The sequence below is a fragment of the Scyliorhinus canicula genome, chromosome 3 (genome assembly GCF_902713615.1).
Source record: "Scyliorhinus canicula chromosome 3, sScyCan1.1, whole genome shotgun sequence".
Lineage (NCBI taxonomy): Eukaryota > Metazoa > Chordata > Chondrichthyes > Carcharhiniformes > Scyliorhinidae > Scyliorhinus > Scyliorhinus canicula.
The window spans coordinates 243,052,084-243,124,172 of NC_052148.1; the positions used below are offsets into that span (position 1 = coordinate 243,052,084).

General features: G+C 44.6%; 1 protein-coding gene across 3 annotated transcripts; it reads right to left on the bottom strand.

Annotated features, from left to right (window-relative positions):
• Positions 1 to 3,980: 3,980 nt before the first annotated feature.
• Positions 3,981 to 56,905, bottom strand: LOC119963414 (nocturnin-like). 3 transcript variants are annotated; one of them, XM_038792501.1, is made up of 3 exons: positions 56,541 to 56,905; positions 7,998 to 8,270; positions 3,981 to 6,070 (listed from the first exon to the last, which is right to left on the bottom strand). In XM_038792501.1, the coding sequence occupies exons 1-3, from the start codon at positions 56,770 to 56,772 to the stop codon at positions 5,238 to 5,240; spliced, it is 1,338 nt and encodes a 445-aa protein (XP_038648429.1). In that variant the 5' UTR covers positions 56,773 to 56,905; the 3' UTR covers positions 3,981 to 5,237. The 3 variants fall into 3 exon arrangements, with proteins under 3 accessions (XP_038648429.1, XP_038648431.1, XP_038648432.1); XM_038792503.1 differs by having other exon boundaries at positions 56,853 to 56,889; XM_038792504.1 differs by lacking the exon at positions 56,541 to 56,905 and adding an exon at positions 38,189 to 38,208.
• Between the last annotated feature and the right edge of the window lie 15,184 nt (positions 56,906 to 72,089).

The window sequence follows — 72,089 nt, forward strand, 5'->3', positions numbered from 1 at the left end:
GCTATGAGAATGTACAAGAAGGTGGTTAAGTAGATCAGCCATCTCATTGAATGGTGGGATTGGTACAATAGGCTGAAAAGTCTACTACTGCCTGTAATATTTTTAGGATTTGTGACCTTGATTTCTGATGTGTTGGTTAATACGAAAGAGCTGGAAACGCAGGTCAGGCAGCAATGGTAGAGTGATTGAAGATGCTTCAGATTTGAGAACCCGGTGTCAAAAGTTCAAATGGAGGGTCTGTACCTCAAACATTAACCCATCCATTCTTTCTCAGTTGGATGTTTTTTTTTCTGTTGAGGAACTCTCAATTATGACAGAAATGGAAGAAGTGCATGGAGACTATACTCATATTCTTCCTAGCAATGCAAATTATAGTATTGCATAGCTTTCTCCCAGCTGTAACCCTCCAATTGATTTTCTCTACTGCATTAGAAAGAATGTATAAGGGCACCAACCCGGAGCGAATATAACAGGAACAAAATAATGTGCAGATACTGGAAAAAGTGAGACAGGTTTTAATCAGTATGAAGACAGGGTGGTAGTTGTGGAGAACAAAGTTTTATGGTGGGAGACAGGAGAGATGGTGCAAGGCTAAAAGGGGGTAGCAATGGGACAAGTGTTAAGGGAGATTGAAGTGAGAAAAGCAGGATCATTACCAATAGCTTCTGTCCAAAATTATCTGAAATTGTTGAACTCAGTGTTAAGTTTGGAAGGCTGCAAAGTGCTTAAATAATAGTGCTGTTCCAAGATTCACTGGAATGGTGCAGGAGTTAAGTAAGCTTGGAGTCAACACTTGCAGCCAGAAGGATGTTTTAGATCAAGAACAGAAAGTGAGTGAATAAATCTTATCCTGTTAACTCCTGGTTCTAATTAGGTATCATCTCCCTACTACCATTTAAAATATTCTTGTTGGTCATGGGAGACGAGGATAATGGCATGAATGTCTGCTACATTTCCAATCTATATAAACTCTGGAGAAATACTGCAAGTAGAAGACTAGGGGTGTGCACAATTTGCTTGTGGGTTCTTTCTGCTGAAGGTTCAATAGTAGAATCGCTGTAAATTTCTGCAGGGTTTGTCCAAATGTGATTTTTTAAACAAAAGTTTTCGAAACCGTCTCCTGCGTCAGTGTTTAATTTGCACTCAGTCTCACACAGCCAGCAGCTCCCCACCCCACAATAATTGTATTCATCTCAAATCTGGACTGAAATGCTACCCATCATGAGCACCTTGTTTGTACTGGAGCAAAGTCCATGACAAACAGGATTAAGAAGAATCCCAAGGCATTTTATATGTATATAAAAAGCAAGAGGGGAGATCGAGAAAGGGCTGGCCCCCTTCAGAACAGAGGAGAGAATCTATACATGGAGGCAGAGGAAATGGGTGAAGTACTAAATTAGTACTTTGAAAGTGAGTGTATTTACTAAATGACTTGGTGGATTGAGTCTATAAAAGGGTATGTAGATACTCTGGGGCATACCGATATCAAAGAGGAGGTACAAGTCCCGAGGGCCTGATGGGATCTACCCCAGTAAATGGAGGGAAGCATGGGATTTTCTGGGGCTTTGACAGAAATCTTTGTATCCTCATTGGCTACAGGTGAGGTCCTAGAGGACTGGAAAATAACCACTGTTGTTCCCTTGATTAAGTAGAGTAGCAAGGATAATCTAGGGAATTATAGGCCGGTGAGCCTCGTCAGCAGTAGGACAATTATTGGAGATGATTCTGAGGGACATGATTTACTCAGTTACAGAACTGGCTTGGTCATTCAAATCAGAGGGTAGCAGTGGAAGGATGCTTTTCTGAATGGAAGGCTGTGACTCGTGATATTCTGCAGGGATCAGATGTTTGTAGTATATACAAATGATTTGGAGGAAAATGTAGTCTGATTAAGTTTGTGGATGACAGACTGGTAGAGTTGTAGATAGTGACGAGAATTTAGCAGGATAAAGATCAGTTGGAAAAATGGCAGATGGTGTTTAATCTGGACAAAGAGGTAATGCATTTTGGAAGGTCTAATACAGGTGGGAATTGTACAGTAAATGGCAGGATTATTGACAGGTGGAGAAGGTAGTCAAGGCTGCATACTTGCTTTGTGGTTGAGGCATTGAGTAAAAAATTGACAAGGCAATTGCAGCTACATTTGGAATATTGCATATAATTCTGGTAACCACACTACCAGAAGGACATGGGTGCCTTGGAGAGAGTGGGTTTACCAGGATGTTGCTGGTCAGTAGGGTCTTGGCTATGAGAAGTTGGATAAACTGCTTGCTTTCATTGGAACAGATGTTGAGGGGGTAACCTGATAAGAGGTTTACAAAATTGAGTGGGGCATGGACAGAGTGGACAGTCAGACATTTTTCCCAGGGTGGAAAAGTCAATTACTTGGGGACATAGGTAAAGGTGCGAGTGGGGGAGTTTAGAGATGTGCAAGGCAAGTGTTTTTTTTTATGTATAGAGGGTGGTGAGTGGCTGGAATGTGTTGCCAGGATAAATTGTGGAAGTAGATACAATAGCGATGTTTAAGAGGCATCTTGACAAATACATAAAACAGGGTTTGAAATTTAAAGAAAAATAAATGGAGTACCTAGTTATTTTTTTTTAAATTAAGGGGTAATTTAGCATGGTCAATTCACCTACCCTGCACATTTTTTGGGGTGGGGGGGGGGGGGGGAATGTTCAAACTCCACCCAGACAGTGTCCCGGGGCCAGGATTGAACTCAGGTCCTCAGTAGCGTGAGGCAACAGTGCTAACCCCTGCAACACCATGCTGCCCGAACAGAGGGAAACGGACCCGGAAGTGCAGAATGTTTTAGCTTAAACAGGCATCGTGATCGGTGAGGGCTGGACGGCCTTGATTGTACTGGATGGATTAGTCCGAAGGAAAAAAAAATATTTACCGTCTTCAATCTTCCCATGCAGCTCTAATTATTTTCTTAATTCATTAGCTGTGTTTTGTATATTATTTGCTTGAACATCAATATTTCTTGCAGACAATTTCCATAGCTTGAGAGATGCAGCACTCCCAAAACAAAATAGCCACCAGAAATGATTTTCTACGTAATACAACAGAGCGCTGATGGCTTTTGAATAACACTTAACAGTCATGTTTCACTCATGATTTATTAGTGACTTCAATAAGTTTTTAACAAGCTTAAAGATGAACAAACATTGAGACTAATAGGGTGGCGTTGATTTATTTTATAACCATTTGTAATTACAAGCCGTTGATCAAAACTACCAACTCTAGTTCTTAATTCCTATTACTGAATGAACATGGGTCAATACAACACAAATAAAGGAGCTGCTCTCAATGTACAGTAAATTAACTGGGGAACTAAAATTGAAATTCCTAACTTAAACAAATGTTCATACTTGACCACAAACATTTGGTACGATATTTAAATCAAAATCAATAAATACCTGCATTTTAAGTTGCAATAAATAGCTATGGCACATGTTCCAATTTGTTATTTTCATACCTAGGACACTGCAACCTAAATTATACACTCTATTCAGAGATGAGAGTAAAAGATAAAATAACTATACTGAAGAAAAAAACCTCACACCAAGCTAATGTTTATGTACAACTTTCAACATGTTTCTCAAAAATCTTTATGATTAAAAATTGTTTGGAAGATTCATTGCATTAGATCAATTCAGAAAAGCAATGAATGGTGTTTTAATAAACAGCTGATTCTAGGACTTCTGTGGGAGTTTTCTTTGTACTTAGAACACCAGCTTTTATCTTCAATTGCAACTGGAACATGCATGGAAAATAAACCTTGGAAAAATTTTCAACTGTTCAAAATGATAATGGCCATCATTTCATGTGAAAAGAGTGTTTTCAATGTAGCCCAACAATTACTGCTGCCAGTGGTAACAGATGATGCCATTCCCAGGTCCATTAATATTATTGAAGGACAATATGCCACAAAATAGTTTCTCTGCTAATAACTGACTTCCAGACTTTTGTAACATTTTGGGCCCAAATAGTTTTTAATCAAAATACTATAAATACAAGTTTTTGTTTAGGAGAGAGAAGTTACAAACTGCACAGGTTACAATGGTTAGTACCTTCAGGGTCAAAACTGTACTTACTCAATCCTCAACTGCAGTTTAACAATATTGAAAAGTTACAACAGGATTATTGTCGCATTTAGAAAGACAGAGGGAATGCTGAGGCACACAGTTGATAGTGACCTTTCAGCTCTTGAACCTGGCTGAAGGTTCCCCCTAACTGATCATAAGGATCTTATATAAACACATTTGAATTAATTTCAGCAAAAAACTGTGCTTAATTCAGAAACTAGACCACAGGGAAATGGGGGGGGGGAGAAATAGGTGTGTTGTCAGTGGTAGTCTTCTGCCACTAAGTTAAATTAAGGGTTTACTTTATCTGGTGGTGCTACAGTGGAAATATGGTTTCAGAATGGATCAAAATCCCAACACGGTGGATGTTCCTGCACCAGCAGCTCATCACCACCTTCTCAAAGGCAATTAAGGATAGACATAAAATGCTGCTCTGGCCAGCAATGCTCCCATCCCATGAAAGAATTCTAATGCATCGCCATCCTTCACCTTGAACAGCACAAAATTAGAATGAACAAAGACAACGTTGCAACAAATTGCACATTTGGTTATAGCCAAGTTATGAAAAAATATATTAACTGTTTAAAAGTGGTATGATCCAAAACTATTAACTATATACCATTAACAAGACTATTATCTGCAGTCTAACAATTTTGTTTAACAGTTGGATAACTGCGTAGTTCTGGAAATATTTGTGGGTTCACACTTAGCCCAACAAAAAGTTGGAGAATGGGGAGTGCGGTGGGCCTTCCTTTCTCCTTTGGTCAGTTGCCATGAGAGGGTTTAAACACAGGGTACCTATAATAATTTAGCATGCAAAATCAGAACTTAATGAGACTGATCATTGGTTTATTTTTGAAATAAAATGCAAAGCAAGCCATGCATTAAGGATTGATTTGATTTGAGACAAACTAATCAAAAGTGTGTGCAATGGCTTTGATGAAACTGCCCTTAAAATCTTTACTGGCATTTCAATCGGGGTTTGCAAAACAAAGAACTCATTGTACATGAGCAGAGTGTAGTATCAATAACCCTGGTCTGAGGGACACCTGCCTCCAAATATTCATATGATGGCATCATTGGTCCAAAATAGGGGGAGGGGGGGGGGGGGGGGGGGGGAGAAATTGATGCAAGTTTGGAATGAGTCAACATTCTTCAAGCTGATCCAGAAAGCTAAATTCACAAACAAGTGACAAATGATCTGAAGGGTAGTGGAAAGATGGCAAGCGGTTAGGGCCAATCTGTTCCTCGGTGGGCAAATTCAGCAGCCTATTCACACAAAATGCACGCTGGGAGTACCAAATGTAATCCAAGGTATGGCAGCTCTCGCCCGAGGTTCGTATTTTCCACGTGGTGAATGGAGGTTCCGACTGTCCATCTTCGCTCAGTAACTTATATGCACTGTTCAGATTGAGACTGGATTTAATAAACTGTTTGTAAACATCTTCAGTGGGCTCAGCATTGAAGTCTCCACACACAATAAGGGGAATACCAGCACCATCAGTGATGTTCTCTAGATTCTGAAGCAGATCGCAGCCTTGTGATGAACGGAACCGCTCCCAACCACTGCAAGCTTTCAGGTGTGTTACAGCAACACAAAACATTCTGCTGGTTTCAATACACCGGAGGGTTTGGACAATAGCCACTTGATTGGTCTGCAACATCCTGGCTGCTAGTCTAATTGTGGCACTGTCAACCAATTCAAATCTCTCCCTCAGAAAAAACAAAGCACATCCATCTGGCCCATTGTTAAGTTCTACATCCAAGCAAGGAGACAATGGTTTAGGGAAGAAGGTTGAATGATAGCCTAAACCACTGAGAATTGGCTGGAAGGTGTCAAAGTAATGGTCCACTTCTTGCAGACACAAGATATCTGGGCGGTACGTCAGAATCTCCTCCAGGATAAGGTATTTGCGCTCTGACCAGTTCAAAGCTTCCCTTGGACACTTAATAAAATTGTCCTTCCATTCTCCAAGAGCTGCATCAAAATGAGAGAGAAGAGTTGAAATAAAATTACCAGTTACCTCAATGAAAAAAAATCAAATCAGATTTTATATAAAGTTCAAATAGAAGATAGTAATACACACATGCAATTTAGATTAGGGGTGAAGCATAGCTCAGATGATGTAAAATACACAGCATTCTCCAACCTCAAAGTTTTATTCAACAGTATCAGAGCTACTGGGAGGGCGGGGGAGGGGATTTCTCAATTGAGCAGTACTATTACACTGCAGAGTAAGTAGGGTGTTTGCGTATAACTAAAGGGGCACTGCATCCATGTTGTGGCTCCAGGGCTCAGTCTCAAGTGAACCGAACCCTTTCATACATTCTTTATTGGGTGTAGAGTATATTCAAAGTAGAGCATTGATCCTGGCAGTAAGTCCAGGTTATTTCACTGCAACCGTAAAAACATTAAATACTATTACTCGAGTTTATAAATACTGCATTTGATTGACAAACCTGTGGAAAAATTGCACAGATCGTTTAAGAATTGGCACCTTTTTGCACATGATGGTAAGGTAGAGTGTGTGCCTCATCTAGGGGTTCATTTTCTATGTGAATGAGACAAATGATACCATAAGACCTCCTTTATGGGTGTCGCTATCAAGGCCAGCATTGTTTCCCACCCAAAATTGCCCTTGAAACCGAGTGACTTGGTGGGTCTTTTCAGCAGGTAAGTAAAAGTTAACCACATTTCTATGGGTTTGGAGTCACATGTAATCGAGGCCAGGCACGGACAGCAGATTCCCTTCCCTAAAGGGGCTGATTTAGCACAGCGGGCAAAACAGCTGGCTTGTAATGCAAAACAAGGCCAGCAGCACGGGTTCAATTCCCGTACTGGCCTCCCCGAACAGGCGCCGGAATGTGGCGACTAGGGGCTTTTCACAGTAACTTCATTAAAGCCTAAGCGATTATCAGTGAACCTGATGGATTTTTACAACAATGATAGTTCTCATGGGCACCTTGCAGAGGCGAGTTTTCAATTCCAGATTTTATTAATTGAATTTTAATTCTACCAGCAGCCATGATGGGATATGAGCCCAAGTCCCCAAAGCATTAGCCTGGGCAATCACATCACGATTGCAGCAATATCTCCCCATGGGCATATTTGCATCTAAAACAGCACTGTTGAAAGTTAGTCTTTGGCGATGGGTTGACAGGTTTATGGTGTCCACAAACAGCCATTTGGATGCTCTTGGACACAGTGTGAACAGAAGTTCAAGCTCAGCAATAATGCTTCCTTGCTCAGATAACCCATCAACACCCACTTTCTGGATCCAGGGCAGGGGTCAGTAACTGGACTTCTACTCATGCTGATTTAACTGGGCAGAGTTGGACGGTTACTATTTACCTCAGCACCTCTGCATTGAAGGAGGAAAATTAATCTCAAAATAAAATCAGCTGGGGTTCATCACCACACAGTGCCCCTACTTGGAATTCCACACAAATAGCAGACAAGAACTGCATCAAATATTGTCTGTGATAACCTCTGTTGCCATCTAATGCTGTCTGGGCTGGAACATATACACTAACCATTCGTGCAAGACACTGAAAATGGAAGTGTTCCTACAAGAGATACCAACTTCAGGAGAGAAGAGTTAGAAATGTATTTATTTTTTAATTTAAAGTACCAATTAGGGGCAATTTTGCATGGCCAATTCACCTACCCTGCACATCTATGAGTTGTGGGGGTAAGACCCTCAGAAACACGGGGAGAATGTGCAAACTCCACATGGAAGTGACCCGGGGGCCAGGAGCGAACCTGGGTCCTCAGGGCTATGAGGCAGCAGTGCTAACCACTATGCCACTGTGCTGCCCAAGAGTTAGAATTTAAGTCTTATTGTCATATTAAAATGTCATCATTCACCACTAGTGCAACTGGTTTAATACTAAAAAAGACAGACCTTGCGCTAGAATGTTCCATTGCAAGACCTTGATTGGACGAGAATCACTGGCAAGATTACTTTTCTTTAGATACAGAAAATCGCGCTGGAGTCTGGGTGGACGGTTTTCAAGAGCCTTTTGACATTCTTTAAGGAGATCATTCGGGTCTGTTGGATCAACTGGCTCCAAGTCTGTCTCCACACCATACTCCTGTACCTGTGGTATTCTGTTATCGGTTAAAGCTGGAGCCAGAGCACTGAACAATCTGTTTGTACTGGTTCCCATGGAACACACTAAAGGAGGGAGAAAGAAAAGGAACAGAAATTAGATACTGAAAGCATCCAATGTTGGGTAAGTGGTATGGAATGTGAAACACAATTAGATGAAAATAAAAAACGTGACAAATTTAACATGTTTGACCAGAGTTTTGGCACAATTTCCAGAGACCAGCAGACCACATCTTCCAAGTCCTGCATCAGTATTCCCTATTCTCGTGAAGGCGTTGACTCAGTTGGGATTTCCCATAGATGCTGGCAACTCTCCTCACCATTCTTAACGTTCTAGTGTCAGGCAACTACTGAGAGGCATCAGCCAACGTTACTTGTGCAGCAAGGGGGCACTGGGTACCAGTCAGGTTTGGGATAACAGGTAGATTTTCCCTTTCCTCGTCCCCTAGTCAATTTTAGCATCCATTGTGTTGCTAAAATAGATACCCAACTGCTACTCTGTTGGAGCTTTTCTGCAATTTTCTGCTGCCTTCAATGTAGCCTGACCCTCAAAAGGAGAAACGCAACTTCAGCAGGGTAACCACAAAAAGAAATAGCTTTACAATGTGCGGGGCACCATATCACTCTACCAGTCATCTTTAACCAGTATTTACAGGCAGCATAGAATACAGCAGTGTTAAGACCTCCTCCAATGGCTCATTCGAGTCAAGTCCTGAAGCAAGCAGAGAACAAATTTGCCACCAACAAATGTGAAATGGAAGAAAAAAGAAAAGAGAATCGATCCTTGTTTGAGAATTAATTTTCATGCAGAAATTACGCCCCAAACCATCATTTTTCGTGAATGACTTAACACCACAATATATAGAACATAGAACATAGAACAGTACAGCACAGAACAGGCCCTTCAGCCCTCAATGTTGTGCCGAACAATGATCACCCCACTTAAACCCACGTAACCCGTATACCCGTAACCCAACAATCCCCCCATTAACCTTACACTACGGGCAATTTAGCATGGCCAATCCACCTAACCCGCACATCTTTGGACTGTGGGAGGAAACCGGAGCACCCGGAGGAAACCCACGCGCACACGGGGAGGACGTGCAGACTCCACACAGACAGTGACCCAGCCGGGAATCGAACCTGGGACCCTGGAGCTGTGAAGCATTGATGCTAACCACCATGCTACCGTGAGGCCCCTAAGAATATCCAATTCATTTTTTCCAATTAAGGGGCAATTTAACATGGCCAATCCACCTAACCTGCACATCTTTTGGTTGTGGGGGTGAAACCCACGCAGACACGGGGAGAATGTGCAAACTTCTCACAGACAGTGACCCAGGGCCGGGATTCGAACCCGGGTCCTCAGCGCCGTAGACAGCAATGCTAACCACTGTGCCACCGTGCCGCCTTGCCGCAATTGTACTAATTGACCGAGATCCCATTGCCACCCCCCACATCTGGATTTGAAAAGGTTATTAAAATATGGTATCAACTCCCAGCCAAAATGCGGAGATGTAAATGTTCTCTTTGCCAACTGTAAGGATCTCTACCAAATGTAAGGAACTTCCAAGTTGATGTGAATGCAGAGTGTCATACTGCCCATATTGCCATTCATTTGGCAACCATGGAGAGGGTCTGAGAATATGTCATACAGGCACTCTGTGGATTGGGGTTAAGACGGAATAGAGACAGTTTTACTCTGCACCTGGTTTGCCTAGCACCCGGTCTTGGCAAAATTGGAATGGATAGAGCTGTATCAACAACAGAATCAAGAACAGGGTTTTAAAATATATTCAATACAATTCCTTGCATCCACATAGCCATTTCTGGTTGGCTACATAGCATAGAAATTGCACCGCCAGAATGGAAATTGCACAGCCACCTAAGAACAAGTATTGGTTCTGGCAACCCCAGACAATTGCCACATTCAAGCTTATGACTGTCATGCACATGATCACATTAAGTGGATTGGATTCACTGAATGAAAAAAGACACAGCGAAAAGCCTGGATTAAAAAGAGCATAAATGACACCAACAGCTTGCACAGCATGGAGGTGGCAGTAAAAGTTCCACACTCCACTTAACACAACATCCACTGAGAGCCATTATAACAAGATGCTTCTCTCTAGGGATGTAGTGAAACTGAGGTGTGCCCTGATACAACTTTTCAAATCAGGCTGACCGATTGGCTGAAGCTGCCAAGGAGCTGTAAACAGATTCAGATTGTAAAGTAAAAGTATCCAAAAAAGCGCAAATCTTTTACACTTTAGACAATAATAGGCCTTTGCACTGGTTAGCAGAAAAAGGCCAAAAGCTCCCACTGACACACAAAGCACTAAATTTGGCATTAGTGCCAAATTGCAAAATGTTCATGTAGAAGCACAACTCGAGATGGATCAATGTCATACATTGTACCATAGATACAGTGAATAGTGAGCATGAAAGGGCAGCAACGCATTCCAGTAATTAGTGACAAGTTGATAATTTAAGATCAAGGTGCGCACAGTGTTTAGCACTGCTGCCTCACAGCACCAGGGACCCAGGTTCGATTCCAGCCTTGGGTGATTGTCTTGTGTGGAGTTTATACTTTTTCTGCATGGGTTTCTTCCGGGTGCTCTGGTTTCCTCCCACAGTCCAATGATATGCAAGTTAGGTGGGTAGCCATGCTAAATTGTCCCTTAGTGTCCGATGGTTAAGTAGGATTATGAACTTACAGAGATAGGGCGGTGGAATGGGCCGAGGTAGGGGACTCTTGAAGAGAGTCAGTGTAGACAAGATAGGCAGAAAGGCCTCCTTCTGCACAGTAGGGATTCTATGATCATATTAGTTAATGCTCAGAAATATATTGGCTAAACCAAGCATAACTAGTATAGATGTGAGTCATAATACAGGAGACAATGATTCAGCCCTTGGAGTCCATACCAGCCCTATGGAGAGCAATCCACTGAACCACAGTAAAAACAAGTTGAAAGTTTATAAAGTTCATTGAATGTTTGAGATGACCAATTCACTGGATAACAAATACAAAGTGCCCTAAATGGATTTGCAGAAAGGGGCTCACAAAAGGATTAGCAAAGTGGTTAGTACTGCTGCCTCACGGGACCAAGGTCCCAGGTTCGATCCCAGCTCTGGGTCACTGTCAGTGTGGAGTTTGCACATTCTCCCCGTGTTTGCGTGGGTTTTGCCCCCACAACCGAAAGATGTGCAGGGTAGGTGGATTGGCCACACTAAAGTGTAATATATATATTTTTTAATCATTTGAAGTTGATGACCGTCCCATTAATATATAAATGATTAAACATGTTCGATAACTAGTTATGAAATATTTGGCATGTATTAAATGTATTTAATCTTATTCATGGGTCATAGTGAACAAGCTTGATTTCAATCTTGAAGCCCACCGAGATGCACGGCCCACTCACTAGCCTAGATTGCTCATCACTGCTTTAGGCATACGTTAATGATAGGCCTAGCATGCCTTTCAGCGCCTGGGATAGGGGAAGTTGGAGTAGTTTCATACTGCTCTATCACCAAGCCAGCACTGATATAATAGGCTAAAACAAATAAATTCCAAAGCTGTAAAAATCTATGGTTCAATAGGAGCCCTGCCCACATGCTGCCTTGCAGTTTGAGGGACTTCCCTACTTTCTAGTTCCCCTTCTTTTGAACTTTTAGGACTGACAAATTCATCATCAAACAGCAGCTAAATCGGGATCTTTCATCACTACATAGCTGATCATCACTCCATGTGGTTGATTTACACCCCAAATCATGGGGAGCCACATTCTCATTTAGAAGCTTCCCCGGAGCGCCAGGACCCTAACCAGCAGCTTAACGTCAGTTTGAAAATGGGAGATGGTTCAATACGAACCACACTCAGCTGGGTCCTTGTCCCCTTTAAGGAGCAAATAGATTGAGGTTGAGTGAGAATCGGAGGCAATGAACCTGAGGCAGTGAGTCATTAAACATATTCAATATTAAGAGTATGAGCTGTTCCAAGAATTTTTTATAAAACGCGACCGGGAAGCCATTGGGATCCGGGGCTTTGCCAGGTTGCAGCAGCCCAATACATTTTAAAATCGCTTCCAGGCATAATGGGGAATCTAATTCATTTCAACAGTTGGGATGTGCAGATCATCCAAGAAGTCAGCCATGATCGATTTATCTGCAGGGGGTTCTGATTTATATAGATCGAAGTAATTAGATCTAAAAGCTGCATTGACCTGGAGAGTGGTGAAAACAAGACTGCCACCTTGCGGAAATTTTTTGAAATTTATTTAAGAGCATAGGGTCGGTCTGATTACAAATGACATTTTCTGTAACCTTGAGTCATCTTGATATCAGAACCCGGTGGAGATGTTCGATGCCAGCATTTAAAAAATCCAGCCTGTTTTGCTCCCAATATCTTTTTTCAAACCATATGCAGCAAGTTCCAATATCAAATCAATAGAAAAATGACCCTTGGGAACTTCATATCATAGAACCTACAGCACAGAAGGAGGCCATTCAACCCATCGAGTCTGTACCGGCTCTTGGAAAGAGCACCCCACTGAATCCCACGCCTCCACCCCATACCTGTTACCCAGTAACCCCACCTAACCTTTTGGACACTAAGGGACAATTTAGTATAGCCAATCCACCCAACCTGAATATCTAGACTGTGGGAGGAATGGGAGCACCCGGAGGAAACCCTAGCAGACACGGGGAGAAAGTGCAAACATCACACAGACTGTCACCCGAGCTGGAATTGAACCCAGGACCCTGCCGCCGTGAGGCAGTACTAACCGCTGTGCCGCCACTTCATTCCAGAACTTCATTCTAGCAGATGCTAATTCCCAAAACACATGGGGTACCATCTATTGTTTTAAACAAAGTATTAACTTTTATTTTGTCACTTAAAATTTTTTTTTATTTTTTATATAGAGTACCCAAGTATTTGTCTTCCAATTAAGGGGCAATTTAGCAGGGGCAATTTAGCATGGCCAATCTACCTAACCAACACATCTTTGGGTTGTGGGTTGAAACCCACGCAGACACAGGGGGAATGTGCAAACTTCACATGGACAGTGACCCAGGGCCAGGATTCGAACCCGGGTCCTCAGCGCCATTGTCCCAATGCTAACCACTGCACCACCTTGCTGCCCGGTTTTATCACATTTTTAAAGTATGCCTCAAGAACCCTGCAATTTTGGAGAATTTAGAATCTATTTAACTTGCATTTGTCATGTGAGTGTACCTTTAAGAAATGGCTGTTTTTTATCGAATAACTGTAGTGGGTGTACCTTTAAGAAATGGGTGTTTATTGCTGCAGTGGTGTCAGACTGTGGGTGGAGTTGTGCTGTCTGTCAGCATTTAGTTTCACTGAGAAAAGCTTGGGTGTGTCTGTTTTTTTGGTTTTGTTTCAGTATTGGAGCTGCAGTCAGTCACAGGAGGTGTAATGCTGTTCTCTCTGCCATGTAAAGACTATCTCTTGATCATTTGGTGAATTCAGAGTGATAACTGTTCCCAGTAGTGAATTTAAACCTGATGTGCTTCTGTTAAAAGGTTTTATTAAGTCTTATGGATGGTAAAAGAAAAGTTTAAGTATTACTTGGAAAGTTGTATTCTTTGGGGGTTGTATTTGAATTAATGGTTGCCAAGATGTTCACTGTACGTTTTAAAAAGGTTAACTTGAGTTCATAGAATAAACATTGTTTTGCTTTAAAAAATACTTTTCCATTTCTGCTGTACCACACCTGTAGAGTGGGCCGAGTACTCCCCATACCACAATCTATTAAAAGTTGTGGATCAGGTGAACTCCATGATACACTTTGGGGTGTTTGGCCAACTGTAATAAGTGCAGTAAGAAAGACAATGTATGGAACGTGACAACTTCAATTTGCTGACGGCATTGCCCCACAAACAACAGATAATATGCTTCATTAATGTTGGTCGAGGGATAAATATCAGCCAGGTTACTGGGCATAACTTCCCATCTGGCAAAACCAGGGGCTGGTTTAGCACAGTGGGCTAAATAACTGGCTTGTAATGCAGAGCAAGGCCAGCAGCGCGGGCTCAATTCCCATACCGGCCTCCCTGAACAGGCGCCGGAATGTAGCAACTAGGGGCTTTTCACAGTAACTTCATTGAAACCTACTTGTGATAATAAGCGATTATCATCTCTTCTTCACAATAGTACAAGATTTTTTACATTCCCCTGATAGGATAGAAGAGTCTCCGTTTAATGTCTCCTTCGGATGAGAGCACCTCATACACTACAGCAGTCCCTCAGTATCGTACAGAAGTGCTAACTTGGATTTACTGGAATGGAACTTACCCTTTGACCATGAGCCAGAAGCTGTATAGCAGATGATCAGAAGGACACAACTATATGTTAACATGACTTTCCAAGTACAAGTGCTTCTTCATTGGGAGACAAGGTCAAGAAAGCTGGGGTCTCTGAATCATCTATGACCTCAAAGGGATTTTCTCAGGTCATGATTGAGATGTATAAAATTATGAGGGGCAGTGATAGAGTAGACAGGAAAAAGCTTTTCCCCTTAGTGGAGGGATCAATGACCAGGAGAGACAGATTTAAAGTAAGGTGCAGGAGGTTGAGGGAATGTGAGGGAAAACATTTTCAGCCAGAGGGTGATGGGAGTCTGGAACTCACTGCCTGAAAAGGTAGTGGAGACAGAGATACTAATAACATTTAAGTACTTAGATGTGCACTGGTGATGCCAAGGTATACAAGGCTATAGCCATGTGCTGGAAAATGGAATTAGAATGGTTAAGAGTCAAAGTCATAGAGGTTTACAGCATGGAAAGAAGCCATTTGACCGAACTTGTCCATGCCACCCAGTTTTTACCACTAAGCTAGTCCCAATTGCCCACGTTTGGCCCATATCCCTCTATACCCATCTTTCCCACATAACTCTAAATGTTTTTTTAAAAGACAAAATTGTAGCCGCCTCTGGCAGCTTGTTCCAGACACTCACTACCCTCTGGAAAAAATTGCCCCTCTGGACCCTTTTGTATCTCTCCCCTCTCACCTTAAACCTATGCCCTCTCGTTTTAGACTCCCCTACCTTTTGGGAAAGATGTTGAGTATCTACCTTATCTATGCCTCTCATTGTTTTATATAACTCTATAAGATCACCCCTAAGCCTCCTGCACTCCAGGGAAAAAAGTCCCAGTCTATCCAGCCTCTCCTTATAACTCAAATCATCAAGTCCTGGTAGCATCCTAGTAAATCTTTTCTGCACTCTTTCTAGTTTAATAATATCCTTTCTATAATAGGGTGACCAGAACAGTGCACAGTATTACAAGTGTGGCCTTACTAAAGTCTTGTACAACTTCAACAAAATGTCCCAACTCCTGTATTCAATGTTCTGACCAATGAAATCAAGCAAGCCAAAGGCTTTCTTCACCACCCTGTCCACCTGTGACTCCACACTTTCAAGGAGCTGTGAACCGGTACTCCTAGATCTCTTTGTTCTATATCTCTCCCCAACACCCTACCATCAACAGAGTAGGTCCCAATTTGACCTACCAAAATGCATCACCTCATTTATCTAAATTAAACTCAAAATTCCATTCATCGGCCCACTGGCCCAATTGATCAAAATCACCTTGCAATCCTAGATAACCTTCTTCACTGTCCACTATGCCACCAATCTTGGTGTCATCTGCAAACGTACTAACCATACCTCTTAAATTCTCATCCAAATCATTAACATAACTAACAGATAACAGTAGACCCAGCACTGAGCCACACCGCTGGTCACAGGCCTCCAGTTTGAAAAACAACCTTTAACAACCAAGAATCTTCTGTTGTCAAACCAATTTTGTATCCAATTAGCTACCTCACCCTGGATCCTGTGAGATTTAACCTTATGCAACAACCTACCATGTGGTACCTTGTTAAAGGCCTTGCTAACGTCCATGTAGACAACATCACCTGCACTGCCCTCATCTACCTTCTTGGTTATCCCTTCAAAAAACTCAATTAAATACGCGAGACATGATTTTTCACACAAAACCATGCTGACTGTCCCTATCAGACCTTGCCTCTCTAAATACGTGTAGATACTGTCTTTCAGAATACCTTCTAACAATTTACCCACCACAGACGTTAGGCTCACCAGTCTGTAGTTCCCAGGCTTTTCCCTGTGGCCCTTCTTAAACAAAGGCACAACATTTGCCACCCTCCAATCTTCAGGCACCTCGCCTGTGGCTGTTGACGATTCAAATATCTCTGCAAGGGAACCTGCAATTTATTCGGATACATTTCATCAGATCCTGTGGATTTATCTACCTTGATGCGCTTTGGGGCTTTCAGGATCTCTTCTCTGTAATATGTATACTCCTCAAGACATCACTATTTATTTCCCCAAGTTCCCTAACATCCATGCCTTTCTCAACAGTAAAAACCGATGAGAAATATTAATTTAGGATCTCACCCATCTCTAATGAATCCGCACAGAGATGACCTTGTAGATCCTCAAGAGGCCTTACTCACTCTTTTGCCCTTTATGTATTTGTAGAAGCTCTTTGGATTCTCCTTTGCCTTATCTACCAAAGCAATCTCATGTCCCCTTTTTGCCCTGATTTCTCTCTCCACTTCAACAACCTCTGTACTCAAGGGATCCACTTGATCCCAGCTGTCAATGCATGTTATATGCCTTCTTTTTGACCAGGGCTTCAATATCCCAAGTCATCCAGGGTTCCCTACTTCTACCAGCTTTGCTCTTCACTCTAACAGGAATGCTTACCCTGAACCCTGGTTAACACACTTTTGAAAGTCTCCCACTTACCAGCCATCGCTTTGCCTGCCAACAGACCCCCCCCCCAATAAACTTTTGAAAGCTCCTGTCTAATACCATCAATATTGGTCTTACCCCAATTTAGAATTTTAACTGTTGGACCAGACCCATCATTCTCCATACCCATCTTAAAACAAATGGAATTATGGTCACTGGTCCCAAAGTGATCCCTCACTAACACTTATATCACCTTCCTTCCTTATTTCCCAAGAAGAGGTCAAGTTCCCCCCCATCTCGAGTCAGCCATCCGCATACTGGATGAGAAATTCATCCTGAATACATAACAAATTTCTCTCCATCCAAGCCCCTAATGCTATGGTTGTCCCAGTCAATGTTGGGAAAGTTAAAGTCCCCATCTATTACCACTCTATTTTCCATGCAGCTATCTATAATCTCCTTACATATTTGTTCCTCAATTTCCTGCTGACTATTTGAGAGCCTGTAGTACAAACCTATCAAAGTGATCTCTCCTTCTTACTTTTCAGTTCCACCCATATACTCAGTGGGCGAACCTTCGGATATATCCCCTCTCAGTACTACCGTGATATTCTCCCTAATCAAAATGCAACTTCCCCCTCCTCTCATCTCCTGTTCTATCTTTCCTATAGCATCTGTACCCTGGAATATTAAGCTGCCAGTCCTGTCCCTCCCATAGCCATGTTTCAGTAATAGATACAATATCCCACTCTCATGTACCCATCCATGCCCTTCGTTCATCTGCCTTGTCGATCAGGCCTCTTGCATTGAAATAAATGCAGTTTAATCTAGACTTCCCTTGCTCTCTGCCGTTTTTTCAGACCAACTGTCCAGTCATGTTTTGTACATTCTCCATATTCCATTTCTCTTAAGCCTTACTGGACCCATTCACTGAGTTCTCCACAGTCTCTGTACTCTGCACTGTGGCCCTTTTTGATTTTTAACTGGTTTCTCTGCCTTTCACTTTTCCCCTTACTGCTTTTTGTTTCTGTACTTCCCTCAATTACCTGCATCGGTTCCCATCCTCCTGCCACATTAGTTTGGTGGTTGTTTTTGACAGGCGAACATCTTTGCTGTGTTGTAGTCCTCTATGTGGAAGTAGTTGAGTCGGAAACATTAGGGACCTTCAAGCGGCTATTGGGTAGGTACAAGGATTACGGTAGAATGATGGGGTGTAGATTAATTTGTTCTTAATCTAGGACAAAAGTTCGGCAAAACATCGTGGGCCGACGGGTCTGTTCTGTGCTGTATTTTTCTATGTTCTATGACTCTAAATCATCTCAGACAAGCAACAAGAAAATAGTTCTCCCCCACTATCCTGATGTCAAACTTCAGGTATAATTATTAGGCAACAGCAGCAAACAAATAGGGTGCGAGTGTTAAATCATACCCACCAAGATCACTCGAAAAATTAGCAAAGAATCAGAATGATTCAAGATGGAAGGCTTCTTGACTGAAGATTCAGTTTCAAGGGCAGGCAAACTGTACAAGGGCACAGTTAGAGGAACTACACCATCTAGAGGTGATTCACTGCACAGAAATCTACAGATACACTACATCAGCCAGCTCATCTCAAACCTACCTCCTCCAATCACCACCCCACAAATAAAGCAGGTACACATGACCTGGCACAAAATGCAAGTGGCCCAGGGTTTTGTTCAAGCCATTCAAAGTAATCCTACCAACTTTCAAATACAGCTGAATTCAGCAAGGGCACAACACGCTGTGGACACAAATCAACGCATTTACTATATTTAAGTTTTAATCAAATATCACTAGTCTAGTAGGGACCAGATTTTCACTGCCAGTTTAAATGTTATCACATTCTCCGCTCTATCTGCCACCCGCACATTTGCTGAGGAGAAAATATATGATACAATGCATCAATTTCTCAATATTTCCTTTGATTACGAACTCAGTAAGAATGTTGCACTACAACATATCATGCAACAGGACCTGATGTGAACTTTATTACTTCACTTTATCACAACACCCTGGGCTAGTGCGCAATCAATTCCAGCCCTTCTTGACCCAGTCACAACACAGGTGAAATTAGATTTTATACCGATACCCATGGCTTTATAGAATCATAGAACCCTTTCTAACTGGCATCTCCACTCCACACAAAACGGTGGTTGAAAGGTAAAATTAATATTAATGATGGATCTTTGATACAGATGAATGTCTTCAAGTTAGTTTGTTAGGTTTTCAGTTGGGTGCTTGCTTTTCCTTCAGTTTGTAATGATCTTCACTGCAGACTCTCAGACAGCAGAACAAGAGAGAAATACAGCTCCTCTTCCTTTGAGGGTCTGGAGGTTTCTGCAGACTCTCAGACAGCAGGCAACTGGCAGCAGAGAGAGAGCACAGCTCCTCCTCCTTGGAGGGTCTAGAGGTTTCTGGCAGGAAGAAAAACAACCTGCCTGACTGTCAGGCAGAACACTGTTTCTGGCCGATCCACCAGTTGCCTTTTGGCCAATCAAATCAACTTCCTCCAAAACAGGTTCCTAAGATTCATTTGGCACCAATGAGTCTGGTTTCTCCTCTTCAAAATAAAAAACCGAGCAACACATCGTCCTGGCCAGCACTCTTCTGCTTAAAGACACATTCTGATTATAGGTCCATGGACCAAAAATAATAAAAGAATTGGGAACAAAGGAAATTAACAAGAAGGGCTCTCTCCACTGCCAGTTTCCTTTACAGCTACCAAGGCATACACTTCACCTGTAAGAATGCAGCTAACTGAACCTACCATATAATTGAGCATGGATTAATTAAAACAAGCATACAGGAACAACAATGAACCTATCAAAATTAGTATGAAATATTTCAGATAATATTCTTTTGATATTGCCACGTGAGAAACAGTCACATTACAAATCAAAGTATTTTACTGGGAGAGCAGAGTTGTTACAACTAATCTGATATTTTGCAAATATGTGTTTTAAAAAAAGGCTGATGATATTCTACCACATGACAGACATCAATCTTCCCAGAATTTTTGCAGCAATGTTAACATTGTAGATCTTTGCACTGCTCACACCACAAATCCAATTCATTTTCCTCCAATTTCTCCCCCAGGATATGGAACTGTCCTGGAATTTGGTACCGAACCCCAGGGTTCTCAAGCTCAAGTGTGTGTATTTTTCCTGCACAGTATGTGTCACTGTAATGTGTGAAAGAATATTTATTTTTATTTACTGTTTCTTGTTCTTATACAGCAGATGAGCAAAGACTCAGCTGTCCCAGTCCAGTATTCTGTTAGCCTCACATAATAATAAAGCACTTAAAAAAAATATAAATTTACAGTACTCTATTATTTCTTTTCCGAATTAAGGGGCAATTTAGCGTGGCCAATCCACCTAAACTGCACATCTTTGGGTTGTGGGGGTGAAGCCCTCGCAGACACTGGGAGAATGTGCAAACCCCACACAGACAGTGACCCCGAGCCGGGATTGAACCTGGGTTGTCAGCGCCGTAAGCAGTAGTGATAACCACTGCGCCACACGAAACCACTCCACTTCAAAAGCATCTCATTGGGTGCAATGTTTAAAAGGCTGTAGAGTGCTAAATAAATCCAGATTAATTTCCTAGAGCACAGGACTGGGTGAAACAAGGCCCCAGGGGCAGTCAGGAGTGTTTAGAACAAGCAAAAAAGAGGACCCAGAAGCAATGTGTAAGGAAGTCTACTTGAAATGAAAAAATGAAATGAAAATCGCTTATTGTCACGAGTAGGCTTCAATGAAGTTACTGTGAAAAGCCCCTAGTCGCCACATTCCGGTGCCTGTCCGGGGAGGCTGGTACGGGAATCGAACCGTGCTGCTGGCCTGCTTTAAAAGCCAGCGATTTAGCCTTGTGAGCTAAACCAGCCCCTTTAATGTGACACCGCTAAAGATTATATTATACCATTTAGAAAAGCAAGGGAAGAGGTCCCAGAGGCAGTAACCACCATTTCAAAGAGTGATCCAATCCAATCCAGTTAACTTTGTGATGCCAGAGCCACCATGTTCTGGCTGAAATCAAAGTCTGGCATTACAGCAAATCAGATAAGTGATTGGTTGATGAATATCAAAGAACAAAGAAAATTACAGCACAGGAACAGACCCTTCGGCCCTCCAAGCCTGCGCAACCATGCTGCCCATCTGAACGAAAACCCTCTATCTTTCTAGGAACCATATCCCTCTATTCCCATCCTATTCATGTATTTGTCAAGACGCCACGTAAACGTCACTATCGTATCTGCTTCCACTACCTCCCCCTGCAGCGAGTTCCAGGCTCCCATCACCCTCAGTGTGAAAAGCTTGCCTTGTACATCTCCTTTAAACCTTACCTTTCACACCGTAAACCTATGCCCCCTAGTAATTGACACTTCCACCCTGGGAAAAAGCTTCCGACTATCCACTCTGTTCATGCCCCTTATAATCTTGTAGACTTCTATCAGGTCGCCCCTCAACCTCCTTCATTCCAGTAAGAACAAACCAAGTTTCTCCAACATCTCCTCATAGCTAATGCCCTCCATACCAGAGCAACATTCTGGTAAATCTTTTCTGTACCCTCTCCAAAGGCTCCACAGCCTTCTGGTAGTATGGCAACCAGAAATGAACACCATATTCCAAGTGCAGCCTAACTAAGGTTCTATAAAGCTGCAACATGACTTGCCAATTTTCAATGCCCCGGCCGATGAAGGCATGCATGCTGTATGCCTTCTTGACTACCGTCGCCACCTGCATTGCCACTTTCAGTGACCTGTGCACCTGTACACCCAGTACCCTCTGCCTATCAATAATCTTAAGGGTTCTGCCATTTACTGTATATTTCCCATCAACATTAGATGCATTACCTCACACTTGCCCGGATTAAACTCCATCTCCCATCGCTTTGCACAAGTTCCAACTGATCTGTAGCCTCCGAATGTCCTCATCGCTATCCGCAATTCCACCACCTTTGTGTCGTCCGCAAACTTACTTATCAAATCAGTTACATTTTACTCCAAATCATTTATATATATTACAAACAGCAAAGGTCCTAGCACTGATCCCTGAGGAACACCACTAGTCACAGTCCTCGATTCAGAAACGCACGCTTCCACTGCTACCATTTGCCTTCTATGACCAAGCCAGTTCTGTATCCATCTTGCCAGCTCATCTCTGATCTGGTGTGACTTCACCTTCTGTACCAGTCTGTCATGAGGGACCTTATCAAAGGCCTTACTGAAGTCACGTAGACAACATCCACATCCCTACCCTCAATCATCTTAGTCACTTCCTTGGAAAAACTCAATCAAGTTAGTGAAAACTCGATCACATTAGTGCCTTGTGCTTTTATCGCCAAATCCCATGTAATTTGTAAGGTTTTATTAGCTGCAGTAAGGTTTACTAGCAGTAATGAAGGTTATTGGGAACAGCAATTTATTAATTAGAAATTAATAAATCAACACATATTAAAGATGGCAGGGCAGGTGATAGGTTGCGACCTCAAAACATGGGAGCTAGGGACACCGGGGTGATCCAAGCAAAAAACACATCCGCAGTAATTTTCTGCAGCTTGAGGAGCTTCGGTTCGGAGTCCTTGAGCTGGAGGCCTAGCTACAAAAACTGCATTACATCAGGGATGGGAAAAGTTACCTGGGCACTTTATACTAGGAGGCAGTCACACCCCTTAGGGCATGATCTTTCTTCTGATTTGGTCAGCGGTCAAGGACTTGAGGATGTGACAGCAAGTAGGGCAGTAGAAGTGGAGGAGCCCCATACTTTCTACTTGTCCAACAGGTTCGAGTATCTTGCAGCCTTTATAGATAAAGTAGCTGCTGCAGCATGGATGAGAAAAGTGAACACAGTACCATGATACGGGAAGTCATTCTAACAAGGGGGGCGTGGGGAAGATCAACAGGAATGTAGTGGTAGATGGGGACAGTATAAGCAAGGCGATGGACACATTTCTCAGCAGTTGAGAGCAGTGGTCTGTTGACTGCTCTGTGCTATGGCATCTGCTCTGGTCAATGGAGAATGTGCAGTGGGAAGGGGAGTATCCAGTGGTTGTGGTCCAAGTCGGTACTAATGACGTAGGGAGATTAAGGCATTACAAGCAGCTGGGACTAAATTAAAAAGCAGAATCTCAAAGGTAATGATCTCTAGATTACTTACTGTCTGAGCCACAAGCAAACTGGCATAGGGTAAATACAATTAGAGATTTTAATGCATGGCTCAAAGATTGATGTGCGGAAAATGTGCTTCAACCTATGGGATACTGATGCTAGTAATGAGAGAAGTGTGAGCTGTAACGTTAGGATGTGCTTCACCTGAACCGTGCTAGGATGAGGTTCTGGCATGTCATACAAGGAGGGAGGTAGAGAGGACTTTCAATTAAATAGTTGGAGCATGGGATCAAGTTTGGGAAATCTGAACAATTAAATAGAGAATACCAATAAAAATGCGCACGGTAGAAAGGTGCAGAGTGTACAAACCTAAGAGCGCACAAGCAAATAAGGCCAGACCAAGCTAAAGGCTCTGAATGTGAATGAACATGGCATTCATAACAAACAGGCAAATTAACAGCACAAATATAAATGAACTAGTAAATTTTGATAGTCATGCAGAGATATGGCTGCAGGATGACAAAGACTGGGACCTGAATATTCAAGGATACATAACATTTAGGAAGGAACAAAGAAAGGGATCACCTTAGTTCTGGAGATCAAGATATAGATTCAGTTTGTGGATAGAGAAGAAATAGTAACGGTAAGAAGTCACTTGTGGGACAGGTGTAGGCCCCCTAACAGTAACCACGGTGTAGGACAGGGTATACAGGGAGAAATAATGGGGGGGGGGGCTTGTGGAAAAGGTATGATGACAGTCATGGGCGATTTTTAATTTACATTTGGATTGGATAATCAGATGGACAAAGGCAACCTGGCTGACGAGTTCTTAGCGTGTTTTCGTGGCAGTTTCCTAGAACAGCATATTTTATCACCCATCAGAGAGCAGGCTATCCTAGATCTGGTAATGTGCAATGAGATAGGATTAATTAATGACATCAAGTGAAGGTATCATAATATGATTGAGTATCAGATTTGGTTTTAGGGGGAGGAGTGGATCTAAAACATAAATAAGGACAATTATGATGGTATGAAGATAGAGCTGGCTAAAGCAAACAGGGAAATTAGATTAATCATAATCTTTATTAGTGTTACAAGTAGGCTTGCATTAACATTGCAATGAAGTTACTGTGAAAATCCCCGAGTCGCCACATTCAGAATGTTCAATTCACCTGACAAGCATGTCTTTCGGGACTTGTTGGAGGAAACTGGAGCACCCGGAGGAAACCCACGCAGACTCCACAGTGACCCAAGCTGGGAATCGACATGGGTCCCTGGTGCTGTGAAGCAACAGTGCTAGATGGAGGTAAGAAATAAAAAGGGGAAGACAACACTGGTGGGGGTAGCCTATAGGCCCCCTAACAGTAGCTATACAGTACGACAGAGAATAAATCAGGAAATAATGAGGGCATGTAAAAAAGACAGTATATTAACCATGGGTGACTTTAATCGCCATGTGGATTGAAAAAATTAAATTGGCAGAGGTAGACATGAGGAAGAATTCATAAGAGTGTATTCGGGACACTTTCCCAGAACATGTTGTGGATCCAACCAGGGATCAGGTTATCTTGGATCTGGTAATGTGCAATGAGACAGGTTTAATAAACAATCTCAGTAAAAGATCCCCTAAGAAACAGTGACTATAACATGGTAGAAGTCAGCATTCAGTTTAAGAACCAGTGAGAAACTGAAGTCCGAAGCTGTGCTAATCGTAAATAAGGGTAATTATAAACAAAGGAGGGGAGAGCTGGCTGAAGCAGACTGGGAAAGATATTTTGCAGAAAGTACGGTTGATCAGCAATGACAGACCTTTGTGAAAATAGTTCATGATTCACAACAAAGACATATCCCAGTGAAGGAGGAGGATTCTAGGAAGGGAATAAATCAACCATGGTTGACCAAAGTTAAGGATGTATTAAACTGAAAGAAAAACATACAATGTGGCAACAATTAGTGGTAAGCCAGAGAATTGAGAAAGTTTTAAAAACCAAAATAAAGGACCAGAAAGAAAGCAGGAGAAGATATAAAGGGTAAATTAGTAAGTTATATAAAAATGGAAGGGCAGCATGGTAGCATAGTGGTTAGCACAGTTGCCGCATGGCTCTGAGGTCCTAGTTTCGATCCCGGCCCTGGGTCACTGTCCGGAGGAGTTTGCACATTCTCCCCGTGTTTGCATGGGTTTCACCCCCCACAACCCAAAGATGTGCAGGGTAGGTCACGCTAAATTGCCCCTTAATTGGAAAAATGAATTGGCTACTCTAAATTTATTTTTTAAAAATGGACAGTAAGAGCGTCTTTAAATCTATAAAAAGAGGGAGGCTAATGTGAACATAGGCCCCTTAGAGAATGAGATTGAGGAAATAATAATGGGGAATTAGGTAATGGCAGAGGAGTTAAATAAATACTTTGCGTTAGTCTTCAAAGATAACACTAACAACATTCCAAAAATACAAAATAAATACAATAACTATCATTAGTGTAAAAGTAGTAGGGCAACTCGTGGGACTAAAGGCTGATAGGTCCCCTTGACCTAATGGGTTACAAGAAGTAGCTAGAGATAGTGGATGCACTGGTAGTAATCTCCCAAGAATCCTTAAAATTCTGGAAAACTGACAAATGACCATTATTCAAAAGGGTAGGAATCAGAAAACAGGTAACTGAAACGAAAATTGCTTATTGTCACAGGTAGGCTTCAATGAAGTTACTGTGAAAAGCCCCTAGTCGCCACATTCTGGCGCCTGTTTGGAAAGGCTGATACGGGAATTGAACCGTGCTGCTGGCTTGCCTTGGTCTGCTTTAAAAGCCAGCTATTTAGCCCAGTGTGCTAAACCAGCCCCGTGTGCTAAACTATGGGCCAGTTTGCTCAACATCTGTCACTGGGAAAATGTTAGAGTGCATTATATTTTAAAAAAAATAATTTTTATTCAAATTTTTCAACAACAAATTTTCTCCCAACAAAAACGTAAACAAGGTATAGAAATAAACAGAAAGAGAAACCACCACCCCAGTACAAAGCAATGAGTTAATAACTTAATAATACAAAAAAGAAGAAAATAGCAAACACATCGTCGCAAAAACAAGCCCCCTTAACGGACCCCGAACACACACCCCCCCCCCCCCCCCCCCCCCGAGTTGCTGCTGAGACTGACCACCCTCTAACCCTCCGCCAAAAGATCGAGAAAGGGCTCCCACCGCCGGAAGAACCCTTGTACCAACCCCCTCAGGGCAAACATAACCTTCTCCAGCCTGATGAACCCGGCCATGTCATTAATCCAGGCCACCGGGCTCGGGGGCTTCACGTCCCTCCACTGTAAGAGAATCTTACGCCGGGCTACTAGAGACGCAAAGGCCAGGGTACCGGCCTCTATAGCCTCCTGCACTCCCGGCTCCGATGCTACCCCAAAGATCACGAGCCCCCAGCCTGGCTCCACCCTGGAACCGACCACCTTGGACAAAGTCCCCGCCACCCCCTTCCAAAACCCCTCCAACGCCGGACACGCCCAGAACATGGCCGTGTGGTTTGCCGGGCCTCCCGAACACCTCCCACACCTGTCCTCTCCCCCAAAGAACCAGCTCATCCTGGCCCCAGTCATGTGTGCCCTATGCAGCACCTTCAGCTGAATTAAGCTGAGCCGTGCGCAAGAAGAGGACGAGTTCACCCTCCATGGGCGTCCGCCCACGTCCAATTGTCTATCTCCTTCCCTAGCTCCTCCTCCCACTTCACTTTCAGCTCGTCCACCGAGGCCTCCTCCTCCTCCTCCTGCATCATCTGATAAATTGCCGAGATCCTTCCCTCGCTGACCCACGTCCCCGAGAGCACCCTATCCTGCACCTCGCTAGGTGGTAGTAGCAGGAACTCTGCCACCTGCCGCTTAACAAACGACCTAATCTGCATGCACCTGATAATATTCCCGGGGGAGAACCCACTTCCCCTCCAACTCCTCTAAAGTCGCAAACTTCCCATTGAGGAAAAGGTCCCCCATCCGCCTGATGCCTGCCTTATGCCAACTCAAAAAACCACCATCTGTTCTCCCTGGTGCAAACCGGTGATTGCCCCATATCGGGGCCCGCACTGAGGCCTTCACTTCCCCCTATGCTGCCTCCACTGCCCCCAAATTTTGAGGGACGCCATCACTACCGGACCCGTAGGGACCCGGGGGGAGTGGGAGCGGGGCCGTCACCAATGCTTCCAAACTCGTACCCACACGGCACCCTCCCCCTCCATCACTCACCTACGAATCATTGCCACGTTCGCAGCTCAGTAATACCCACACAAGTTGGGCAACGCCAAGCCGCCTACCTCCATTCCTCGCTCCAGGAATACCCTCCTCACTCTCGGGGTCTTCCGCGCCCACACGAACCCCAGAATGCTCTTATTCACCCTCTTTAAAAAAGCCTTCGGAATTAATATGGGGAGGCACTGGAAAAGAAACAAAAACCTCGGGAGCACCGTCATCTTAACTGACTGGACCCTACCCACCAAAGAGTGTGGCAGCGCGTCCCATCTCCTGAACTCCTCCTCCATCTGTTCCACCAACCTTGAAACGTTTAGCCTATGCAGGGCCCCCCAGCTCCTAGCTATCTGGACCCCAAGATATCTAAAGCTCCTCTCCGCCCTTTTCAACGGAAGTTCTCCTATCTCCCTTTCCTGGTCCCCCAGGTGCAGCACAAACAGCTCACTCTTCCCCACGTTGCGCTTGTAGCCCGAAAAATCCCCAAGTATCTTCAACACCTCTGGCATCCCCCCCCACCGCCGGATCCGCGATGTACAACAGTAAATCATCTGCGTACAATGACAACCGGTGCTCCTCTCTTCTCCCCCCCCCCCCCCCCCCGCCGCAAGAGTCCATTATAAGGGATGCAATAGCACAGTATTTAGAAATACACAATATAATCAAGCAGAGTCAACATGGCTTCATGAAGGGCGAAATCGTGTTTGACAAATTTATTAGAATTCTTTGAGGTGGCAATGAGCAGGATAAACAAAGGGAAAACAGTAAATGTAATTTACTTGGATTTCCGGAAAGCATTCAATAAGGTACTGCAGAAAATGCTACTTGGTAAAAGAGCCAATGGTGTTGGGAGTAATAGATTAGCATTGGCTAACTAATAGAAGACAGGCTAACTAATAGAAGACAGAGTTGGGATAAGAGGGGCATTTTTAGGATAGCAACCTGTAAGTAGTGGAGTGTCACAAGGATCAGCACTTGGACCACAATTATTTACAAGATATATTAATGACTTGGAGAAGGGAAGTGAATGTACAATTGTCAAGTTTGAAGATGACACAAAAATAGGTGTGAAGACAAGTCATGAGAATGACACAAATGTCTAGATGGAAAAACAGGTTAAGTGAGTGGACAAAACTTGGAAGATAGAATGTAATTGAGGAAAATGTGAATTATGCACTTTGGTAGGAAGAATAAAGGAGCTGATTATAATTTAAATGGAGAAAGAATGCCAAAACCAGCATGCAAATTTAGCAGTTAATAGGGAAGGCAAATGGAATGGTGGTCTTTATTCCAAGGGGAATGGAGTATAAAAATAGGGAAGTCTTGCCAAAGCTAGGCACTTGCTAAGGCACTAGTTAGATCACCAAGGATCTTTCCTGTTGATTCCCTTTTTTCCCCACTTTCTTTAGTTTTGCTGTTATCATTTTCTTCCATCTTTAAGTTGAGCAGGGGAAGTGAGGAATTCAAAAGCTACACAAGAGAACACTGTGCTAACCTTCGGACAGCAAAACTAGACATTTTGGCAACCAAGAGATTGGTGCGACTCGGTTCACATGGTTGGTGGCCAATGGATTGGCCAAAAGGTCGTGTTCTGCCTGGTAATAGGTGATGATTGGATCCTGCCCGAGTGGAATGTTTCCCCTCCCCCCCCCCCCCCCCCCACCCCCACCCCCCAGAGAACCAAGGAAGGAAGGTTGGAGCCTTGGACACTCAAGAAGAAAGAAACTACTCTCTCTCCCTCTCATGAAAAGATGCATAGCTGTACAGAAACCTGACTGAATCTACAGTAAAAATCATTGGACTGAAGCCAGGAACCTCAAACTGAAAGCCTAAAATTGAAGGATGATGTGCTTGAAGACCATCTGAAACAAAGACTCTTATCCTTTTACTTATTTTACACATCTCCTTTGTCTGTGTTGTGTGTTTAATAGAGGGTGGGGCAATTTTAAGTGGGGAATTAAGAAATAGATAATAGTTACCATGTGAACTTAAACCACATGGGATTGTGGGTAGTGCCTTGAGATGGACAGAAAGCTGGTTAGCAGATAGGAAGCAAAGAGTTGGAATTAATGGGTCTTTTTCCAATTGGGAGGCAGTGACTAGTGGGGTACTGCAGAAATCTGTGCTAGGGCCCCAACTTTCATGTTTTATTTTAATGATTTGGACAAGGAAACTAAATGTATTATGTCCAAATTTGCAGATGGTACAAAGGGGGGTAAGCTGTGAGGAGGATGCAGAGATGTTTCAGTGGGTTTTGGACAGTCTGAGTGGGCATATGGCCAATGCAGTATAATGTGGATAAATGTGAAGTTATTCGCTTTGGTAGCAAAAATAGGAAGGCAGATTATTTGAATGGGTACAAGTCAGCAGAGAGGTGGATACTCAGCGAGACCTTGGTGTCATTGCACATCAGTCGTTGAAAGTGAGTGTGCAAGTACACCAGGCAGTAAAGACAAATAGTATGTTGGCCTTCATAGCAAGAGGATTTGAGTATAGGAATAGGAATGTTTTACTGCAAATGTACAGGGATTGGTGAGGCCACATCTGGTGTAGTGTGTTCAGTTTTGGTGTCCTTATGAGGAAAGATGTTCCTGCTGTGGAAGGAGTGCTGATTTCTGGAATGACAGGACTGTCATATATGAGGAGAGACTAAATCCGTTAGGATTATATTCATTGGAGTTTGGAAGAGCAAGAGGGGATCTCATAAAATTCTAACACGGTTAGACAAGGTAGATTCAGAAAGAATGTTCCTGATGGTCGGGGAGCCCAGAACCAGGGTCATATTTTGAGGATAAGGGGTAAACCTTTTAGGACTGAGGTGAGGAGAAATGTTTTGACCCAGAGTGGTGGACCTGTGGAATTCACTACCACAGAAAGTAGTTGAAGCCAAAATGTTGTGTAATTTCAAGGAATTAGATATAACTCTTGGGCCAAAAGAGAGCAAATGATATGAGGGTAGGGGGCGTGGGGGGGAAAAGAGAGAGGAGATCAGGGTATGGAACTCAATGATCCGCCATGATGATAATGAATGGCGGAGCAGGTTTGAAGGGCCAAATGGCCTACTCCTGCTTCTATTTTCTACGCATATTTCTATGCAAGTTAACCTGTTGTATTTGCTGCATATTTAATCATCGTTGTTATTAATAAAATTGTGTTTAAGTTTACAAAGCTGGTGACTGTATTTATTGGGCAACCAAGGACCAAAGACTTTGGGAGTTTTTCTAAGAATTTTTTAAAAATTTCAATTGTGTTGCGACTCCGGGTCAAGTGAGGCTCGAATTGCCCACAGACTAGACCGGGAGCAGTAACACTACATCTGGCATATTGAGAACAATGTTGCTCCGCTTATTGAAGGAAAGATATACTGGCATTGGAGGCAGTCCAAAGTAGATTCACTTGCTTGATCCCATGCATGGAGGGATTTTCTTATGAGAGGTTGAGTAGGTGAGGCCTCTACTCATTGGAGGTTAGAAGAATGAGACACAACATTAGTTAAACATATAGGATCCTCTGGGGCTTGACAGGCTGGATGCTGAGAGGTGGTTTCCCTTTGTGGGAGAATCTAGGACCAGAGGGAAAATCTCAGGGTAAGGGGCCGCCCAATTAAGTCAGAGATTAGGATAAATTCCTTTTCTCAGAGGGTAGCGAATCTGTGGAATTCTTTTACCGCAGAGCGCTGTGTCCTTTAATATTTCAAGGCTGAGATAGACAGATTTTTAATCAGCAAGGGAATCAAGGGTTATGGGGATAAGGCAGGAAAGTGGAGTTGAGAATTATATCAGATCAGTCATGGTCTGATTGAAAGCATAGAAGACTCAATGGGCTGAACGGTCTACTTCTGCACCTTTATCTTATGGCTAAGGGATCAGCACTCTTGTAGTTTCTAATATTAGTAGCAAATATTTAAGGAAAAATTTCAGATACTCAGTAAAGAATACTCATTCCATTGACAAAGAAAGACTCTAAGGGAAAGACACACCATCTGTGGCTAACTAAATAAATTGAAGATGGTTATCAAATTAAGAGAAAAAGTGTACAATCCCACAAAGATGTGTGTCAGGCAGGTCAGAAGATTGGACATAATAAAGAAAAATGACTAAAAGATTGATAAGAAGGGAGAAATTAGAACACATGAGAAAGCTAGCTAGAAATATAACAGACAGCAATAGTTTCTACAGGTATATAAAAAGAAAAAGAGTAAGTGGGTGTTGGTCATCGAGTGGGGAATTAATCATGGAAAATAAGGATATTTTACATCTGTCTTCAATGAAGATGCAGATAATTGTGAATCTAGTGGCGAAAGGGAGGAACTTTAAAAATTCTAATCACCAGGGAAAGTGTACTCTGAAAATTATGAGAACTAAAAGCTGTCAGGTCCCGATGGACTTCATCCTGGGATCTTGAAAGAGTGAGTGCTGAGACAGCAGTTTTAATTCTAACTTTCCAAAATTCCAGAGCTTCTGGAAAGGTTCCATCAGATTTGAAAATATGGACCGTGACACCTCTATTCGAAGAAGTAAGGAGACATAAATCAGGAAACTGCAGGCCAATTAACTTACCATCGGTGACAGAGAAATTGCTGGAATTTATTATTTAAGGTGGTCAGGGCAATTAGAAAATCTGATTGCAATCAAGCAGAGTCAACATGGTTTTTTGAAAGGGAAATCATGTTTGACTAATTTATTGGAATTATTTGAAGGAGTAGCAGGCAGCATGGATGAAAAATGAAAATCGCTTATCGTCACAAGTAGGCTTCAAATGAAGTTACTGTGAAAAGCCCCTAGTCGCCACATTCCGGCACTTGTTTGGGGAGGCTGATACAGGAATTGAACCGTGCTGCTGGCTTGCCTTGGTCTGCTTTCAAAGCCAGCGATTTAGCCCTGTGCTAAACAGCCCCTGGATAAAGGGGGACCTGTAGATGTACTGAACTTCAGATTTCTAAAAGGCTTTTGACAAGGTGCCACATCACATAATGCAACATAAGAGCTCATGGTGTAGGGAGTAACATATTAGCATGGTTAGAGGATTGATTAGCTGACAGGAAACAGTAGGGATAAACAGACCTTTCTCAGATTGGTAAATTGTAACGTGAAGTGCCGCAGGGATCAGTGCTGGGGTCTGAACTATTCCCAATTGATATCAATGACTCGGATGAATGGACCAAATGGAAGGGTCACCGATGACACTAAGGTAGTTGTGAAGAGGGCAGAATGCATCTACAAAGGAATAGGTTAAGTGAATGGGCAAAAATTTAGCATATGGAGTCTAATGTGGAAAAATGTGAACTTGTCCACTTTTGGAGGAAGAAAAGAAAAGCAACATATTATTTAAATAGGGAGTTATTGCAAAATTCTGAGGTACAGAGAGATCTGGGTGCCCTGGCAAACAAATCACCAAGTTAGTATGCAGGTACGATAAGCGATTAGTAAAGCAACTGTAATGTTGTTATCTATTGCAAGGTAAATAAAAGTAAGCATGTTTTGCTACAGTTGCACACAGGGTGTTGCTGAGACCACATCTAGAGTACTATGTACAGTTTTGGTCTCCTTATTTAATAAAGGATGTAAATGCATTCAGAAAAGTTTCAATTGATTGATGCCTGGGATGGTGGTTTGTCTTATGAGGAAAGATTGGAAAAGCTGGGCCTGTATCCATTGGAGTTCAGAAGACTGAGAGATGATCTTATTGAAACATATAAAAGATCCTGAGGGGACTTGACAGGGTGGTTGATGATGGGATGTTTCCCCTCGCGAGAGAGACTAGAATTAGGGGGCACAGTTTAAAATAATGGGTCTCCCCATTAAGATGGAGATGAGAAGAATTTTCTTCCAGTGCGCCACGATTCTTTGCAACTCTCCTGGAAAGCGCTGGAAGCAGGGTCAATGAATATCTTTAAGACAGATAGATAGATTCCAACTAATAAGGGAATCAAAGGTCATCAAGGGTAGGAAGAATGTGGAGTTGAGGCCATGATCATATTGAGCGACAGAGCAGGTTTGGCCGACTCTTGTGCCTAATTTGTATGTTCGTTGTGACCCCAACATCATAAAAGCATATCATCTGGCCATTGCCACATGGATGCTTGTGGGAGTTTATGGTGCACAATTTTTGCTGCAGTGTTCCCTACATTACAACAGTGATTGCATTTCAAAAAATACTTCACTGGCTGCAGAGTGCTTTCAGACATCTCGTGGATGTAAAGAGTGCTATGTTTACGGCAGCCCTTTCTTTTTTCTCTACGTCAGTGCCTGTAATTCATAAGCAATTCACTGACTGTGTAGGACTTTGGACTGCCCTGAGATCGTAAAAGAAGTTACAACTGCAACTTGTTCCTTTTTCTTGCATTCAATGTTGAAATTAGCATAATGAGTTAACATTTCTGTGACATTTTGAACGCATTAAAATGCTAATTCAAGGATGGTACAGTGGTTAACACTGCTGCCTCAAGCCGCAAAGGACCTGGGCCCGATCCTGCCCGGGTCACTGTCTGTGAGGAGTTTGCACATTCTCTGTCTGCATGGGTCTCACCCCCACAACCCAAGATGTGCAGAGTAGGCGGATTGGCCACACTAAATTGCCCCTTAATTGGAAACAATGAATTGGGTACTTTTTTTTAAAAAAAGGAATGTTATGGTGCTGTGGTGAAGAGGAGGACGTGGTTTAGGAATGTCACAGACATTTGGACACTTTAAATTTAAAAAAATGCTAATTCAACAATCAAAACATTCTAAAATCATCATTTCCATTTCCAATTTTTGTGCAATAAAAGCAAACCCTAGAATTCAAAGATCTTATAACTCAACGGTCAAACAAGCTCACACCTAAAGTTTACATTAGGTTCCTAGGAACAAGATTTTGGTGGTCATGACAACAAACATTTACATTGTGCTCCTTATAATTCTTACGAAACATACAAATATACAAGTGACCTTTCTTCACACGAGCACTTGATACTTCATTCAATTTATTTCCGTGGGCTCATATTAGGCACGATTTAAAGACCTTGTCATGCTTGCGCAAGAGCACGACATAGCTGTTAGATCGCAGGAGGCGCCAAAATTAGGAACCGCGCCAGGAGCTGATTGGCTTGGGATCTAATCGGCCTGTCCCAGTTGGCGAGAACCGAATCCCGCCACAGCTTGGCGAGAAACTAATAATCACCAATTAAAGCCAATCTCCATTCCATTAGCGGGAATGACCCTCTATCTAACAGCCTCCGAACCATCTCCCCAATGAGTCACATGGGTGGAGATTAGTACACTTTTTTAAAAAACGTGAAGCTGCCAGAATGGCTGCTGTGGGGATCTGAGGTGAGTAGTCATCTTCGATCCGGGGCATTGAGCCCAGAGGCACTGGGGATGCTGCTCCGGTGCTTTTGGGGGCGGGGGGGGGGGGGGGGGGGGGGGGGGGGGGCGGGGGCATGTGTGGGGATTGATTGTGAGTACCCATAATGAGGGAAACTCCAGCCTATCTGTCTCACAGACCACCCATAACTCCCACTGACTGTGGCAGCCTCTGGCCACATGGCTGAAGGCCATCAGCTAATAGGAAATTGGTAATCATAGTTCAGTGAGCACTTCATAGCTCCTAAGTGGATTCCCGTGTGTAGGCATGTGATGTTGCATCTGGGAGTTATTGCCAAGCATCCCAATCAGATCATGAGGCGTGGACACTTTGCCTGAACATCGGAGGCCTCAACACCACAGACACAGCAGCCAACATCTGAACACTCAATGGCTGGGCCTCAGCACTGAGGACATTCCCACAATCAGAGGATGGGTGTCTGCACCGGTGAAGGAGCCAGCGTGTGCCTGAGGTACAGGTTCTGGGGTCTGGGGATGTGCGGGCAGGACAGGTTGGATGGCACCCTGAGAGATGGCAGGGGATGTGAAAAGGGGGGAGGGAAAGCCATGGGGGACTGGAGGATCCCAGGATGGAAGCCCATCGCTGGCTGTCAGTTTCTCACCCCCTCAAATTCCTTACGATATTACACAAGATGGATGATATCTTTGAACCTGCTGAAGATGCCCTCGCACTGCTGGCAGCAGGCGAGGCGGCCAGACACCGGAGAAGGCAGCAGCATTGATGAGTGCCCGAAACAGTGGCCCATGTGCAGGGCCCCATCCCACACCATGGACCCAGTTGTCCATCAGGCCAGGGAGGGACCCAGAGGGGGAGGCCGGCGACAGTCCAAGGTGTAATGGCAATGTTGGTCCTTCCAACAGATGATGGACCGTGTGCCACAGGAGGCTCCTCCTCAACATGCAGACTTGGCACCATGTAGAGGAGGATACTTGTTCTCGGCGGTTGTCAAGGTCACCACGGCCCTGAACTTTTATGCCTCAGGATCATTCCAGGGCTCGAACAGGGAATTGTGTGGCATTTCAGAGGTTACAGCCCACAAGTGCATCCATGAGGTAACAAATGCCATGTTTGCCCAAGCAGCTACCTATATAAACTTTGACCTGGACCAGGCCCAACAAGTTGCAAGGTCTGCATGATTCTCTGACATCGCCGGGACGCCCCAGATTCAGTGGCACACTTGTCGCATTTTGTGCACCAGGGAGTGCCCTTCATTAACAGGAAGGAGTACCACTCCCTGTACGTTCAACTCCTGTGCAACCACCACCTCCGGGACCATGAGTGTTGGAGATACATCCTGGGGAAGTCGGAGACCCCGGCCTCATTGAGGACCACCCCAGGATGGCTGGGAGGCTTTTGGGCAATAAGGACCACCCGCTAGGACCTGGCTAATGACGCCAATAGGGAGGCCGGTGACCGATGCGGAGGCTCCAATACAACAGGCCCATGCAGCCATTGAGCACTGCTCAAAATGCGACTCCGATGCCTTGGCTGCTCTGGTGGTGCACTGCAGTACACCCCACAGAGGGTCGATCACTTTGTGCAGGTCTGCTGTGCCCACTGCAACCTGGCATAGCAGCAGGATGATGTGCTGTAGGAGGGGGAGGAACATGCGGCTACATCCAAGGAGAGCAAGGAGCTGTCGGATCAGGAGGGGCTGGAGGACGAGCCGGGGAGGAGGATGGAGAATAGGCAGTGGCGAGGGTCTGGCATGTCCGGAGGCCCTCATCTTCTCCCGCTTCTCATAGGACGTGGCTTCGTCCATCATCTCACAACCCCCCCTTTCCCACCCACCATACCAGTTGCCCTATCCCCCACCCGTCTCTCCTCCCCCCCAACCACGCTCCCAGGATTTGTGTTTTTCTGTTATGGGCCTGCGTTGGCACTGTTAACAGATCACTGTCGAAGGCCGGGTTGGGGGGGGGGGGGGGGGGGATAATCAATGCCGAGCGGTGGTGCTCCTCAATCTATTCCATGGTCTAACTCCTGCCTGTCTGCTGAGTGCATGCTCACCCCTATCACCAGCAGGTGATATGCCATTGGGATGGGGTTCCAGGACCATCATGCCCTGGGGGGCTGGGGCAGGAGCTTGGAGGTTGATCCGTATTGCGGAACAACGTGCCAGAGACCTGACATGTCTCAGGTGCAACATGTTTTAATGATGTACATTTGTGACCCCCAACAGCGCTAGCCCCTGATGGTGCCGACCCCCCCCCCCCCCCCCCCCCCCCCCCCCCCCCCCCCGAGTGTCCTCTCAGTGATCATCAGCCTGCTTTGCCTTCCGTGCTCTGCCACTCCGCCTTGGTATGTCCCCAGAATGTACATCGGAGGAGGAGACAGCCTGGTGCTTACCACGCCCCGTGGCCTTTGATGCCTCTGGCAGGTGTCCTCTGGGGATCCTGGGACCGGAGGGCCCCGGGCCATTTGCTGGTGGCACATGCCTTGTCGTGCCACCTTGTTCCAGAGACTGACTCTGAAATGCACCATTGTGGGGGAAAGAAACTCAGGGGAACTGATGCCAGCCATTGCCACCTGTAGGGAGGCTGTGGGTTCGCACCCAGCGCTCACTTCTCCCGATTGGTGCACATAGGACACTGGGGGTTACTTCAGGATGGGAAGAACAGGACAGCTGGCTTAAGTTCCGGATGTATCTGCATTATCTGGCCTGCCAGCCCTGGCAGCTCCCCAATGTTTGCACCATGGTGCTGGCGCGCTCAGCAATGCTCCTCAAGGCATGCTCTGGAGCGCCCCGGCAAAGTCTACCCGAGACCGGGACACGTCATAGGCGATTGGGACCAATTCCGCAGTGCCTAGGCAAGATTCACTTAAGTCAGGGACACCGCACCCCCCCCCCCCCCCCCCACCCCCCCAGCAACTGGGACATGCAGTTAAGGACGTCAGCCATGACGGTCACTGACTGAGCCATGCCCTGGACACCACCACAAGCTGCTGACGTTGTACTGTAGGTTTTCAACTGCGGTCGCCACCTTAGCAGTGTTTGGCACAATGTCACGTATTGCTGGCGTCAGCTCCTGCGCTTGCCACCTCTCGGCTATGGACCCACTGGAGTGTCGCTGACATTCCCCTATTATGGCTGCCCCCACTAGCGTCTGCATTAGCTCCGGGATAACCTGATCCAGAGGGTTAGCATCAACTGAGACCCAGCAGACGTCCGACTGCTATCCCCCCGGACGCTTCTGTCTCCACCTGATGTGCATCAGCAACTCTGTGGTGCTCATCAGATTGAGCCCAGAAGCCTGTCTACAACATCACCCATCAAGGTGCATGTCTCTGCACTGGAGGAGGGTGGGGAAGACAATCGTGGTGCATTTATGGTGGCTTCCTCTGAGGTGTTCTCTTGGAAGGCAGGGGTCCCCATCCCAGATGGGCCAGCACCATCAGATGGAGATCCTGCAGGAGAATGGACATGTGGTGAGTGGGAGCGAAGGATCATTACGTCTGGCATTAACAAATCACATGCGACAGGTCATCTGGGTGGGGCCTGTGGTTACTTACCTCTGCTGGGCAGACATCGGTGACCGATTTGTATTCTGCCAGCCCGCCAACCTTCAGGGGTGAAGACTCTGATTTCCAGTCTTTTCCGGCGTGAGGTCCGAGGGGCATCATTACGTGCCCTAATTACAGTTAGATATCAGTGACGGCCTCACTAGGTTGGCCATTTGGAAACACCCGTCTGTTCCTGCTTGTTACCATCCTTGAAATTTTCTGTTAGATCGCGCCTCTAGTCACCATAAGTGACCACGACAACTATTTTTTAAAAAAATACATTTTAGAGTACCCAATTCATTTTTTCCAATAAAGGGACAATTTAGCATGGCCAATCCACCTATCCAGCACATCTTTGGGTTGTGGGGGTGAGACCCACGCAAACACAGGGAGAATGTGAAAACTTCCCAGGGTCAAGATCGAATCTGGGATCTTGGCGACGCGAGGCAGCAGTGTTAACCACTGTGCCACCATGCTGCCCACCATGACAACTATTATCGATTGTTGTAAAAACACATCTGGTTCACTAATGTCGGGAATTTAAGGAAGGAAACGTGCCACCCTTACCTCGTCTGGTCTGACCTACATGTAACCCAAGACCCACAGCAATGTGGCTGACTCCAAATGACCCCTGGAATGGCCGAGCAAGTCACTTAGTTCAATGGCAATTAGGGATGGCAACAAACGCTGGCCTTTTCAGCAACACCCACATCCCATCAAAGAAAAGGTAAAGATAATATTTTGCACCTGCAACCAATAGTGTCAATCAATGGGCCACATTTCAGGAACACCCTCCCTAACTGCAGTAGATGTACCTACACTTGAAGGACTGCAGCGGTTCAAGAAGGCAACTCATCACCACCTTCTGAAGGGCAACTAGGGATGGCCAATTAATGCTGGCCTAACCAGCGCCGGCCACATCCCTTAAATGAATAAAAAAATAATAATAATTTTACAAAGTTTAAATAATTGAACCAGTTTTAATAATTTGGCAGCTTTAAATAACAGAATCCCTACAATGCAGCAGTAGGCTATCCGGTGCATCAAGTCTGCACCGGCCCTCCAAAAGAGCACTCAACCCATACTCATATCCCCGCCTGATCCCAACAATCCCTTAACTAACCTACACATCTTTGGACACCAAGGGACAATTTAGCATGGCTAATCCATCTAACCTACACATTTTTGGATTGTGGGAGGAAATTGAAGCACCTGGAGGAAGCCCAAGCAGACATGGGGAGAATGTGCAAACTCCATACAGAAAGTCACCCAAGTAATTGAACAAGGGTCCCTGGTGCTGTGCGCTAACCACTGTGCCACCCTCAAATCACACAATATTAACAAAGGCATTACATTAAGAGACCACACGACACAGTGCTCTCACTACACGTCACAAGAACCCAACCAAAGTTAAAATTATCCAGTCATTGTTGCTACGCTACATAAGTATTAATCTATAAGGGACAATAGAAACCTTGGTCAAAGTACGGATATGAATGATTAACATGCATACTATATTCTGGAGTGTGGTATTAATACAAGAGCTTGAATAAATGGGTGAACGCTTGTGTAAATATAGCACACACCCAAATATAATACAAGAGTGTCACTTGCTTAAATATAAATTTTGTCGACTGGAATTTCTGTCGCAGATGTTGTGCAAGGTCTTGTGGAAGAAATAGGCACAAATTCAAACTTTCATTTGCAGAATAAGAAGTTACAATGCAACTGGCAATGTAATGCCATTGTGATTATCTCCCATGCATGATAAGGAATTCCAAGTATTATAATTTCCAAACGCATCTCATTGCCAGTGAATCAAGGACCAGAACTAAAAGGGTTAAATTGACGTCAAGTTACACAGAATTTCCCTGTAAAGATGATGAAGGGGTGATCTATTTGAAGTATTTTAGGATGATAAAGGATTTGATGGGATAGGCGGGGAAACTATTTCCTCTGGTGGAGCAGTCCAGAACAAGGGGCATTACCGTAAGGGTGATGCCATAAGGTATTTCAAACAGGGAAAGTTGAAATGTACATCTCGTCCTGAAAATGTTGTGAAGCTTTATCAATTAAGAATGTTAAATTTGACAGATTGTTGGGAAAGAGACTTCAGGTTTAGGGAACCAAAGTGGGTAGATGGAATAAGGACTGCATCAGCCATGATCCAACCGAACAGTGGAACAGGTTTGAGAGGCTGAATGGCCTAATCCTGCTCTTTAGATCAGATGCCACCAATAATCAAAGGAATTAGTTTTAATTCTGGCTAATTTTTCTATACATTGGTGAGTATGGAAGCCGACATAGCACTATTGCAAAGCACCCTTTCAGTAAAACCATGTCCTGATCGTTTTCAGTCAAATGCTACTGTGTACTATGCATGCAGTGTACTTTTATATTATACCTTGTGGAAAATATAACATGGCTGGGTCAAAATCATGTCAAACAGTGGTGCTGTTTTGCTACAGCACTGGAGTTAATGGATGACGGGGTTGTTTTTAAATCACAGAATTTACAGTGCAGGAGGAGGCCATTCGGCCCATCGAGTCTGCACCAGTCCTGGAAAGAGCACCCCACCCAAGCCCACGTCTCCACCCTAGCAAATAACCCCACCTAACCTTTTTTGAACACTAAGGGCAATTTAGCATGGCCAATCCACCTAACCTGCACATCTTTGGACTGTGGGAGGAAACCGGAGCACCTGGCAGAAACCCATGCAGACACGGGGAGAACGTGCAGACGCCGCACAGACAGTGACCCAAGCCGGGAATCGAACCTGGGACCCTGGAGCTGTGAGGCAGCCGTGCTAACCACTATGTTACCATGCTGCCCTGAGGAAATTTGAGTAGTTACTCATTGGAATGGAGAAGAATGAGAGGCGGTCTTATTGAAACATACAAGATTCTGAAGGGGCTTTCCATGGTAAATGCAAAGAGGTTTCCCTCACAGGGGAATCTAGAACTAAGCGGCACAGTTTAAAAACTAAGGGCCCCCCCATTTAAGACAGAGATTAGGAAGATCTTCATGTTCTGAATTAATTAGAAACATAATCTCCACAACATGGTTACCATGAACTCTATGCTCTCTGCTCTCAAATTAACCGTAAGACTGTGGACTGCAGCCAGCAATGATCACTGAGCGTTATGTATAATGTTGCATTTTAATAGCAACAGCATCTACTTCAAACTCACAGCTACGAACTGTATAATTTTTCTCAGATAGCAGAAATATTACTACCATATGATTCCATAGCCTTCAATGAATCAGTCATATTTACAATCTGATCAACAATACCGGAGGGAACTGCATTTAATAATTTGCCACTTGGTCAGGGCAACTGTTTCCAGATACACAAATGCATTAAAAGCAGAGAATTCAGTGGTCCAGCAGGCTGGCTCATATTGAAGACCAGTGGGAGGGTCCTAAACATTCCCACCAATTTCCACAGGGCCTTATTTGGAGCAGAAATTCTGCTTGCTACAAACAGTAGCGCGAGCAGGGGAGGGGGGGGGGGGGGGGGGGGGGGTTTGGCGGAGGAGACTAACTCCTGAATTAAGCCAATAAAAGCTAACAGCTGCTCCATGAACATAAATATGATAATAAGAATGTGATAGCATGAATGAAAACGCATGGGAGATACAGGACAATTCAGTAAGGTAGCTATAAATAAAGTTAGAGGAACTCAAAGCTCCAGAGCAGTGCACACTTCCCAAAATGTCAAGGGGAGTCCAAACATGATGATCAATGGAGCTAAGGGGCTCCATAATTAGGATTGCAGATAAAAAGCTGGGGCATGGGACTAAGCACAAGTGCTCTATCAAAGAGCTAGCACAGACACAATGGACTAAATGTTGTCCTTCAATTTCTATGCTTTATGAATTGCCAATGTAACACCACCGCTCAAAAAGAGATCAAATGTGGACCAGTCATAAAACAGAGACAAAATTAATATTCTGAGAAAGACTTAGATTAATTAAGGGTAATCATCATAGATCACATCAGTAAAAGATAGTAATGACTGACATACCAGAGTATGTCAAAGAATGATTACAACACAGAAGGGGGCCACTCAAGCCCATCATGTTCATGGTGGTTATTTGCAAGAGCAATTCAGTTTCAAGCCCTAGTGGCCCTGGAAATTCTCTCTCTTCAGGTGCTTATCCAATTCACTTTTGAAATCATGATTGAATCTGCCTCCACCACACTGTCAGGTAGTACATTCTAGATCCTAACCACTCTGTTGAATATTGTTGTTACTCATGATGCTATTGGTTCATTTACGAATCATCATTGGTGAACTCTGCTGCTTGGTTTTTCCCCATAAAGGAACATTTTTCTCTCCATCTATTTTGTCTGGACTTGGATCTTGAATACTTTTTAAAGAAATATTTTTATTCTCCTTTTTCACATTTACTCCCAAATTTACATCCAACAATAAACAATAATCAGTAACATATGCAATGTCAAGCCCCATATCAATAACAACGATCCCATCCTCCCACCAAGCCCCAAACATTAGCCCACATGTTAAGATAAACAAATGACAAAAAGGAATCAGGAATCACTCAAGCCACCATTAACACATACAGTTCCCCTCCCCCCCCCAACCCTCCCTCAATGTTCGATGTAATCCAATTCTCGAAAGTGCATAATGAATAACGCCATGAATTGTAGAACCCCTCCATTCAAATTTGACCTTTTCAAGCGTCAAAAATCCAGGTCAGGGTGGAGTGGTTGATCTCCACCCTAACAGGATCCACCTTTGGGCGATCAACGAGGCAAAGGTTACATCTGCCTCCACGCCCGTTTCCAACCCCGGCTAGTCCGACATCCAGAATATGGCCTCCCAAGGGCCCGGGTCCAGATTCACATGCACCACTTTAGAGATTACCCTAAAAACCTCCTCCCAGTAATCATCCAGCTTTGGACAGGACCAAAATACAGGCCACCCCCCCCCCCCCCCCTCCCCCAGCAATGGTACACACATCTTCTACCCCCTCAAAGAGCCGGCTCATCCTCGCCCTTGTAAGGTGTGCTCTATACACCGCCTTCAGCTGTATCAGCCCCAACCTTGCACACAAGGTGGAGGCGTTCACCCTCCGGAGCACCTCACACCAGAACCCCTCCTCCATACCCTCTCCCAACCTTTCTCCCACTTTGCCTTGATCCCTTCCAGCGGCGTCTTCTCCTCCTCCAAAATAGCCCCGCAAACCGCCAATACTACCCCGTGCTCCAGCCCCGTAGTCAGCACCTCCTCCAACAATGTGGAAGCTGGCTCTACTCGGAAGCTCTGTATCTCCTTTGTGGCAGTCTCGAACCTGCATGTACCCAAATATTTCCCCCTGCTTGGATCTTGAATACTTATCAAATCTCCTCGCAACCTTCTCCTCTTTGAGAACAAACCCAGTTTGTCTAATCTGTTCACAAAACCGATGCCCCTCATCCTGTGAACTATTTTTGAGAACCATTTCTGTACTCCTCTACAAGTTTCATACATCTTTCCTAAAGTGCAATGCCTAGAGTTTGATACAATACTCCAACTGTGGCTGACCCAGAGTTTCATCAAGGTTCACTATGACTTATGTGCACTATGCCTCTCAATGAATCCCAGGATTCTGAATACCTTTTTGAACCATCTTCTCAATCTGCTCAGCCACCTTCAATGATTTTGCATACAGAGTTTGCAAAATACTACCAAGTATTTATAGCACAGTCACAGGCCATTTAGCCCACCAGGCCTACAACAGTGTTATGTCCAGACAAGCCTTCTCCTGCCCTACTTAATCAACTTTTGGAGTTAACTTCCTCCCCATCCCCAGATCACCACCTTCCCCGCCCCCAAGCATGTTTTAGTCAGTTTTCAAGCTACAGAAACTTCAAGTCCTCTTGAGCAAGCTGCTGCTGTCTCCAAATGTTTCTGCAGCGGTTTCTCATTTGTTTTAAGAAAGCAATACAGTGAAAAGCTAGACCACTTTTATCAGTGCGTCCTTGAGTTTCCTTCATAAAAGCAAATTACTTTTATTACTAATCCAGCAGATGCTGGAATCTGAAATAAGAGAAAATGCTGGAAAATCTCAGCAGGTCTGGCAGCATCTGTAGGGAGAGAAAAGAGCTAACGTTTCGAGTCCAATTACTCTTTATCAAAGCGGCTTTGATAAAAAGAGTCATTGGACTCGAAACGTTAGCTCTTTTCTCTCCCTACAGATGCTGCCAGACCTGCTGAGATTTTCCAGCATTTTCTCTTTCGTCCCTCGAGTTTTCTTTCCTGTTTCATTACCACCTGCTGACTCTAACCCCTGGGCAGTCAGAAACCAACCATCAGTTGGTCTCACTCAGTCTGGTTTTCTTTCTCAGATTCATGAGCAGCACACCTCAGACCATTGTTCCTCTTTTGTGATCATCCCCATTGGCTTCATCCCTCTGCTCACATAAACAAGATCACAAGCTCGAACAACTGTCTCTACATATTCCTTAATGTCTCTCCTTGTTTCCTATCAAACCACTTCACACTTCTGTATTAAATTTAATCCACCCACCCCACCTGCCTATGAGGTTTATCACTATCCTTCACAATACTCCAAAGTTTAGTGTTATTTGCAAAGTTTGAAAATGTGCCCGGAACCTTTCTCCAGTCCAAAAAACAACTGTTTACCACTTCTCCAGTCAGTTAGCCAATTTCATGCCAATGTTGTCATTTTTTCTTTTATTATTTTATTACTACTTTGAGGAAATAATTGAGTGCATTGATAAAGGAAACAACATTTGTTTATCAATTTTGACAAGCCATCAGATAAAAAGCTATCTATGAGGCTGATAAAACAAAGATGTGTGGAATATTGAAGGGAATGTGGCTGCCTGGACAGAAGCAGGCTCGAGTTCGGAAAACAGATTAGGTAGGGTTTCTTTTTGGAGACAAAAAACGAACACTGGAATGGTGTTCCAACTGCTGGAAATTGGAAATAAAAACAGAAAATGCTGGACATACCCAGTAGGTCTGGCAGCTCTGGTTCGCCACAGGTTTCTGCTAAAAAAAATACCATTTTTTTTCAATACTGAGATCTGGACTCAAATTTGAGTAACACTGCCAGAATTTGCAGACGAAACAAAAGAGGCAGAAGTTGGCTACAGAGAGGATTATAAGCAAGTTCACAAAGTCAGACAGAGCAGCAGATGGACAATATTCAGCTATCTGTCATGAGCGATATACTGGAGGGAAGAGGCAGCATCGTTAAAAAGTGAAAGTATAGAAAGAGCACAGAGTTCTGCAGATTAAATATATAAATCTTATACATCTTGGAGAATGAGAAACAGCAGCTAAATATTAGGATTCAGGAGGGTAGATAATGGAAACATTCAAAGTTAGCTTCATTCATACCAAAAATCCACTTTATCATGCACACTACAGCTCAGAAATGTAAAGTTTTGTGTAAACCATGGGTGTTTGCACCACATTGCTCTGCCATACAAGGGTCTTTTAGTAACTTAGAAAAAGTTACTTAAAAAAAAAAATCAACAAATAATGAGCCTCTTGGACTCTAAGTGAGTCCACATATGTAAAAGTTAACTAATTCACAAAGCATTCGGAACAAACTTAATGAGCTAGCTGCCCAAACAGAAACAAATGGGTACGATTTAGTTGCAATTGCTGAGACATAGTCACAAGGAGACCAGGTCTGGGAATTGAATATCCAAAAGGTACTCAGTATTTTGGAAAGATATACTGAAAAGGAAAAGGAGGTGGTGTAGCTTTGCTGGTGAAGAAGAGGATCAGTGCTCTATGAGAAATTATATTAGCACTGGAGATCAGATGTGGAATCAGTCTGGGCAGAAATAAGAACTAACAAAGGGAAGAAGTCCCTTGTAGGAGTAATATATAGCTCCCCAAACAGTAGTTCCGCAGTGGGGCAGTGTAAACCAGGAAATACTAGCGGCTTGTAAGAAAGGTGCAGCAATTAGGGCAGCAGGGTAGCATGGTGGTTAGCATAAATGCTTCACAGCTCTAGGGTCCCAGGTTCGATTCCTGGCTGGGTCACTGTCTGTGTGGAGTCTGCACGTCCTCCCCCTGTGTGCGTGGGTTTCCTCCGGGTGCTCCGGTTTCCTCCCACAGTCCAAAGATGTGCGGGTTAGGTGGATTGGCCATGCTAAATTGCCCGTAGTGTCCTAATAAAAGTAAGGTTAAGGGGGGGGTTGTTGGGTTACGGGTATAGGGTGGATACGTGGGTTTGAGTAGGGTGATGATGGCTCGGCACAACATTGAGGGCCGAAGGGCCTGTTCTGTGCTGTACTGTTCTATGTTCTTTGTTCTAATTATCATGTGTGATTTTAATATGCACATAGACTGGAGTAATCAAATTGGCACGAGTAGGGGGCAGCACGGTGACGCAGTGGTTAGCATTGCTGCCTACGGCGCTGAGGACCCGGGTTCGAATCCCGGCCCCGGGTCACTGTCCGTGTGGAGTTTGCACATTCTCCCCGTGTCTGCGTGGGTTTCACCCCCACAACCCAAAGATGTGCAGGATAGGTAGATTGGCCACTCTAAATTGCCCCTTAATTGGAAAAAATAATTGGGTACTCTAAATTTAAAAAAAAAAAATTGGCATGAGTAGCCTCGAGAGAGTTCATTGAATTCATTCGAGATTGTTTCTTGGAACAATATCTTGTGGAACCAACCAGGAGCAGAATACTTTGGATTTGGTATGGTGTAATGAGAAGGGGTTAATTGACGACCTCATATTAAGGATGCCCTTAGGAATAGTGACCAAAGTATGGTAGAATTCAAATTTCAGTTTGGGGTAAGAAAGTGGAGTCCCAGACCAGCGTTCTGGAATTAAGCAAAGGTAATTACATAGGCACGAGGACAGATTTGACCTGGGTAGAGTGGGCAGGAAGGCCAAAAGATAGGTGATGAGCAGTAGCAGTTGCTTCAGACAATTCCTCACAACTAAAAGATATTTCAGAGAGAGGAAGAAAGACGGCAAGAGGGGTAAAAAAACATCAATGGCTAAGCCAGAAGGTTAGGTACATAAAGACAAAATCAAAGGTATACTATGTTACAAAGGCCAGTGACAGGTCGGAAGATTGTTAAACATAAACAAAGGGTTACTAAGAAGGTAATAAAAAGAGCCTAGGTAAATTATGAAAGAAAACTAGCACAAAGTATCAAAAAGGATAGTAAATGCTCATCAATATTTTGCCTCAGCTTTCATGGTGGAGGACACTAGTACCACCCCTGCAGGAATGAGTAATTCAGAGGTGATAGAAAGGGTGGAACTTCGAACAATCAGCATCAATAGGGAAACAGTACTCAAATAACTATTGGGATTGAAGGCAGACAAGTCACCAGGGCCTGGTGGCCTACATCCAAGGATGTTAGAGGAAGTGACAGGAGGTAGTGGATCTATTAGTTATAATATTCCAAAATTTCCTGGACACGGGAACAGTTCCATTGATTCTGTCTACACCGCTCGCTGCCTCAGGCTGACAGACAGCATTGTCAGAAACCCCTCACACCCATGCCCTACCCTCTTCCATCAGGCAGAAGATACAGAAGTCTGAAGACCTGCACATTCAGACATAGGAACAGCTCTTTCCCACAGCTACTAGACTGCTCAACAACTCTCCTTCAGACTGATCTGGTCCCTTTAAGAACACTCTTCATGACGCCCTGTGCTGCTCTTGCTCATGACTAACCTCATTAACACTACACTTCTGTGTGCTTCACCCGATGCCAGAGTTATCTAGTTACATTGTGTACCTTGTTTTTCCCTATTACATATTTTCTTTTATTTCCTTTTTATGTACTTAATGATCTGTTGAGCTGCTCGCAGAAAAATATTTTTCACTGTACCTTGGTACACGTGACAATAAACAAATCCATCCATGTATTTTCTTTATTTGGCCCTTGTTCCGCACTGTAACCAATTTCTATTTGTTGATGTACCATTTGTCAATGCACTCTGTCGATTATTCTTTTTGTCTACTATGTACATTGTGTGTACTTTCCCTTGGCCGCAGAAAAACACTTAAACACTTTTCACTGTACTTCGGTACATGTGACAATAAATATCAAAATCAATCAATCCTCTTGTGGGGCATTCTAGAACAATTGGTCATAGTCTCAGGTTAAGGGGTAGCAAATCTAAAACAGAGGAGGAGAAATTACTTTGCCAAAGTTAGACAGATTTTTAATTAGCAATGTGTTGAAGGGTTAAAGAGAACAGGTAGGATGGTGGAGTTGAGGCCATGAGGAGATCATCCATGATCACATTGAACAGCTAATTTGCCTACTCCTGAAATGAAATGAAAATTAAATGAAATGAAAATCGCTTATTGTCACGAGTAGACTTCAATGAAGTTACTGTGAAAAGCCTCTAGTCGCCACATTCCGGCGCCTGTCCGGGGAGGCTGGTACGGGAATTAAACCGTGCTGCTGGCCTGCTTTAAAAGCCAGCGATTTAGCTCAGTGAGCTAAACCAGCTCCTAGTTATATTCTAAGAAATAACTATTCTAATTCCACCTGCCAGCTCTTGGTCTGTAACCCAGTAGCCAACAGCATCTCATGCTCAAATCTGGTGTTCTTGATTAATAGGGGGATTTCTTGATTAATAAGGGGATCAGGGGTTATAGGGAGAAGGCAGGAGAAAGGGGGCGAGGAAATGGCATAACAGACTACGGCTGAATGGCCTAATTCTGCTCCTCCATATTATGGTCTAACTTTCAATGCCAGAGAGGTTGTTTGGCAGCCATTAAGTCTCCTTGTGCCACAAAAAAAATCACGTACACTTGAATGCAGGGCAGCACTGTAGCATAGTGGTTAGCACTATGGCTTCACAGCTCCAGGGTCCCAGGTTCATTTCCCGGCATGGGTCACTGTCTGTGCTGAGTCTGCCTGTTCTCCCAGTGTCTGTGTGGGTTTCCTCTGATTTCCTCCCACAGTCCAAAGATATGCAGGTTAGGTGGGATTACTGGATTAGGTTGGAAGTGTGGGTTTAAATGAGGTGCTCTTTCGTAGGGCAGACTCGGATGGGCCGAATGGCCTCCTTCTGCATTGCAAATTCTATCATTCTAATGTGTTAAGTGGGTAAGTGCAGTAGCTTCACTTCTTGCATGTGCTTCAATGCCAGATTCTTCACACGATATTGGTAAGAGGCAGCTTCTAAAAGAGTAGAGAAACTGATTTCCGCATTGAATTATCCAAATGCAGTCAGTGGAGTTGCTATCCAATTTACTCTTCACAAAAAGCAAGCATTGATAGCTTCATCTATTTTTTGCAGCAGAGGGTAGTTGTTTCTCCAGCTATGTGTGCACTGGCATTAATAATAATCTTTATTGTCACAAGTAGGCTTACATTAACACTGCAATGAAGTTACTGTGAAAAGCCCCAGTTGCCACACTCCGGCACCTGTTCAGGTAAACCGGGAGAGAATTCAGAATGTCCAACTCACCTAACAAGCATGTCTTTTGGGACTTGTGGGAAGAAACCGGAGCACCCGGAGAAAACCCATACAGACATGGGGAGAACGTGCAGACTCCACAGACAGTGATCTAGTCGCTGTACATTAAACATGCATTGAACAAATAGACTATTTTTGCTGTCTTACCGTCAATGACTGAACTGGAATAATTTGGCTGGTTAACAAGGGGTCAAAAAGCTTTTGTATGAGGAGACATCACAGAATTTGAGGTCCTGCCCACAGATACTTATTTATTTTAAAACGCATTTTATTCAAACTTGTATTAAAGTAGGGTACAGCAAATAAACACCCCAGGAAACATTCTTCCCAACAATCAACTATACAGTTTGTACAGACTTTCGTCCTTTTTCACCCCCCCCCCCCCCCCCCCCCCCCCCCCCCTCCGGCGAGGAACAGCTCCTCAAACACGGTCATAAACATACCCCACCTTTTCTCGTACACCCCTGCTGAGCACCTTAACTCATACTTTATCTTCTCTAACCGCAGGAATTCGTATGGGTCACCCAATCATGCTGCTATCCCGGTGGCGATTCCGACCGCCACTCCAGCAAAATTCGTCACCGTGCAATCAGAGGCGACGGCCATGACATCAGCCTTCCTCCTCTCCATGAGCTCCGGCTTCTCGGAAACCCCAAATATCACCACCAAAGGGTCCAGGTCCACTCCCTCCTCCACTATCCTGGCTAAGACCGCGAACACTCCCGCCCAGAATCTTCCCAATTTTTCACAACCCCAAAACATGTGTGCATGATTTGCTGGTCCCCGCCCACACCTCACACTCATCTGCTACCCCCTGAAAGAACCCACTCATTCTCGCTCGAGTCATATGCATCACCTTAAACTGTATCAGGCTCATCGTTGCACAAGAGGAGGTCCCATTTACCCTTCGCACTGCCTCACTCCATACTCCCCAATTGATCTCCACTCCCAACTTTGCTTCCCATTTCTCCTTGATTTTCACCACCCGCTCGCCTCCCTGCTCCTCCAGCCACTTACATATATCCCCAATTCTTCTCTCCCCTTCCACATCTGGAAGCAGCAGTCGCTCCAGCAGGGTGTATCCCGGCAATCTAGGGAACCTCTTCCAGATCTTTCAAGCAAAGTCTCTCACCTGTAGATACCTGAACTCACTACCCCTCGGCAGCTCTACCCTCTCCCTTCGCACCCAAAGATATTTATGGGGAAATCTGATAATGGTGTTCAGAATTTTAAGGGGTTTTGTTGTGGTATGTATAGTTAAATTATTTTCATTGGTTATGAGTTTGTAATTGGAGACCAAATTTAAGATTTATCACTAGAATAAGGAAGTTGGGAAAACAATTAAATACAGAGCATATGCTATTAGCAATATTGGACACAAATTGCTTCAATGCTTTAAGGAACAGTGGATAAATATTTTAAAATGAAAAGAATGTGCGACAAAGAGTAAGGGAAGAGGATTAAGTAGATAGTTCCTTCAGAGAGACAATAACTTATATTTGTACAGTGTGCTTAATACAATAAAGTGTTCCAAGGGGCTTCTCAAGGGCGTTTTCAAACATAATTCAACACAAACACACAAGGAGGTAGCAGAGCAGACGACCAAAGGTTTGGTCAAAGAGGTATGCATTATAGGGTAATTTAAAGCAGGGAGAGGTTTAAGGAAGGAGTTCCAGAGCATAGGGCCAAGGCAGCTGATGGCACATCCATAGGTACAGCCATTAAACTCAGGATGCGCAAGAAGCCAGAAACGGAGGAGTGCAGGGCAGCACCGTGACTCAGTGGTCAGCACTGCTGCCTGCGGCGCTGAGGACCCGGGTTCGATCCCAACCCCAGGTCACTGTCTGCGTGGAGTTTGCATATTCTCCCCATGTCTGCGTGGATTTCACCCCCACAACCCAAAGATGTGCAGGTTAATTGGATTGGCCACACTAAATTGTCCCTTAATTGGAAAAAATAATTGGGTAATCTAAATTTTAAAAAAAAGAAATGGAGGAGTGCAAATGCCTTGGGAGGGTTGTAGAGACGTAGATAGAGGGGGCTGTGGTGATGAGAGAACCTGAAAACAAAGGAAAAATTGAGACGTTACTTAACTGGAATTCAATGTTGGTTAGCAAGCAAAAAGATGATCGGTGAATGGAACGTGGGGCAAGTAAGGACGCGAATAGCAGAGTTTCTCATGAATTGAATGTTATGTCAGCTGGAACATGGGAGGCCAGGAAGTCGGGGGTTGGAATGGCCAGGTCGAGCGATAAAAAAGCCATGGTAAGGGTTTCGGCAGGTGAGCTGAGGAGGAGTGAGGTGTTATGCAGGGATGGAAGTGTCAGGGACTCATCTTTGGGTCAAATGTGACAGCAAAGTTGTAAACAGTCTAGTTCAGCTTCAGCCAGTTTGTTGTCAGGGTGAGGGATAAAGTCAGTGGCTAGGGAATGGAATCTGTGGTGGGGACTGAAGAAGGTACAAGATGGTAGCCCACCACCGCATTCTCAAGAGCAATCAAGCCTGGGAAATAAACACCGGCTGTACTAACGACTGAGGGTGGGTTCTCCCCAATGCCCTACCCATTATTCAGTGCTCAACCAACATTACTAAAAAGAATGACCTGGTCAATCCCAACTGATATTGGGCTTTGCTGTGTGAAAATAGTTGCTGTCTTTCTTGCCTTACAACAGTGACTACATATTAAAAAATTCCTTATTGGTTGGAAAGTACTTTGGGATATCCGGAGGCTGTGATACGTACTATATAAATGAGATCCAAATACAAACGATGAGGAAACTCTGAACCTTGGATTAAAACTTGGGAGATATTACTTGGAGGCTGGATGTGATGTAAAAGAGAGCCCAGATACACAAGCATATCAAGATTACTTTGCAACAAGGCAATCGGTTTTGAAAGCTCTGAACCTCCCAACTAGAAGAATGATGGCTTGATGTCTTGTGTGTGGTTGAAAGGTAGTGGTTAGCTTAGATTTTAGGATGAATTGTGCTGCTTACAAGGAGCTCCCAGTAACCAGTGCCCAAAACATAACTGCCACCAAACCAAGTGTTCCATGCTGCCAAACTGCATACATAGAGGTTATTAAACATTTGCTCCTATCGACATGCACTGGAGTTCTCTGGAGTTAAGAAAGCTGGATTGTTGGTACAATACATGTAGGAACAATATAGATCTCCAGAACACTCTTACAATGAAGTTTAATGTAGGTTTGAGTAGTACCTTGTTTTGCACCTTACTGCCTTCTGGATTCACAAAGTTCAACAATTGCAAATCAGAAGTTCTGCCCCCCATTTCTCAGACCACAACTTGGTGATGATTCTGCAATCTCCATTTACAACTCTAGACATTTATTCTTTATTTGCCCCACTGGCATCTCCTATTGTCTTGCACCATCCTCCTTTTGTCATTTAATTTATGTCTTCCATACTATTACATTCCATTGTCCTTGCTCGCTTCCCTAGTGTCTTTACTTGCTTAAAACCGGTTACATTTCTAACTTATTTTCCAATTCTGACAAAAGGTTAACCAAAATGTTAATTCTGTATCCCTCTTCTCAGATGCTGTTTAATCTGCTGAGTATTTCCAACACTTGCTGTTTTTATTAAGCATCCCAATTTGGCTGGGATCTCCCAGCACCTCGCCACATGCAGGCTGTCAACGTAGCTGATTCCAGGATCACAATATCACTCCTTCAATGGAAAAGGACCTCCAAGGATGGCAATGAATTTGGAAACCCAATGAAGAGAGAACAGAACTATCTCACTTGCAAGATTACAGAATGGAGCACTATCGCAGGTGGAAGCAAAGAAAAGGAATGCTACAGGAGTCATAGCCAATCCCGGAATTTGTGAATCACCCGGTTGGCAATGACCACATTAAAATGAGGACACTTGTAAATCATAGAATCCCCACAGTGCAGAAGGAGGCCTTTCGGTCTGCAGACTCTTCAAAACACCACGCTACCTTAGCCCAATCCCCCCACCCTATTCCTGCAACTCCACTCTTAAGGGACAATTTACCATGGCAAATCCACCTACCTAACCTGCACATCTTTGGACTCTGGGAGGAAATGGAGCTCCCAGAGGAAACCCACACAGAACAGGGAGAATGTGCAAACGCCATACAGACAGTCACCTGAGGCAAGTCGCTTAGGTGTCACTAATATACACGTTTAATTTTTGCAATTGTTGAAGCCTTTTTCAGCACAGCCTTATGAGCCATTTTAGAGTATGCATTTGATGTTGATAGGGGAATGACAAATACTGACTTCAGAAACATTAACTTAATTTCCTTAATAAAAACAGAAAATGCTGTAAATACTAAGCCGGTTAAGTACCTGCTGTTTCTGGCTTTATTTTAAAATGGGGAGAACACCAGTTTGACAAGCAAACCCCAAAAGCAAAAGGAACCACAGTTAAAAAATACACTATGTCTGGGAAATGGTTAAAAACATTCACCCCTTGGATATCCTGCTAGTAGCTTACATGGTACGTAAAACAAAACTGCAGCACACTTTAAATAATTGAAACCCACAGGTTTCATCTACGCTTGGAAACTAGCTGGGGCATGCTTTCTGTTCTCATATTTTCTTGTCTGCACAGTGGAGTCATAAATGTATTCTGCAGTGTATCTGTTGCAGTCGGTTCAAGTTAGGAAATGCGTTTGTAGCAACTATCATCAAGGCCCCTTCAGTGGTGCCATAAGTCAGTGGTTTATTAGGCTTGCCAGTCTCTATTTTAACAAAAAAAATTGTAATAAAGTTTGAAGGTACCAGTTTCATTAGAACATTAGAACTTCAGTCCAAAGATGTGCGGGTTAGGTGGATTGGCCATGCTAAATTGCCCGTAGTGTCCTAGGTGTCGTAGGTTAAGGGGGGGTTGTTGGGTTACGGGTATAAGGTGGATACATGGGTTTGAGTAGGGTGATCATTGCTCGGCACAACATCGAGGGCCGAAGGGCCTGTTCTGTGCTGTTCTATGTTCTTTCAGAAATTAAAAACAAACTCTGTTCTCAGAAAAACTGAAGCACTTCTCATGGCAGACCAATCAGACCGAAGCAGTTGGTTACATTCCAGTCATTCATCATCTTTTAGCTACATTGAATCATTCTCCTAATTGAAAAAGCCAACAAAACGTGATACAAGAACTCAAAAAAGTAAAGGACAGGTGTCAAAATAAACTATGAGTCTGCAGCTTACAGAAGGGAAACTACAAGAGTCTGCAGCTTATAGAAGGGAAACTGCAAGAGTCTGCAGCTTATAGAAGGGAAACTGCAAGAGTTTGCAACTTATAGAAAGGAAACGACAAGCGTCTGCAGCTTATATTTTTTTAGAACAGTACAGCACAGAACAGTCCCTTCGGCCCTCGATGCTGTGCCAAGAAATGATCACCCTACTCAAACCCACGTATCCACCCTATACCCGTAACCCAACCTTACTTTTTTAGGACACTACGGGCAATTTAGCATGGCCAATCCACCTAACCCGCACATCTTTGGACTGTGGGAGGAAACCGGAGCACCCGGAGGAAACCCACGCACACACGGGGAGGACGTGCAGACTCCGCCCAGACAGTGACCCAGCCGGGAATCGAACCTGGGACCCTGGAGCTGTGAAGCATTTATGCTAACCACTATGCTACCGTGCTGCCCCGTATATATTGCTGTTCCAGCTTATCTGTGGGAAAGGAAAAACTCCTTATGTTGGCTGCTCGGTAGCACAGTGGTTAGCACTGTTGCTGCACAGCACCAGGCATGTTCGATTCGCAGCTTGATCACGGTCTGTGTGGAGTCTGTGCGTTATCCCCGTCTGCGTGGGTTTCCTTCGGGTGCTGTGGTTTCCTTCCACAAGCCCTGAAAGACGTGTTGAGTAATTTGGGCATTCTGAATTCTCCCACCGTGCCCCCAAACAGGTGCCGGAATGTGGCGACTAGGGGCTTTGCGCGGTAACTTCATTGCACTGTTAATGTAAGCCGACTTGTGACAATAATTTTAAAAATTAATAAACCTAACTCCCCCTAACTTCGTCAGCAACAGAAAACACTGGACAATCCGTGGGCAGCACGGTAGCATTGTGGATAGTAAGAAGTCTTACAACACCAGTCTTACAAGACTTCTTACTGTGCTCACCCCAGTCCAACGCCGGCATCTCCACATCATTGTGGATAGTGCAATTGCTTCACAGCTCCAGGGTCCCAGGTTCGATTCCCGCTTGGGTCACTGTTTGTGCGAAGTCTGCGCATCCTCCCCGTGTAAGCGTGGGTTTCCTCCCACAGTCCAAATATGTGCAGGTTAGGTGGGTTGGCCATGATAAATTGCCCTTAGTGTCCCAAAGTTGCCCTTAGTGTTGGGTGGGGTTACGGGTATAGGGTGGAGGTGTTGGCCTTAGGTAGGGTGCTCTTTCCACGAACCGGTGCAGACTCGATGGGCTGAATAGCTTCCTTCTGTACTGTAAATTCTATGATTCTATGAATCTCAGCACGTCTGACAGCATGGGTGGAGAGAAAAGGGAGCTAACGTTTAGAGTCTGGGATGAGTCTTTGCCACGCAGTCAGTCCAGGTATGGTAGAGGGAGTGTGTCTGGAGAAAGGATACCCATTAGAACCCATAGCAAAGCGGAGCAACAAGTGCAGAACCTGCTGAGACAGACAAGCTGCGACCTCACAGAGACATTGGAACCCTTCCTAGGGTCAGTGATTTGAAAATCCGGCTGTAACGGTAGACTGTCAGTGAAGCCCCCACCCCCAAAAAAACGCTGCCTGCCTCCACTCTGCCCAACCTTTCCTGAGTGAGAATGATGTTACCCTCGCCCTGCCAAAGATTTAAAGCCATTCCGGTTAGACAAGAACGATTCACTCAGCAGATGGCAGGGATGGATGACTCCCCCTTCCCGTTCCCCGGCCCGTACTCACCAGCCTCCGCGCCCACCGTTACTGCCCCGGCCCCCGCCGCTCCGCTCACTGCCGGGGCCGCCGTTCCCACGTGTGTGGACACCTCACAGGCGCCCGCCGCCGAGTCGGCTTTCCGGAGCGGGGGAGCCCGGCGCCGGAACGCGGGCGTCGAGCCGGACATGAGCTGCAGGAGGTCCCGCTGGCGGAACGTCGCGCACAGCCGAGCGGGTGCCTGAAACATTACCGACCGCATCGGCTGCTCAGCCGCTGACTCTACTGCCTTCCCTCGCCCACCACCGACAGCGGGACTGAGGGAACCGCTCCGCCTCCTACCCGCTTGGCCGGCCGCCGGCCATCGGCCCACCCCCGTGACGCGCAACACCCGGCCCCGCCCTCTCCGTGACGCGCGGACACGCGGCCCCGCCCTCTCCGTGACGCGCACGCAAAGGCGCTCCGCCCCCGTGATGCAAAAGTGCTCCGCTCCGCCCCCCAGTGATGCAAAAGTGCTCCGCTCCGCCCCCCAGTGATGCAAAAGGCTCCTCGCCCCGCCCCCCAGTGATGCAAAAGGCTCTCCACCCCGCCCGCTCCGAGACGCGCAGGCGCTCCGCTCCGCTCCGCCCCCCGTGATGCGCATCACCCATCCCCCTACCAGGCGTACTGCAGCCGCCTCCTCCGCCCCTCACGCAGAACGCAAAGGGGGGGAAACCACGCAAACGTTATTCTTTTAAGGAACAGGCACAGTTTTGTGAAAATTTCACCAAAGCAATTTAGTCTGTTTTAGTATAAAATCTAGATAGATTTACACATCAGGAAATACCTGCGTGATATTCGAATTTAATTAACACAGATGATATGTGCTCCCCTCCTGCGTCGAGCTATATGGACTAGTCCATTGGAATGTTTTCGTGTCCAGGTCACATGACCATCCAAGTGACAATGTGGAAGCTCAGCTAGAGTAAACTATCAATTACTGAAGTCAGTCAATAGCAGAGTTCTAGCTGTAGCGGGCAGTGCTAACTAGTGTAACCACCTGGCACAGTAACCCTGACTAAATCTTTCAGGATGTTTAATAGCAATCTGGGCAGAGTGACCGTTTAATGATTCATTTAAGTATAATGACATTTTAACTTTATGTTTTTCGGGATGAGTATTTTACGCCAAATAAGATTAATAAATAATGCAAAAGCCCAATCAAAGTTTGCTCTTAAAACTAACACCTGAAGTTGAATTCACTCTCCAGTTTCAGTTCTTCCATATCAGCCTCCCCAAACAGGCGCCAGAATGTGGCGACTAGGGGCTTTTCACAGTAACTTCATCTGAAGCCTACTTGTGACAATAAGCGATTTTCATTTTTTTTGTTTCAAATTCGTTTTGCATTGCCAGCTTCTGAATTCATAGAATTATAGAATTTACAGTGCAGAAGGAGGCCATTCGGCCCTTCGCGTCTGCACCAGCCCTTACTAAGAGCACCCTACTCAAGCCCACGTTTCTACCCTATCCCCGTAACCCCCACATAACCATTTTGGACACTAAGGGCAATTTAGCATAGCCAATCCACCTAACCCGCACATCTTTGGCCTGTGGGAGGAAACTGGAGAACCCGGAGGAAACCCACGCAGACACGGGGAGAATGCGCAGACTCCGCACAAACAGTGACCCAGCTGGGAATCGAACCTGGGGCCCTGGAGCTGTGAAGCAATTGTGCTAACCACTATGCTACTGTGCTGCCCTTTTTTAAGTTAATGAAAGAAGTTAGGACATAGGACAAGTGAATTTGGAGCATTTAAAAAAAATCCTACTTATTTGGAAGATTCATAAAAAAACACCATGCCTCCTCATATCTCGCATGCTAGATGCACCCTCCATGAAGGAGAGGAATGCCAGAAAGACAAGTTGCTTTGCTGAAAAGCATTGGCATGGAGTTAGGGTAAGTTAAATGAAAACACCCAATGGTGTTCACTTTTATGCCCTTAAGGGGCAGTCCCAAAATTCCTGGCAGAAGTGTACCCACAACAATTGTTTTGAACTCTGCTTAAAGTTTAAAAAATGAACAGTCATTGACCTGAAATACCAACTTTTTTTTTCTCCACAGTTGCTGTTTAGAATTCTCTTGTTCTTCTAACACATTAAAAACATTGACAGGCAAAGCATTATTTTTACTCAAATTTTTGCAGTTTTGCTCCCAAGTTCAGTCGAGACTTTGGCTGAATTTGATAAACATCAGTACTCATGAGTTGTAGATAATTCTCTAGCACCTGCCCTCCATGGTCTTAAGAGGTTTATTTACAAATTGCAGTTATGCTGCATAATCTGGATCCTTGAATATCCATTAGCATTCTTCAAACATTGGCCAACACTGGAAACAGCATGGCAGTCAGTATCTGTAGAAGCCACATCCTAGAGTGAGGCTTGATCCTACAACTTTCTGGCTCAATGAACAGAGTTTGTGTTAAATCCTTGAATTGAACTTCACTAAAACAATGCACTAGGTCAATACTAGGGAGGTCAGAGTTAAGAATGGGATTGGTGAGTTAAAGTGGGGTACGGTAGCACAGTGGTTAGCACTATTGCTTCACAGCACCATGGACCCAGGTTTGATTCCCGGGTTGGGTCACTATCTGTGCAGAGTCTCCATGTTCTCCCCGTGTCTGCGTGGGTTTCCTCCGGGTGCTCTGGTTTCCTCCCACAAGTCCCAAAAGACGTGCTTGTTTGGTGAATTGGACATTCTGAATTCTCCCTCAGTGTCCCCAAACAGGCGCCAGAGTGTGGCGACTAGGGGATTTTCACAGTAACTTAATTGCAGTGTTAATGTAAGCCTACTTGTAACACTGATAAAGATTATTATTATTAAGTGGCATGCTGCAGGTTACTCAGGGCTCCACTTGAAGATGAAACAAGTTTTTTGACAATGTAGTTACCTGATTTGCATTTGGGTTCCCCAACATAGAGGAGATGGGCAAGAGTAGTGATTGGCAAGAGTAGTACATATTGCAGACATATTTAAACTAATAGAACTGTATTTATTTTCATCACAACATAGCTTATAGCTTGACATACAAATGAATGCTTCAAACAATTGCTAGATGAAAATAAACAAAGGTACATCAACAGCTGGATTTAACTGGAATGGAAGTCTGGAAAGTTCCCAACTCTGCAAGATGGGGGCAGGGTGGAGTCATGCCCACTGCCTCTGGAGGCATGCCAAAGGTGGCTACAGAAGCAGGCATTTGCTGAAGCCAGCAGGCTGGAAGGCCCACCTTCATTTATTGGGACATTTGTCCATTTGTAATCATGACTATTAGGCACTCATCTATCATCCCTCCACTCAGTCTCTCATGTCCCTGCTGCCCTCTCCATGCCCCCTCATATCTCCCTTATCCTCATGCCCCCATACATCCTTTATACTCACTCTTCCAAGATCCACCATGTCCAGAACCAATGGGTCATTGGAATTCTGTCACGTTTTTGAGATGCTCTTGAAATTGTCAACATAAGCAAACACACTTGAAAATCTCCTTTGAAAAAACTGCTCATCTTACAACATCATAAAATTGTTGATTACACATAGCTATTCATATTAACAATGATAAAAAAACTTTTTATCCACATCAAGCCTCTTGTGTGTAAATAAACTCCGCCAAGCATTCAAAATGAAGTCATCTAGCAAGTGTATCAACAAAGCAAGCTGAACAGATGCCTACATTATGAATGCTTGGCTGAGCTCCAAGAGTGGATAATGGATTCAGCCCCGTTGGCAATGTTAACACAGTTTTAAGGGAAGTTATAGCCTTGTTTAATTGACATCTTTATTAACTTATAATGACGCGATATTTCTTTGAAAATTTTCTCAAAATCTATGTGTTTATTTAAACAAGATTAAAGGGGTTGTAATGTATAAAAATGTTTGTCACGGATACTATGAATATCTGAGATTGATTGGTAGCTTTTTGAGAAGATAAGTGAGGCAATTTATTTCAAAGGAGGAATGGCTTTTCTTTGGTTCCTGACTCAGGACTAGGGCTCCCCCATAGTTAACAACTCCTCTGAAGTGAACTGCTTCTACTTACAATCTATCAAAATTGTGGTGTTTTGAAATGCCCACCCTGCAATGGAGCAGGGGTTCTGAACGCAGGCTGGCTACCAGCACCTTTATCCCATGTCGTCAAAAATTGCTGGAAACAGTGATAGGAGCAGGAATTCCAAGTCAGGTCCCACCTCTCCATTTTTAAAGGCCTCCCAACACGGCTGATGGGTCCATATATATTAAACATTCCAAACCTGAGACTGAAAGATTTTTGTTATTCAAGCATGTCAAGGCATATAGAAGCTAAATAGAGATGAAGTACAGATCAGCTCTGGCCTAATTGAATGGTAAATATGTGGGCTTCTCCTGTTCCTATATTGCTGGAGGTGAAATAAGAGCTAAGGGGGTTGTGAGGTTGTTACAATGGAGGAAGGGGTTTGAGCGTTCAGTAAGTAAATAATTGCTATGATGGAGTTTTGTTGTGATACCCTGGCATAGTTAATTCCAGCTCCACGGAGTCCCAACATAAGTGAATTAACCAATCATTTGTGCTTTCCTGCAATCTTTAACCCTTGACTGCTCCAATGAGTTACAGATACCAGGTCTATAAGTAAAACATTAACAAATTGTTTATTAATAACAAAAGGAAAAGATTAATATATAAAGAAATAACAGAACAATGGTCTACCAGTCAACCTAATCCCAAAACCCCATCCCACCCTCCACCCAGACACACACAAGACAGACACAAGGTAAGTGTTGGTGAGGATCAAATAAATTGGTGATTAAAGGGAAAAGTTTCAGGTGAATCTTCACTGCTGTGGTTGCGGCTTCTGGGAATAGATTTGCTCAAGAAACTCAGGTTGGCGCAGTTCAGTCTTTCCGCCACCAGATGGAGCTAGGTACAAGATGTTCAGGCTAGTGCAATTCTCATCATTGGCCACCAGATGGTGTTGCTCACAGGATGTTCAGAGAGAGAGATAGGGAGATTCTCCACCACCTTCCAGCTGATCTTCCTTCACAAAACTGAAACAAAAGATGGAACTCTACAAAAGACCCACCTTCTTTCGAGACGTTTCTGACTGGCTCCATCAATTATAGGCAAAAATAGGAGAAAGCTGAGAACTTTACATTCACCAATTGGCTGCTTGCCAAGTCTATCAAATTAACATCACAAGCTCTGCCACAGAACCTAAAGGGGATGTCTTGGCCTGGTCCACCAGGACAGGGGGCTTCAGTGTCCAAAGACTGTAATTTAAACAGAAATCGCAAAGGGTGCAGTAATGTTACAGCAGCTAACCAGAAGACTGTAGATCAAAGCAGGCAGAAGGACAGGGATGAAAAAGGAAACACAGGACAGACAAAAGGTTTTACAACAATGTCCTAACAGTTTGGGTAGCCATAGTACAAGAAGCTAAATTGGAGTTCCGTTTAAATGGATAGTTCCATAAAGGGGTAATTGAGCAAATCTCTTAAGATATTAAAGAGTATGTTGGTGGACAAGGTAGGCAATTAAAAATGGGAGAGATGTGCAAAGCCTTGCCTGACCTGCAAGGATGTGCAATTTGTTTGCAGCACTGATCTGCAGTCCTGGGGCTGAGAGTGTTGGCACTCAGTGCCACCTCTATACACATGATCCATGTGATAATTCTGGGTGGCATTGTGGCACTCATCACCAGGAATAATAGCAAAAGGGATTATTATTTAAACGATAAAATATTAAAGCATGCCGCTGTGCAGAGAGACTTGGGTGTGCTAGTGCATGAGTCACAGAAGGTTGGTTTACAGGTGCAACAGGTGATTAAGAAGGCAAATGGAATTTTGTCCTTCATTGCTAGAGGGATGGAGTTTAAGACTAGGGAGGTTATGTTGCAATTGTATAAGGTGTTAGTGAGGCCACACCTGGAGTATTGTGTTCAGTTTGGTCTCCTTACTTGAGAAAGGACGTACTGGCACTGGAGGGTGTGCAGAGGAGATTCACTAGGTTAATCCCAGAGCTGAAGGGGTTGGATTATGAGGAGAGGTTGAGTAGACTGGGACTGTACTCGTTGGAATTTAGAAGGATGAGGGGGGATCTTATAGAAACATTTAAAATTATGAAGGGAATAGATAGGATAGATGCGGGCAGGTTGTTTCCACTGGCGGGTGAAAGCAGAACTAGGGGACATAGCCTCAAAATAAGGGGAAGTAGATTTAGGACTGAGTTTAGGAGGAACTTCTTCACCCAAAGGGTTGTGAATCTATGGAATTCCTTGCCCAGTGAAGCAGTTGAGGCTCCTCATTACATGTTTTTAAGGTAAATATAGATAGTTTTTTGAAGAATAAAGGGATTAAGGGTTGTGGTGTTCGGGCCGGAAAGTGGTGCTAATTCTGGCAATTACAGGCCAGCCCGATAATTTGCGGCATGAAAATACTTTAGAGTATCTAATTATAGATGTTTATCATTTTCCTACATAAAGGGAAAGTAGTTAGAAGTAACAACACAGATGTGACCGGATGACCATGTTTCTAAAATCTCAGAGTTCCTTGAAAAGGTACCAGGTAAGATACAGAGCAGTGATTGATGTGAATGTAAGTGGATGAAAGAAAAGGAGATAGAGGTGTACGGGAACATGATGGATCAGGGTAATTAGGCCTATTTTCTGTTGTGGAGGGTAACAGCTGACACAGGTTAGTTGGGTAAATGGCCTGTTGCAAGTCTTGTCTTCCATGTATATTTATGTATCAAAATTGGACTGCGTTGCAATATGCCTTTAAGGAATTGCAGCATGACATCACTTGAAAGGAAGTGTGTCACACAGTCCGGTTTTAGTTTGGATGAACATTTCAGCAGGGCACACACACATAAGCCCGACGTTTTCGCCCGTTAGGCACACGCACTTGGCAGACCTGGAAGTCAGCGTGAAAAGCGTTTCCGGCCACGGTTGACCCGAGGACACGAGGTTACACTGGCTGGCCAATTGCTTGCCAGCCTCATGAAATGCACATAGGGACAGGCTCAGTGCTGCCTGGGAGGGCGGGAAGAGGACAGGTGCTGAGAAAAGGGATGGTGCAGGCTGGCACTTCTAATTTGCCCCTTCAGGGGGATAGCAGCTGCAAAGCCATCTCGGGGAGCTGCAGACTTGTAAAATCAAAAATTTCAGATGGACAAATTATGCAAATAATGTCTAGGTAGCACGTTCAAACCCAAACCTCCGTCCCCAGACACCATTTAAAAATTACATTTCAGCCCCGTCATTACATCCAGCCCTGGATTGAGGTCGCAGATAAAACATAAAGGTCGGCGAGCCAATCGGCCCACCTGTCAACTGTAAAAGCAGTCGGGAGAAGTCAAATTGCCTTCGATTGGCCCCTCAAAAGGCTAAATTACCTGCTTGATTATCTGCAGAGATGGTTCCGATACTCATGTGTGCCCGTCAACCAAAATACTGCGTGAGTGCGCAATGATGATGCGATGCATACCTGACATCTTCTCACGTGATGCCATGCTTTTCTGGGTTGGGCCCATGCCCGGGGCCATCTTAGCAACATAAACATTCTGGCCATTGCTCTGTAGGTCTTGTCTTCAAGCTTTCTGCCTCTGTATAAATGTTCCTATGTGCCTAGTCTCAACATGTTTACCCAATCCATTTGAGTGACTGGTGCCTTTATAACATTATACTACACATGACATGATGTGTAGCAGTTGTTCCTTCTAAACAACATTATGTTCAGCCTACCGGCAAGATTAAGCACAGGTACGACATGGTGAACAGCCTTAGATTGTGCTACCTGGCATGAGAAGACCTCCAGCATATTGGTCAGACCGGAATGAACCCATAGGGTTGGAGAACGTTGAATTGCAGCATGGTAACTGCACAAAGAATTTGGAGATACAGTGGCTTTGTGTGCTCAGATAAAACCTGGTAAGCAGACAGATCCCTCATGGTGAGACTGTAACATATAGCCTGTCAGTTCAGTGAGTGGAACAGTGTGCGCAAGAGGACCAGCACCCGGTTAGCTCAGTTGGGAAAGGTGAGTGACCAGGGCGTGGGCCAGATCGATAGCGAGTGATGGAGAGTTAAACAATCAAAAAAGTCTGAATAATCGGGCCAGAAAGTGCCTTCAGTGACACTCATCCCATGACAGGTGATGACCTTGAGATGATTGTTATCACTAAGGAGGTAGTGATGGGCAAGCTAATGGGGCTAAAGGTAGATAAGTCTCCTGGCCCTGATGGAATGCATCCCAGAGTGCTAAAAGAAGAGTAAGATAGAATATGGTAGAGTAAACTTGCTCAGAATATAAAAACAGACAGCAAAAGTTTTTACAAATATATAAAGCAAAAAAGAGTGGCTAAGGTAAATATTGGCCCTTTAGAGGATGAGAAGGGAGTTTTAATAATGGGAGATGAGGAAATGGCTGAGGAATTGAACAGGTTTTTTGGGTCGGTCTTCACAGTGGAAGACACAAATAACATGCCAGCGACTGATAGAAATGAGGCTATGACAGGTGAGGACCTTGAGAGGATTGTTATCACTAAGGAGGTAGTGATGGGCAAGCTAATGGGGCTAAAGGTAGACACGCCTCCTGGCCCTGATGGAATGCATCCCAGAGTGCTAAAAGAGGTGGCTAGGGAAATTGCAGATGCACTAGTGATGATTTACCAAAATTCACTAGACTCTGGGGTGGTCCCGGTGGATTGGAAATTAGCAAACGTGACACCACTGTTTAAAAAAGGAGGTAGACAGAGAGCAGGAAATTATAGGCCAGTGAGCTTAACGTCGGTAGTAGGGAAGATGCTGGAATCTATCATCAAGGAAGAAATAGCGAGGCATCTGGATAGAAATTGTCCTATTGGGCAGACGCAGCATAGGTTCATAAAGGGCAGGTCGCGCCTAACTAATTTAGTGGAATTTTTTGATGACATTCCCAGTGCAGTGGATAACGGGGAGCCAATGGATGTGGTATATCTGGATTTCCAGAAAGCTTTTGACAAGGTGCCACACAAAAGGCTGCTGCATAAGATAAAGATGCATGGCATTAAGGGTAAAGTATTAGCATGGATAGAGGATTGGTTAATTAATAGAAAGCAAAGAGTGGGGATTAATGGGTGCTTCTCTGGTTGGCGATCAGTAGCTAGTGGTGTCCCTCAGGGATCCGTGTTGGGTCCACAATTGTTCACAATCTACATAGATGATTTGGAGTTGGGGACCAAGGGCAATGTGTCCCCAAGTTTGCAGATGACACTAAGATGAGTGGTAAAGCGAAAAGTGCAGAGGATACTGGAAGTCTGCAGAGGGATTTGGATAGGTTAAGTGAATGGGCTAGTGTCTGGCAAATGGAATACAATGTTGACAAATGTGAGGTTATCCATTTTGGTAGGAATAACAGAAAACAGGATTATTATTTAAACAATAAAATATTAAAGCATGCTGCTGTGCAGAGAGACCTGGGTGTGCTAGTGCATGAGTCACAGAAAGTTGGTTTACAGGTGCAACAGGTGATTAAGAAGGCAAATGGAATTTTGTCCTTCATTGCTAGAGGGATGGAGTTTAAGACTAGGGAGGTTATGCTGCAATTGTATAAGGTGTTAGTGAGGCCACACCTGGAGTATTGTGTTCAGTTTTGGTCTCCTTACCTGAGAAAGGACGTACTGGCGCTGGAGGGTGTGCAGAGGGGATTCACTAGGTTAATCCCAGAGCTGAAGGGGTTTGATTACGAGGAGAGGTTGAGTAGACTGGGACTGTACCCGTTGGAATTTAGAAGGATGAGGGGGGATCGTATCGAAACATTTAAAATTATGAAGGGAATAGATAGGATAGATGCGGGCAGGTTGTTTCCACTGGCGGGTGAAAGCAGAACTAGGGGGCATAGCCTCAAAATAAGGGGAAGTAGATTTAGGACTGAGTTTAGGAGGAACTTCTTCACCCAAAGGGTTGTGAATCTATGGAATTCCTTGCCCAGTGAAGCAGTTGAGGCTCCTTCATTAAATGTTTTTAAGGTAAAGATAGATAGCTTTTTGAAGAAAAAAGGGATTGAGGGTTATGGTGTTCAGGCCGGAAAGTGGAGCTGAGTCCACAAAAGATCAGCCATGATCTCATTGAATGGCGGAGCAGGCTCGAGGGGCCAGATGGCCTACTCCTGCTCCTGGTTCTTATGTTCTTATGTACTATAAGAGAAGGAGGGACAAAGGGACATTGTCAAAATGTCCGCAAAATTCCCCAGATTGAACTGGGGTGCAGCTACCTTCTTTTCCAAATTCATCATCATTAAACAGTGTCTAGAGCTTTGGTTTGTTGATTCGGGTCTGTCTGAAACAGACAAGAAACCCTAAAAATTGCCTAGCAATTGGGAATGAAGATCTAAATAGGCTGAACACAGTAGAAGAGCTTAAAGAGCACCAATGGTATGAACTACATTGGAAGTCTGGTCCACAATCAGGTTAAAATGTTGCATTCACTGACTAGAGTTCATGTTATTTCAACAACAACTTTCAGAATACATGGGCCACTTCATCATAAGTATAGAGTAAAGGGTATGTACTGTGATTTTTCAGCTGCAGAGCTAGCAGACAGAATTATTGAGCTGGTGATCACATCCAGTCCCATGGAAGTATTCCAGAATGATTTGCTTGACAAGCTCTAAACGTACAGCATTGAAGAGCTACACAAGGATGGATGTAAGTATGAATAGATCCTCATTGGTAGACAAAGCTTACAAGCCCTAAGCACAAGCCCAATTGTTGACACACTAACTAGAACACCTAAGTCTAGCAAGGCACGTGGAAGGTATGGGGCTGGATTCTCCGATTTTGCGGCTATGTCTGGTGGAAGCGTCTGATCTTATGACCAAAACGTCGGTGCCGCCCCCGCTCGATGCTCCGCCCAGTGGGGGGCTAGCCGCCATGCCACGTAAAGCCCCCGACTTTACCTGCAGATACGGATGCAGACTGGGACCCGGCCTGCCAGATGGTGCCCCCCTGTAGCCCCCCCTGTAACACTCCTCTGCAGGTTTGGGATTTTGTGAGGAGATAGGTGTCGCCCTTCCCTGGGCTGCTGCCTCCAGTGCTGCAAGAACACGGTAGCACAATGGGTAGCACTATTGCTTCACAGCTCCAGGGTCTCAGGTTCGATTGGGTCACTGTCTGTGTGGAGTCTGCACGTTCTCCTTGTGTCTGCGTGGGTTTCCTCCGGGTGGTCCGGTTTCCTCCCACAAGTCCCAAATGACGTGCTGTTAGGTGAATTGGACATTCTGAATTCTCCCAATGTGTACCTGAATAGGCAACGGAATGTGGCGACTAGGGGCTTTTCACAGTAACTTCATTGCAATGTTAATGTAAGCCTTCTTGTGACAATAAAGATGATTATTATTGTTATAAACTCTTGTTGGAGGATGAAACAGGGAAGGGGAAGGTATTGGATATTTACAAGGAGTTGATGGAGAGGGAAGGCGCCCCAGTGGAAGGTGTTAAGTGCAAATGAGAGGAGGAGCTGGGAGAGGAAGTGGGGGCTGGGACACGGGCTGAGACCTTCAGGAGGTTGAATTTGTCCTCGTTGTGTGCGAGGTTAAGCCTCATCAGTTTAAAATGGTGCATAGGGCCCACATGACGGTGACGAGGATGAGTAAGTTCTTTGAGAGGGTGGTAGATAGGTTTGAGCGGTGAACGGGGCCCCACGAATCACGTTCATATGTTCTGAGTGTATCCAAGACTGAGGGGGTTCTGGCAGGGGGGTTCTGGGTGTGAGGGTGACTCTAAGTCTAGGGGTGTCGATATTTGGTGTGTCGGAAGACCCAGGAGTCTGATGGCCTTTGCCTCCCTGAAAGCCTGGAGACTGATTTTGTTGTGTTGCCAGGACTTGGACCCGGTAAAGGCAGGGGTGTGGGGAGAGACCTGGCAGAATTCCTGTGGTTGGAGAAGATTAAGTTCGCTCTGCGAGGGTCGGTAGAGGTGTTCACCCAGAGGTGGAAATCGCTTATTGATTTCTTCAAGGAGGCTTGAGGCATCAGCAAGGGGGGTGCTTTTGGGGGGTGCTTTTGGGGGGGTGGCATAAGAGGGTTAAAATGGGGACAGTGTGGCAGGGGGTCGGTAGTGGGGGGGGGGGGCTGAGGGTTGTGGTTGTTTATTGGGTTGATGTGTTCTTCTGATACTTTTGTATATGTTTGTTAAAAAGCCTTGAATAAAAATATTTAAAAAAAAGGTTATTGATGAAAGAGCTGAAGGTTGGTCCTTGAACACTACATGAGTTCCCCAGGGCAATGTCCTCGGCCCAACCACCTTCAGCTGCTTCATCAATGACGTTCCTTCCATCATAAGGTCAGAAGTATGGATGTTCATTGATGATTGAACAATATTCAGCACCGTTCCTGACTACGCAGATACTGAACTCCTGCACTAATGTCTTAGAACATGGGCAGCACGGTAGCATGGTGGTTAGCACAATTGCTTCACAGCTCCAGGGTCCCAGGTTCGATTCTGGCTTGGGTCACTGTCTGTGTGGAGTCTGCACATCCTCCCCGTGTGTGCGTGGGTTTCCTCCGGGTGGTCCGGTTTCCTCCCACAGTCCAAAGATGTGCAGGTTAGGTGGACTGGCCATGATAAATTGCCCTTAGTGTCCAAAAGTGCCTTGAGTGTTGGGTGGGGTTACTGGGTTATGGGGATAGGGTGGAGGTGTTGACCTTGGGTGGGGTGCTCTTTCCATGATGGGCCAAATGGCCTCCTTCTGCACTGTAAATTCTATGATGAGAACTGAGATGATTGACCGCCAACAGCCTCAACCATTTTCCATTGAGCTACATATGATTGCAACTAATGGAGAGTTTTCCCCCTGGTTCCCATTGACTCCAGTTTTTTCTAGGGCTCCTTGATGCCACACTTAGTCAAATGCTGCCTTGATATCAAGAGCAGTCAATGTCACCTCATCTCTGGCATTCAGCTCTTTCGTCCATGTTTGAACCAAGGCTGTAATGAGTCAGGAGCTGAGAGGCCCAGGCGGAACGCAAATTGAGAGTCCGTGAGCCCTTGATGACCCCTTCCATCATTTTGTTGAAAGTGCTATCTTTGAGGTGTTAAATGGGGCCATATGAAGAAGAGCAGGGACCTTGTCCAATACTCATCCCTCAGTTAACAACATTGTTGTTTTGTAGGGCATTGATTGTGTGCAAAATGACTGCTATGATTCCTGCATCTCAAAAGTGACCCCTGCTTTGGGACTTCCTGACTTTGTGAATGGTATTGCAATAGTGCAAATCTTTCTTTTTTATTTTTGTTGTGACGAAAATAAAGTTATTTGTTCAGTAGTGAAGTTGGAAGAGTAGACTGATATTTTGTAGCTTCACCTGATTAACGTTAAGAGGGCAGGGACACAGAGTTTTATTTCATAAGAATACAAAGCATAGACTATACCTGTTCTGTGCAGTGAATTTCTACAGAATTCATGCTTTCTGATAGAATTCTATATGCATATCAATGCGTACACTCTCACGTTTGCACAACTCCAATGATGCTTGCATCTAGTTATTTCATTCAGCATATGCAGATTTCACTCAAGCCAGACATATGACTGAAATTCATACTGTTCAGAAAAACAAGAATGGAAAAAGAAACCAGCCCAAGAAAAATTGCAACTATCATCACTCCCCCTCCAGCCCCTAATTCCCTCTCCCACTCTATCTTATGTATCCATCTACCTTCTATGGTGTTGTCCATGTTAAGGGAGAGCTTGCCCCCACTTTGTCACTAACCCAATGCTGTTTCTGTGCCTGTCCTCTTCTTATGGTCTCTGTCTTTATCTTTCTTTGTTCTTCTCTGTGTGTGTGCTCTTATGCTTCTCCTTCATTCTTGATCTATTCATCTTCCCCCTTTCAGATGCCTTTTGCTTCTGTCACATCTTTTCTTCTCTCCTTTCCATGGGAGTTGTCAGATGATGCGGCAAATCTGAAAAGGGTTTAGAATATATTTGCCTTTTGTATTTCCGGGACTCGAGTAGCTGCAAGGAAGCTCTGAGAAGATCAATTATTTGAAATCATTTGAATTAGATTTTGAAATCTGGGAATTAAGATTTTGATTTATTGTTATGTGTACAGTGAAAAGTGTTGTCCTGCATACAGTCCAGACAGATCATTCTATACATGAAAAACATACGATAACACAATGTTAATAAATGGACAGAGACATCGGGTTAAGCACATGGAATATGGCGCTACAACTGTAGTGAAGATTTTTTTTTTATAAATTTAGAGTACCCAATTATTTTTTCCAATTAAGGGGCAATTTAGCGTGGCCAATCCACCTACTCTGCACATTTTTGGGTTTGTGGGGGTGAAACCCACGCAGACACGGGGAGAATGTGCAAACTCCACACGGACAGTGACCCAGAGCCGGGATCGAACCTGGGACCTCAGCGCCGTGAAACTGTAGTGAAGATGAGTAGAAAGATCAATTCAGTCCATAAGAGGGTCATTCAGGAGTCTGGAAACAGTGGGGAAGAAGCTGTTTTTGAATCTGTTGGTGTGTGTCTCAAACTTTTGTACTGACGAAGAGGTTGGAAGAGAGGGGTGGGAATGGTCTTTGATTATGCTGCCGACTTTCCCAAGGCAGCAGGAGATGTAGACAGAGTCAATGGATTGGAGCCGGGTTTGCGTGATGGACTGGGTTGTGTTCACGACTCTCTGTAGTTTCTTACAGCCTTGGGCCAGGAAGTTGCCATAACGAACTGTGATGCAGCCAGAGAGGATGTTTTCTATGGTGCACCTATAAAAATTGGCAAGAGTCATTGTGGACACATCGAATTTCCTGAGGAAGTATATGTTAGGAATGGGTTAACAGGCCTTCCAATTAAATACTAATTTGATGTCAATTATCCAATAGAAGTCACTGATATATAAAGGGGTCACAGGTGGCACTATGTGTTGGTGTAGATTTGTGTGTGAAGTTGGATGAAAAAATAAATAAATAAATAAAGGTGTTTTGTGGAGAAGCAGAACTCTTGTCTCCTTTACTCTACAGCACCCCAGAAGCTTAAACAGTGGTAGCAGAGGATGGTTGCTGGGCCAAAGTAAAGGGTTGCAAGACACAGGGCGCGATTCTCCGCTGCCCACGACGGGTCGGAGAATAGCGGGAGGGCGTCCCCGACATTTTTCACGCCCTCCCGCTATTCTCCCCCCCCCCCCCCCCCCCCCACGGCCGCCCCATGACACGAATCGCTGCTCGCCGTTTTTTACGGCGAACAGCGATTCTCCCCAGGCCGATGGGCCGAGTTCCCAGGCCTTTACGACCGTTTTTACGACAGCAAACACACCTGCTTGCTGCCGCTGTAAAAACGGCCGCAACATGCCCGTTCTGAGCATCCAGGGCTCCGATTGGCACGGCAGTACCACGGCCGTGCCAAGGGGGGCATGGGCCCGCGATCGGTGGGCACCGATCGTGGGCAGTGCGTCCGTAACGGACGCACTGCTTCTCCCTCCGCCGCCCCGCAGGATCAGTCCGCGGGGCGGCCGAGGGAGATGACGGCCCCGCGCATGCGCGGGTTGGAGCCGTCCAACCCGCGCATGCGCGGCTGACGTCA

Excerpts from the sequence above, each read along its gene's own strand:
- LOC119963414 (XM_038792501.1), bottom strand. The coding sequence starts at position 56,772 with ATGCGGTCGGTAATGTTTCAGGCACCCGCTCGGCTGTGCGCGACGTTC. Across the intron at positions 8,271-56,540 it reads AACGGTGGGCGCGGAGGCTG|TGTGTTCCATGGGAACCAGT; the intron begins GTGAGTACGGGC and ends TCCCTCCTTTAG. Across the intron at positions 6,071-7,997 it reads ATGGAACATTCTAGCGCAAG|CTCTTGGAGAATGGAAGGAC; the intron begins GTCTGTCTTTTT and ends ATTTTGATGCAG.